Source organism: Dermacentor variabilis, chromosome 7 (assembly GCF_050947875.1).
Source record: "Dermacentor variabilis isolate Ectoservices chromosome 7, ASM5094787v1, whole genome shotgun sequence".
NCBI classification, from domain to species: Eukaryota; Metazoa; Arthropoda; class Arachnida; order Ixodida; family Ixodidae; genus Dermacentor; species Dermacentor variabilis.
Window position 1 is genome coordinate 138,655,404 of NC_134574.1, and position 72,089 is coordinate 138,727,492.

General features: G+C 47.7%; 2 protein-coding genes across 2 annotated transcripts; both read left to right on the forward strand.

Annotated features, from left to right (window-relative positions):
- The first annotated feature begins 13,390 nt into the window (after positions 1-13,390).
- Positions 13,391-41,508, forward strand: LOC142588866 (GTPase-activating protein skywalker-like). Its single transcript, XM_075700685.1, has 10 exons — positions 13,391-13,528; positions 14,345-14,677; positions 16,894-17,010; positions 20,027-20,137; positions 21,879-21,972; positions 25,193-25,255; positions 35,155-35,285; positions 36,788-37,027; positions 37,650-38,008; positions 41,038-41,508. Exons 1-10 carry the CDS (start codon positions 13,391-13,393, stop codon positions 41,171-41,173), a joined length of 1,722 nt encoding a protein of 573 aa, XP_075556800.1. The 3' UTR covers positions 41,174-41,508.
- An 11,423-nt stretch (positions 41,509-52,931) lies between these two features.
- On the forward strand, positions 52,932-65,642 carry LOC142588867 (uncharacterized). The gene is made up of 6 exons (XM_075700686.1): positions 52,932-52,941; positions 54,729-54,753; positions 59,744-59,847; positions 60,615-60,968; positions 62,218-62,419; positions 65,477-65,642. The coding sequence occupies exons 1-6, from the start codon at positions 52,932-52,934 to the stop codon at positions 65,640-65,642; spliced, it is 861 nt and encodes a 286-aa protein (XP_075556801.1).
- The last annotated feature ends 6,447 nt before the right edge of the window (positions 65,643-72,089 follow it).

Sequence of the window (72,089 nt, forward strand, 5' to 3'; positions counted from 1 at the left end):
ACCCCCTACTGCAGAGCGGAAGAGCTACCTACACTCGTGTGCTCTTTTCTATAAGCTTTACTCTCTCTCTCTCTCTTTGATGACCGCATTACATGTGAATGGAAAGAGTGAAAAAAAGGAAGAAAAAGACAGGGTTGGCAATCCAATTTCATTTGTGATTAACGAGTTGGTTGCCTGTGAAACAAATGTGAAAGAACCTTGAGTAATCGTCATGACAATGTTGCTAATTCGAACAATAGAGAGCTTCACAGGAAAATGAATGCTTGAAGTGATCAATAGCAGCTGAGCAGAACCAACGCTTCCACAAAGGGGCATGTTGCTCCTACGGTTGCTCTGACAAAGACGAGCCTGGCGAACCAATCGAGGAGGAAATAAAACAAAGAGCAAAGGAGTGGATACCATGGCAGCCCATGGTGTCGGCGGTCTTGTGTTCTTTGTGTTTGCTTTAGCCGCGCTAGAACGGCTTCACCGAGCATAGACCAACTTGACCAACAAAGACTTTTCGAAATCCTTGTTGAAACTCTGCACCCGGCTGAGGCATCCGTTTCCCTCGCTCCACCAAAGTTGATAAGTCAGCGTCACAAAGCTTGCCACATGCCAAGTTGGAGCTGGACTCGCTGTTAACGGTTACATCATGGTGTTTGGCGTTCGCTGTAGCAGCTCAATTCTGCCTCTATCTTCACTCTTCATGGCCGTTCTTAAAGATACTATTTACAGTTAATTTCTGCGGGAATAATTGCGCTGTTATAAGCTAAGATAAAATGTGCGCTGCTGCATTCTTCAAGTACGGGTGTGACGCTCACATTAAAGAGTCATTCATCAAAGTGCCGTATCATGTATTCATTCATTTGCACCATTCAGTCAGTAAAAAACAAGAAAACCCAGTTTACTAAGCAAGCAGGTAGTTCAATTAGAGCTTGACATTAAAGAATGATAGTAGGAAATGTTTACAAGCTACCCTCAGATGCCAGTGATTACGCATAAAGAGCCAATAACAAGCACCGCCGTTATCAAATTCCCCTTATTGCCGCAGTGCGCAAGCCTTCCACCCCATGCGGCTCCCCCCCCCCCCCCTCTACTTCTAAGAATAAAGAGAAGTTAATTCATTGTTTTTTTTTATGTGCCAGAATACTATCTTATGAACTACGCCGTAGTGGGGAACCGAGGAGTAACTTTGACCACATTGTTTCTTTTTTTAGACGTGTACTTAAATATAGTTACGAGAGTGTTTTTGCAATTCACCCCTGATAAAGTACAGCCGTCACGGTAGGGATCGAACTCGCAACCTCGTGATCCACATTAAAGCCACAAAGCTACCTCGACGAAATAAGCAGCGTGCAAAAAGGCGACAAGTATGCGAGGTTGGGGGGTTGAAATCTCATATGCCGCCCACGTTACTGCATTTCGTATTTTGCTTGCGCCAAAGTGAATGACGAACATGCTCATTGCGATGACTTCCACACTCGCTGAGGCCAAATACGCGCGTGACTCAGACTTTCTGCTTAACATTTATTCCTTCATAAGATCGCAATTCTCTCAGAGGCACCTGTATACACACAAGAACGGCGTTCAAACCGAACCCGGAAAAAATAAAGGCACGAACTCGGGCGCCACCCTCTCCTCACACCGTTATAAGAGTGAGAGAGAGTTCCGCGCGGCACTCGACATAGCTGCGCCCAATTAACTTGCCAGTCGCGGACCACTTTGTCCGCGGTCAAAACCCCGACCCTCCGTCCTCCCTTTCACCCTCGTGAACCCCGACTGCAGACTTCAAGCCATGCTCCCTAACCGCAGAAAGTTCGGCGCGCACATACCCATACTTGGAATCCTCAGCACCACGCCGCACCCTCCCCCCACTCCCTGCCCTTTTCATGGCTCCAGCGCAACGTGCCCGATGCTTCTTGCCTTTCCGCCTTTCAGCGGCAAGCCGGAGTTACGTAAAAAAAAAAAAAGAGAGAAATATCAGAACGTGGGGGACGACGCACAATAGCGATCAAAGATGGCGACGAAAGCCTCGGCTTCAGGGGTAAGCCGGCGGAAGGGGGTGGGCGTACAAGAAAGGGATGAAGGAGAAAAAAAAAAAAGATCGCCGGATAACTTGGACCATACGTCGTGCTGAGGCACGGCGAGCAAATATTTGCTCGATGCCTGCTCCTTACTACACAGCCAGTTGAGGAGGGCATACAGCCCCCTCCCCCTCCTCCCCTCGTGATCCCCCTCTCCCCTCTTGCCGTCGACCCCTTTACCACTCCTCCCACGCACGTGCAAGCCACAACGTTCTGGGCATGCGCACGAACCTTGCGGGCCCCTTTTTCGAAACGAGAGTGTTCTGGCCCGCACCAGGCAAGGGTTCTCCTCCCGCTTGCTTTTGCACCGCCGGCTCAGTTTTGCTGCCCCATACCAAGGTAATAGCAACAAACTACGCGGACAGAGTGATTGGCGTGCAAAAAAAAAAAAAGAAAGAAAGAAGAACGATCCCATTCGCCTCGCATTATTTGCCCTGACGCAGCCCCCCCTGCCGAACCTATGAGCTTGAACGAAAGACCCGCGTCTTGTTACTGTTGAACTTTCAGCAGGTTAAGTCAAGATAAGGTTAAGGCGCTCTGTCTGGATAAGCTTAACGCAACAACAAAAAAAAAAAACACTCCACCTGACTCCGCCTCACGATGACCTTGCAGAGTTCTCTTGAACACAAACCCGTATTGCGGATAACGTAATATCGTTACACAGGAAAAAGACGGGGGCTTGCAAAACAGAAACTACCTCTTTAATGGCGCACCAGAACGATCTCAATGTCCCCGCTTGCACAGCATGTGACCACGCATCTGGTGGCTGTCTCTCACCTTTTTAATGTTTGTCTTCTGTACGCGGACATCGGCTCATATCAGTTGCAAGACCGCGATTACCGTATGCCGTATACAAGACCGCATACATCTTGAAGCCGGATTTTTTAACACGTCTAAACTACGTTTTTCGTCCAGAGTATGCCTATGTCCCGTTCGCATTCAAATTAAAAAGCCCGCCTTGGCATTTAGGATATACAGAGTAGTGCAGGCCAGGTAGCAACTCAGAAGCTCTTAGAGTGAGCTTCCCCCCCTTTCTCTCTTCATTTCTCTCTATTTCACACATTTCCTCTTTCTGAATCTTTTCGGCGTTCTTACCTCTTATCTCTCGACACTACATCTACGAGCCATTCCTAGAGGAACATCAAATGAAAGCAAACCTCTGAGAAGGGGCCGTGGCGTTGAAGATTCGCTTTCGCACCATATACTAAGTACCCTATAGCTGTGGTTCCTTTCAATCCACCAACACGTTCTCAGTAGTAATAATGACAGCCCCTACCATAAAAAGCCCCAATATTCTTCGCATTGCGCTGACCAAAAGAAAACAACTTCTAAATCAATACCCGCTTAAGGTGCAGGTTGGTGAATTCGTCCTGGGTGAAAAAGTGGCAAGTGTACTGGGCAGAAGTCGCCTGGCCATGGCGAAGTCGCTGGCACACCGTGAAAGAGAGAACAGGGCATAAAAACTTTCTGCTAATGACCATGAAGGTAGTGGCGCCTGTCCGCAGAGCGGGATTGGACAAGAGTCAGGTGGCTTTTATGAACGTATTAGAGGGGTTACTTCACAATAAATAAATAAACAAATAAATAAATAAATAAATAAATTGTATATTTAACGTGCCCAGGAAGACCCCCCAAAGTATGACTACTGGCGCGCTCATGCACTGAGAAAACTGCAGGAGAATATGATAAAAGAAGAGAAAGAAATGTAAACAGAAAGGGACAAGGCACACAACGAAACGAAACACAATGAGTAAAAGAAAACAATTAGGAAAAGAAGGCTGTGAAAACAAGAAAACGCAAAGTAAATAAAAAAGAAGAGAGGAGGAGAGAAACAGTTGAACAGCATCAACAGTGTGAGTTTTCTTAAGTAGCCTAATGCCATCGGCATATGGAAGATAAGAATTACAAATAGTAGGAAAACGTCACTAATAAAACTTAAAAAACAAGGAATATAGTGCTAATTTTTTAGAGATGCCGCTAGTTTTCACGTACACAAAAGACGTCTGGTCATCTCGGTGACGTCTGCGCACAGTGCCGTCTGCAAGCGGCACTTCATACTTGAGGTAGCCTACACACCGCAGGACGCGAGCAGCTAACCACTTGGAACCTGCGCCACAGTTTCGCACGTAAACAGTATCACCATGCTCGAACGGATGTGACGGTGGCTGTTGGCTGTAGTGCGGGTCATGCAAGCCCGAGTGAAGTACTGAAAGTGCATAGCTCAAATTATTTCGCAGAATGAACTCCGCGAGTACGTTCCTCAGGTCGGAATGTGACGTGAAGTGCCACTTGAACAAAAATAACAAGCGAGGCGCTCTTACAATTCACTGTTCCTGGGCTCTCCTTCTTGAGTGCACACTTGAGTTGATGAACCAGGCGCCCGGCTCTTTCCGTTGCTGGAAGGACGATACAGTGTAGCCTACATATATTGAACGCCATTTAACTTCAAAAAAGCTTCGATTTTTATTTTTGCATGCAAAAGCGGCGCCGTTATCTGACACGACCACGTCTGGCAGTCCATATCAGGCTAATAATTTGCTCAACTTTTCCATGGTTGCTGAGGACTCGAGTGACGACGTTATCTCTACCTCAGTTCATTTGGAAAGCGCAGAGACGAGAACAGGAAAAACACCATTTCTACAGGGTCCTAAAAAATCGATGGGAATCCTGCTTTAGGGCTTTTCGGGCTTCGTCCAGAAATGTGTAGGCACCATCGGATCGCTATTGCTGTTGTTTTGACAGGGCTCGCATTGACTCACAAAATCCTAGATGTTAGGACACCAAACGTACGACCCTGCAAGGGTTTTCATGCCCGTTATTCCTTAATGATTCGCGTGCATAATGGCAAGAACTTCCCTCTACATGTGTTCAGGTAACACAACTTTGCTGCCCCAAAGCAGGCAACCGTGAGGAACACACAATTCATCTTGCCTCACCTCGTAGGCAGAATGCTCGGGCGATACCTTCTGGTGTGGCAATTGCTCGATAAACTTGCGTCAGTGCAAGGGCTTGCATGATGACCATTGCCACCTGTTGCGCGGTGACGGGGGGATACTCAACTGCTTCTAGCATAGGAATTTCGCATGGCAGCTGGGCGTCCTTCCACATGGGTGTCACTGGAAGCCTGCCTGAACAGTCAGCATTTCCGTGATCTACCCGCTTGAGGTGATCCTGTAGTTAAAAGAAGGCTACAGCAATGGCTATGGCTGCAATGTGCTTCTGGAAAATACCAAGCAACGATTTGTGATCAGTTTGTACGACAAATTTTCTTCCAGACAAGTACAGTTGAAAAGTGCGAACGCCGAAGACGATGGCTGGCACCTCGCTATCTATTCAACGCAATTTCGTTCCGTCTTTGTTAGCGTTCTGCGTGCATACGCCACGGGTTATTCTTTGCCTTCACTGTCCCGGTTCGGTAACACTGCTCCGACGCCAACTGGTGACGCATCGCACGATAGCACAAAGAGTGCTCTCGGGTTAAAATGCACTAGCAGCGATTCTGATGTTAGGAATTGCATAAAGTTTCGGAAAGCTCGGTCATACGCTCCGTTTCACACGTGGGGCCTGCTTTTCAAACTGAACAAAACTTCGGCGACTTTTGAGCGGCGCTTCAAGAAACAACTGTAAAACTTAAGCGTGCCCAGAAAAGCTTGTACTTCCTTCTTGTTTTTCGGAGCAGGGGCTTGATGGATGGCGTCGACCTTCGTCTTCCACGGGTAGATGCCATGTTGGTCGACGCTGTGTCTCAAGTACTCCAGGCTTTCATTCTAGAACTAGCACTTAGCGCATAAACTCGGAGTCCAGTCTGCAACATGAGATGATGGGCTTCGGGAGCTTTACTCAACACGAGAATGTCGTCCAGATATGCGACGACCTGCGATAATCCTGCGAGAACTGTGTCCATCGTTCTTGGAAACAAACCACATGCAACTGAAAAACACTGAAGGTAACCGACGAATTTTGTAATATCCTTTGACTGTGCTTATACTTAGTAGTCCGCTGTGGCAGAATCAACCAAAAGTTCTTCGTATGACTGTGTCAAGTCGAGCTCTGAAAAGAAATGTGACCCTTGCTAACTTTGCGAACAGCTCTTGGCGTGTGGGTAAAGGATAAACGTTGCTCCTTGCCGCTTGCCTGACCGTGTTTCGGTAGTTGCCACAGCGTCGAAGTGACCGGTTCTTCTTACGGACGACAACAATAGGAGTACGCAACTGAATGTTGCGTCGGTTCCATAATTACCTGAAGTTTCAGCTGTTAAACTTCGCGATGGTATTGTATTTGAGTGCGAAGGAAACGTTACGAGTCTTCCAAAACTTCTAATGGGCATTTGGCTTCAGTTGAATGTGAACCGGGGGAAGTACAGCACCTGGAAATGACTCGCGAAAGGCTTCAGGAAATCTTGTCATGACAGCTTCTCGGTTCTTGCTTTCGTTGTGAAGACAAGTTATCTAAATCTTCAGTGGCATCAACCAGATGCGACTCAGTAATGTGTTGCCGTCATTTCTAGACACCAATAGTGGCAGTTCCAAATGTCGCCCTTTGAAATTGACTCGCACCACAGCTTTCCCAATTACGTCAATCACTTCCATTGTCCAAGTTACCAGTTGCACATATCGTCCTTCCCATGTGATGCTCTTTGCAACTTGCAGTTTTTGAAATCTTTGTGGCCTTTCATAAAACTATCTGTTCCTGAATCTACTTCCATGGGTGCTCTTTGACCATCATTGCTTACGATAATAACAAACTTAGGACAACCACCGCCAACTTGACTGATAACAACTAAGTCGTCTAAGTCGGGCTGTCGGCAACGCCGAGCTGGTGATGAGCTTGGTCGCCTTTCTTCGCATGGTACGCTTTGGTCAGGTGATGTGATGTAATCAAAGCTAAACGAAACGGTTTTAAATACAGGACACTACCATACAACCCAGCGGCACAATTCACTGTAGCACGCCGAGCGCCTAGACGGGAGACTAACCCCTAACTTCCGGTTTCGGTTTCCTGGATGCCATTATGAGCCGGCAGTTTGAATGCTAGAATTTGTTGCTCACGGCTACTGGCATCCGCACGCTATTCCTGCGCTTTTATGCATTTGTTAGAGTGTATATTTTAAGATATCGTTCTCAGCAAGTTGACTGCACTCTTTTAAGGGCAAACATTGACTTCTTTGAAATGTTAGATTGCCCTTAGCACTACCGTCACAGGCAAGGTAATACTAGCGGTTCTATTGCCTGTTAGACTTCTTGAGGAGCCACGTAAAAGAGACACCTCATAAATGTAGGATTGTTTATTGCACGGCACTAAATGTAACGACAAATTCAAAGTGACGACATCCCTTGCAGGTTACAAGCGTGTTAATGAACACTGAGAAACATAACACAACAGGGAAGCAATACAATACAGAATAGTTAGAGGAAAAGCACATGTTCCAAGGTATAAGAAATGTGAAACAAGTGAAGCTACCACAACCACACAACGAAATAATTGTCCATATTGAACGAGAACAGAAATTATCTATTGAGCTAATTAATGAATTATTTAGATGATTCATTAGCACTTTAGCTCTCGAACAAACGGAAGAACCTCCCTATTATAATAGTATGTTTGGCTAAGAAAATACGGTCCCTTCAGCATTTTCTAAGCTGTTAACCTAAAGACGCAAAGCCAGCCATGTCTAATTTCATCGAAGCTACGCAGCGCACGCAGCGTTTGAAGTACAAGGAAAGGTAAAAAATAAAAAAAAAGATTCGCTTTCAACAGGCTACGCGCAGCCGCAACGCACTGAAATGAAAATGGCTTGGGGCTGGCGATGGTTTGCCTTTATGTGGTGCATGAAGAAGCCACAAAACGTATAGTCACAACTATTTAACTTACCATATAAGTAAAAGTGTGCAGCCAGCATTTTAAAACTATAACATTGTGTGTCCACTTAATTTAAAAGATTTGTTTTACCACTTGTGCCAGCTAGCGACTTTGTGGAAGACTAAGCTTTAACGTGATCATAACGCACTTCCTCAGGTCAAATTTGCTCGAGTGTCAACTCCTCCGTTTTTCTTTTACCTCTTCTATGATGTAATTGTTGAATAGGGCATAATTTGGCCTAGGTACACCAGCCACTACGCGGCGATTGGAGCCACAATTTCTCATCTCATTCCTGCATTTTGTCTCAATCATACTCCGTCCTCAGGCTGCTTTTCTGAATCATGTTTTTCAGTGTAACTTCCAAATTGAGCCGTAGCTTCGCCAAATAAAAAAAAATCCTGAAATCCTTCGGCGCAAACTATATATCCTTTAATAGCTGCACCAAAGGCTCATTAGATTTTTAGGAAAACATTTAATATGTGGTCAAAATCATAATCTTCCGCAGGTTGTGAGGGAGACTACGTTTTCCGAAAAACAACAAAAATAAGAACTATAGCAAACGCCGCTAGCGCATGTGGTGGTGGTGGTGGTGGTGGTGGTGGTGGTGGTGGTGGTGGTGATGATGATGATGATGATGATGATGATGATGATGATGATGATGATGATGATGGCCTCATGTTATGGCTCATACCCACACTGGGGGATTGGCCAAGAATTGCGTGCTGAAACGTTCACCTATTCTTTTGAAGTGCCACTTATTCGATGAGAAAAAAAAATATAACGAAAGAGAGATAAGAAAGCATACAAAAACAAACAAAATACAAGACAAAAGTTAGAGTTATTCGTTTTGTTGACTGTATGTAACTGCAAACGGCATCAAATACGTCCCTGTGGCTGACCCCTATAACTGACGCACCGAAAGATAGTATGATTTCTGGTGATAACATTAACCCTCATTTTGCGAACGGAAGTTCTAGATGTCTTTTTCTTAACAATTTGTATCGTCGACATACCGAAAAATAATCATCTAGTGATTCTGTTTCTTGGCAGTATGGACACAGAGGTGATAGCGTCAGACCAGTCCTGTGTAAATATAGGTTTAATGGAGGGACACGGCAGCGTAATCTCGTGATCGCTACTTCTGATTGTCTTGATGGACACCACTGGATTTTCCACGGAAATTTGAGGTGCTGATATTCTGTCCATGTTATTGATTCACTGACATCTCCATGAAATGAATATTTTCTATATCTGACTGCTGTTATGTGAGCCACCAAAGGAAGAACAGGCATTATAGGTCCACTCAGGGATGCTCGCGCTAATGCGTCTGCCATTTCATTTGAATGTAAGCCACAATGTCCAGGTACCCATAACAGCTTTAGAGAATTCAACTGTGGAGGAACTAATGTTAGAAACGCCTTTAGTGGTGGCGAATTGGGTGAAGCCGTAAGCGAAATACAGACCGAAAGGGAATCTGTTATAATAACCGCACTTATTGAGTTCGACGGGAGTTTGCTCCCGTCGAGGCATAAGAATTGCTAAAAGCTTGGCTTCAAAAACAGGTGTGAAGTCTGGCAGTCTCAAGGAGAATGACCAGCCAAGCGGAATCGAGAAGATGCCTACGCCCGCCTTTTCGTTGTTCACTGAAGCGTCTGTAGCTATTATGTTATTTGTTTGCACGTGTGCTAGGTAATCTTGCAACAGGTTATTTAAAAATGTGGCAGATTGAAACTTAGAGTTTGGGGGGAAAATGTCATTAAAATCTATCTTAATATTCTGATGTGATTCGGTTGACGGAATTACCTCTCGAATGTTCACATTCAGGCTATCTAATTGTTTTTGAACAAATATGATCTGTGGAGTGTGAAATCGAGGCCAATGAGCAAGGAAGAAGGAATTTGGATCATTAATGAATGCGTATTCAGATCGTCTAAGCGGCAAGCTGTAAAATTTCAGAAATGCTTGAACTGTTAAGGTGCGAAATCTGCAGGGCAATGTTGGAAGGCGCGCTTCTTGGTAGATAACATTAATAGCCACAAACCTGGGGAGTCCCAGACACAGGCGTAGGGCCTCACGCTCCAAAAGAACCTATTTTATAAGCAGGGCCGCCTGAGAACAAGACACACCCAAATTCCAATATGGGGCGCACATACATATGATAAATCATCAACAATGAATCCCTACGTAGTCCATATTTCCGGTTACTCATTCTGCGCAGAATACCTAAAGCACGTTGTGCCTTACCCGCTACACTCTCTATGTGTCGACTCCAGTTGAGTTTTCCATTATATGTGATTCCCAAATATTTTAGAGACTCAACCTATGGAATGGTTTCTTGCTTATAAGTTATAGAAATTGAAACCGGATCCATGACCGAGAACACTAAAATGGCGCTTTTGCTTACATTTAATGACATACAAATTGTCTGAAGCCATACTTCTAGCATGCTCATGTATCTTTGTAATTTTTTGTATAATGTGTTAATGTCAGTGTCGGCAGCAAAGAATGCAATGCCATCTGCATACACGTAAACGTGCACGTCCTCACAAGTGGGGATAGAGATCATTAATATATTAAATAATATTGGGGATAGGACAGATCCTTGGGGAACTCCGCGAGGTTGTCTGAATTTAGACGAAGAACATCCGTCCTTGAAGCAGTAAAATTCTCTTGATCGCAAAAATTCTGCCACCCACGCGGTTATATAATTGGGGAAATTACGACGGTGCAGAATATCCAGTAGAATTGAATGTTCGACGCTGTCATAAGCTTTAGCTATATCTAATTTCATCAAAGCATAATATTCTCTCCTTTTCCGGGCAAGTTGGATGCGGCTCTCTAAATCAGCATGGGCACACCATATTGAGCAATTAGCTCTAAAGCCTATTTGATTTGGACCTAATATTAAATTATCCGTCATCCAGATAGTAATTCGGCAGTGTAATACCCTCTCTATGAGTTTGACCATATTAGAAGTAAGAGAAATAGGTCTGATGTTTTCTACGTTATAACCTAGTCCTTGTTTTTTAGGTATCGGGATTACTTTAGCTACTTTCCAATCGTAAGGTATCCAGGCTTTGTGTAAGGAATAGTTTATAACGTTTAGAAGGTCTCCAGGAGGTAGATCAAATAAATTTTTTATCATGTCAACGGCAATTCCATCAGGACCAGGGGCTGACAAAGGTAAGTTTCGAATCACTTGAGATAATTCAGGCAATGTAAATTCAGTATACACTAAGGATGGGGCTACTTTTTGCAAATTATACGACATCGAGGACGTGAATCTACTCTCCAAGCCTTTAGCAAGGAGTTCAAGAGATTTTCTCATTTCATCGGGAGACAGATTGACATAATCAATATTAGCTGGCGATGGCAGAATTTTCCGATATCTCGTATATCTAAACAACGGTTTATTGTTTTTAGATTTAGAAAGGAAATCATAGTGTTTCCTATCATAATCCTCTTTAGCTTTAGCAACTGTACGTTTAAAGACAGCAGCATGAAACTTGTAATCAGACCAATATTTGGGGCCCTGGTTGTAGAGGAGCTGCTTCCAAGCTGCCTGTCAGCGTCGGCGGTCTCGCGTGCAGTCTGTATTCCACCAAGGGTTATAAGATGTTTGCTTTGCAGATGTAACACTGAATTCAGCCTTTTTGTATGTTCTTTTAATTACCGCACAAAGTTTCATAGCCTTGGTGTCTTCCTGCTCTTCGGAATGAGAAGCCAAATGTACCTTAAGATCGGATTTAAATTTATTATAATCTACCAATACGCGTACCTGGGAGCACGATGGCATAATCGGGCAAGCAATTTCAACCATTATTGGAAAGTGGTCACTGTTGGTTGCACAGTCCAAGGCTGTCCAGGATGAGTTAGTGAAGGACGAACTTACGAAACTTAAATCCAATGCGGAGCGGGACTGTTTACAAATATATGTAGGAATTCTAGAGTTCAGACAAGACAGATTATTATCTATTGTCCAATCCCACAAGCGTTTGCCACATTGGTCAGTTCGAAAGCGCCAGCACGTGTGATGGGAGTTGAAATCTTCAACCAGAATTTTGTCCTTACACCATGAAGTCACTGCTGAATTCAAACATCGAGTGTTCTGTACACCCGCCGGATAGTATACGTTTACTAACGAGAAAGGTAGACACCCTGGTATAGTTATATCTAATGCGAGAATTTCACTTTCGGGGGACATATGTTTATATGAAATCTTTGCCTTAAGGCTAATTCTGTTATTGATAAAGAAAGCTAAACCTCCGCCCTTCGATGGACGGTCCAGCCGGACAGATCGATAGTTCGTCAATTGAAAACATTGATGTAGTGAAAGCCATGTTTCTTGCAAAGCAATGATATCCGGGGTGAATTTCGATGATGCTATCTCTGTCTTCGTCTTCTCTCACAGCACGCGCACTTTCCGGAACGCGCTGATGATGACGACGAAGCGCCATATTCGACACGTTATAAAGAAACGTGTCTCGTCTATTTTACTACTGCCTAAATTTAAACTCCTTAATAAAACTATGAAGATCACCTTATTCTTGGCCAATCAGCCAGAGTGTATAGCTGCGACTGGCTTTAAAATCATCATTATAATCATCATCATCACCATTTTCATTCCTTGCGAAGGTCGTTCGAGCAGATTCAGCGACTTCCCTCCCTATGGAGTCACCAAAAAACCTGCGGTAAGTGCCAGATTGCAAATTTCTGACGCCCAACTTTCACAGCAGCAACAAAAAAAGATTCACAACTAGGCAACAAAAAAAGTGGCTGTAGATTACTCTGAGACGTATTTACCAAAGGAGCAGGTGATGGATTCACCCTAGGCGGGCGGCTTCCTCAGTCCAGAACGCCGTAGGGCTCTGGCCGTCCGCCTAATCCTAAACAGCGGGCTCGCCTGGTCCAGAGGGTCGGGGCTAGCCAACCGGACCTGCCACCGCTGTAGACCTGTTGAAAATATTGTTCGCGCTGAAGACAAAAGCCATGCAAGAGCTTCAAGGGTGGTCACATCGGAAAGGATTGCCTAGCAAAGTAGAACAGTTCCTGTAGCGTTTCCTCAGGCTATACTTCACATAGAGTGATTGCACATCTCGGCAAATTTTATCGATTTCACTTTGAAACGAAAATATTTCCATCTTGCAGGACTTTACTTTTCAGTTACAATAAGAATCGCGTTCATTGTCTGGCGAGCTTTCTTACGATCGTTAACATTAAAGAAATGTCAATTATTGCCTTATTTTAGGAGTGAAAATTGCCAATCTTGCTTTCATGCTGTCTTTTCTGCACCAGGGTACGTATTTGCTGTTGTTGTTGCGGTCGTCGTCATCATTACCATTGTTATCCGAACGTCAGTGCTTAGAAAGAAACAAACATTTGTGAGCATAAATCTATCATTAGTGCGGTCTCTCTACCTGTAATACCGTGATGACGTTGCCTCTATTTGTAGGACCAAGCGAACGATGACGTTGCCTTCGTGCTTCCAACGCGACTTCGTCGATGCGAGCAAGCTGCCCAAGCCATTGCCCGGCTCTCCTACCCCTGTCACTAAAACGTATACGGACGTCGTCCAGCTGATCAAGGCGAAGAAGATCAAGGAGGTGAGAGCCAGGACGAATCGCGTACTGCGAAGAACCAATTTCCCATGGGAACACGTTGTTCCCCACAAAACCATTTTTTTGTTCATTCTGCAAAGTTTACGCACCGCAGTAAGTTGGTGTAATGCAATCTCTCGCGAAACGGTCTGAAGCTGACCACGTTGCTGCGGCTTTATGACGCAAGAACAGTGCGAAAGACGGCGCAAGGAAGAGAGGACAGCAGGCACTTGGGTAGTCAGCGCCTAATACCGTCATGTCTTTACTAACTCATTATTCGTTTTATTTCTCTGTCATCAAGCTTCAGTGTTCAATCGCCGCGGCTGCCGACCTATTGCCGCTGCATCCTGCCAGCCCTCGCACTCCTTACTAGCCGCCCACCCTATTATATACCGTCCAACTTCCACCACCTGCCATAGCACTATAATCCGTCCGTTGCCACAAAGAAGGCTGTAGGTAAGGTGACCTCAGAAGTGCAGAAATGTATTCTCCGTAGTAACATACTTTAAACTCGCCACAAAGGCTGAATCTAGTGAAATCACAGCCAATTCCCAATGATGCCTTGAAGAATTAATAAAATGTATGAAAGTGTTCAGGCATCTTACCTTCTTTTGCGTCTTGTCCGCATTTGTTGTTACGCCATAATTCCTCGATATCAACATTTTGTATGCGTTTGTTCTCCAGACTTGTTGCGCCTCGGACCAGTGCGACCGGGTAAAACGTACGAGACAGGTCACAGACGAAACGTGGGCGCTTGCGGCACAGGAAGCCTTGAGATTTAAAACGCACGGCACAAGGTGGGGCATATTTTCACGAACGCAGGCGAAGAACTTAGTGCGGACCCAGCACTGGCCCATCGACGACCCAAACAGAGGCGAGCTGTGGCTGAAGCTCTGCCAGGAGCGCACTAAGGAAACTGTGCCGGGCGACTTCTACCGCAGCACGGTCAGGGAGTCCCTCGGAGGACTGTGGCCGGTGAACGTGCCCGCGTTCGTTGACCCCATGTTCGACGAGGAGTACCTCCTCAGCGCTGAGGGGCAGAGACGCGCAGAGAGGGTCCTTTTCGTCATGTCCGTCAGCCACCCGTTCGTCACTTACTGCCCGGTCCTGCATCCCGTCGTATCCTTGCTGCTCCACTATTTACCCGAGGAACAGGTGTGCCTAACGAGGCTTGAACAATGCCTCAAAAACAAGTGAATTTCAGTGTCCTCTTCACTTTCTTGAGGGCTAAAGACATCCCGACTCTCGAATTAGATATACCGACTGCACGCGCGGTCACCTGCGGGCACTCGAACAGCCTTGAAGAAGCGGCAAAGGGCGAGGGAACTAGCGCGTTCAGCAAATTTATGAGCAGATAAATTTTATTCGCAGTAAAACAATTAGACAACAAGGGATGGATGAGATGCCCACAGCGAAGTGTGCGTCATCTTCGTCCTTCGTGAATAAACGTGCTAAAACCTGCAATACGTACACAAGCTGTGTGAATGGTCACACGCCGACGCTCAGAAATATTTGAATTCTAAAAATTCGAAGAATCCTAAATTATCGTTTGTCGTTCTTCGGATACATTACGTCCATTTTATACCAACGGCGGTAGGCAACATGCTCAGGATTCACGCCTAGACAGGAAAGCGTGTCCTTAAGCGGGGGTGATGCTGTACAACGTAATAATAGGAAGCAGTCATCTCCTCGTAGCAAGAGCACAGGTGTAGATGGTTCTGAGCGAGCGAACTAATCAACGAGTAAATTGATATCGACGGGGCGGAACTAATTGAACGGAAGAAAACACAGTGAGAGAGAAACGGCGTGAAACGAAACAAAACAATACGAAACAACACATTGGGCTATCATACCAGACGACACGACATATTACGCAACAACGTTGCATAACACGATGGGATGCCGAACATTGACGACAGAAGACGACACAACGCAAGACAACAACACTACGGTTAGGATTCACTATACGAAACGACACAAAGTGGCAAGAAACAAGCAGATCCCGAAAGACACGGCGACATACAGAAATTATTCAAAATGACACGGTATGGCACAATACCACACATGTGAAGCAACAGTACACGTCACGAAGCGACACAATACAGAACTACGTAAAATCAAGTGACCCGGCCACGTACGAAACTACATGGTCACAAAACAAAGCAAGATGAAACTGACAAGCGAGTGAGCGAACATGTAGACACATTTATAAATAATAGGCCGGCAAATGCCATTCTCAGTAAAAGCACTAAGACAACAAGGAAGGGAGCCGTGCGTTTTCTCCGTGTCGAGTTCAGAGCCGACAACTGGGTTGCGGATGAGCTCAAAACATGGCAATTTCTAACTTCTACTCAACGGAACGGGGGCGCCATCTGTGACAACTACGGGCAACAGAACAAAGAAGAGATGACGAGACCGCGCACGGGGACAAGTGGCGCCCCCATTCCGTTGCAGAGAAATCGCTATCTTTTGAACTTAGCCGACACGCAGTCCTCGTCGTCTTGTAACGGCGATGCCTCAGGAGGCTTACGCCCTAGCAATTAAGCTCCCCTCGCTCGTTAATCAACGCTCTTGCTCGTCACGTGGTTTTTATAGATATGATACGAATCATTAATGGATCCGACATGCGTGAGCTTCTCGTGGCTAAACTTTACGATTCAGTTGCGTGTGTGGCAATCTTGTATTAACTGCAACGATGCCAAAGGCTTCAACGGAGCGCTCCATAGGTGGCACCACCAGAGAAAGCATGTGACTAACAATCCAGGACCTCCCAAACGAGCAAGCAACGTTGGGACGGGGCTAGTGATTCACAATATGCAGATCGGCGATGACGCCCTAATGCACACTTGAAAAACGTTTACGTGCCCACCTATTTGTAAGCACTTTTACTTATCCTGCGGCACTGAACGGCCACAGCTTCTGCGGTCACCTACTTTCGATTAGAAATCAAATAGTTCTAGATTTTCTTGCTTTGGTCGCTATTGAAACATCGTAATGTATTTAGTAACGATAGTTATATTTTTTAATAGTCATTGCCCCTTTATCCAAAGGGTCGTGCACTGCTCACAAAAGATAATATGAAAGCTGCAGAGCAGTAGTAAAAAAAAGTCCTAGCAAAATAGGAACCCCGCCATATAATCTAACCAGCGTCGATTTTAACGCTACCAAGATTTGTCCCCTTTGCAGATTGAGTGGCCGGTTCGTTATATGATGGAGAGTGGGAGGGCTTATCTCTCCCGTGTTTTTTTTTAAACCTTTAGCTGGCTTGCGATAATAACAAGAATTACGAAATCGTCATATTGGGCGCTGGTGATCAAGCCCTGAGCGCAACGCTGCACTGCGCATGCGCGCGCGGCCTTCTGATTGCGCAGACGTACGAGTGTGTCTGTGCCCTCGTGGACAGCACCGCGGTGCGGCACCTGAGCCAGACGCGACTGACGCACGACATTTCTACCCACGCGCTAATGCGGCTGACCAAGCACCTGGAGGTACGTCAGCGGCTCGCTTGACTCTCTCTGTGCGCGGCATCATTTGCCCGCGTTCACTGTAATTTTAACGCGACAGCGTTAAGGAGCTCGTGTCGCAAAAAAGCCGGTGTCGTCGGCGTCGGTGTCGGCGGCGTTGGCCGTGAGCGATAAATCCCAGCAGGCACTTCATGAATAAAAAACAACTTGCAAGATCCAGGGTCTCCAGAGTGTGAGACGGAGACGTTACCACTGAGCCACGAGTTCGATGCTTCAAAGCGGTACAAAAGCGCCTCTAGTGAACGCTGTGTTGCCTTAGAAACGAGCTGTTTCTAAGGCTCAGGCGTGCGTCGCTTGCTCAGGCGCACATTTTTTTGCGTCGGGATAGCAATTATGCGGACGCTTGAGTCGCGCAAGGGCGCCATCGGCGTCGCCCGTTGTTGTGATGTCCCACTCTACGGCGCATGCTCGGCTCGAGCACGAAGGTCTTGAGGACTACTTTCCCATCATAGCCAACTTGCTGCGGCTATGAAGGGAAAGCTACGGGGGCGGAGCTTCTGCGCACGTGTTACTGCGCCAAGTAGTCCGGCAGCGTCTGGCAGGGCTTTTGGTTGCTCCGAACAGACGCTGAATCGACGCAGCTTCGAATTGCGACGGTTTCGCGTTTGCCCAGACGCGGAAGGGATTAGCCGCGAAATAAGTAAAACTTTTACATCCAGTGGCGTGTTTTGTATTATGCGAAGCATATTAGTAGAGCTCAACCCAGCTCCTCAGGCGCGGCGGTGTCGCCTTCAAGGCTGACCACGTGACACCGTGACGTCACGACAGAGGAGAAACGGGGCTCCAACTCGCGCCGTCGCGGCGGTATAAAGCAGCTGCGCTTGTTTCTAGGTGGCTTTGGCTCAACTCTTGCAAGCTAGGCTGGGTGGGAATCGAACCAGGGTCTCCGGAGTGTGAGACGGAGACGCTACCACTGAGCCACGAGTACGATGCTTCAAAGCGGTACAAAAGCGCCTCTAGTGAATGCGGTGTTGCCTTAGAAACGAGCTGTTTCTAAGGCAACACCGCGTGCGTCGCTTGCTCAGGCGCACAGTTCGTTGCCGCGCCGAACGCTGCATTGCTCGACGCTCACCGCGTCCAATGCGGGGCGCGTAGTCGCTGCGCCGTAGCCCATTGTCTTACACCCCTTGGCGGGTCGACGGGAACGCTGTCGCGTTCCACTCTTAGTAACGCATGAGTTGTTTCTTCGTCTAGCCGAACCAAATATAGCCAAGCAACAGCAGTTCACCAGGCTAAACAGTGGTTCAACAACTAAAATAAAGGCTAGTATGCTTCGCATCCTGGGCTTAACCTTAGCTAAGCCACAGCCATTTTTATTTAACTCTTGCTAATGAAATGTTTATGTTTTCGCTTTCCCAGCTTAAACTAACGTGTAATGAAAACGCGGGACTATTTTCCAGGAGCGCACTGAGTTGTGCGCGCTTTGCCTCCTTAGTTCTCCCTTCATAGCCACGGAACGTTGTCCACGCGATGCGTATAGTACATTTGGTTGCGACACACCGACGAAGCAAATGCGACGCACCCTCAACGCTGCGCTTAATCTTCTCGGTGGCAGATCGCTGGCACTGACGGCATGAGCGCTGTGTACGGTGAGCAGCAGTGCATGCACAGCTCTCGTCGGAAGGGTGACGGTAAACGTCTAACTAACGTTATCTGTTTACGGCGACAGCTCTTGTTGCATTTTCGACATGTCAAGTGTCGGCTCATCCGCAATTGAGAAAATGCGGCATTGGGGCGAAAACGACAACGACAAAAAATATTTTTCAGTTTCGTTCCAAAGGCGAAGCGCCGACTGCGGTAGCGAAGTTAAGCGTGGTGTTTGAAATTCTCGGACGGTGTTTTAACTATACTCGGGTCAGACTAACACGGACGTAACATACGCGCGCGTGCGCCAAAAATCTCTGGCGCCCTTGAAAGCGCTATGACGCTGTGTAGGGCCTTTAATGATATCGAACAGGCACCACAACGCTTCCTGTTACGAGCCGCGCTCGTACAATTACTTCACTTTCAGGTTTGATCGCAGCTATAGTTTGGCACTTTTAATGCCTATTATTCTGAGAAGGTTTACAATAAAAAGCTTACGCTTTGAATGTTATGTTCAACGATATTTATCTGTGGGCTTTCGCCTTCTAAATTCTGACAAATGATTTAGTCAGGAAAGCAAGACCATGTTGAGCAACTTCGGTGATTGTATAGCCATTTAAACTGCATACAGTGTCCCATGTAACTGGTGTCGGACTGATGGAACAGTAGTAGAAAGCTCAACAATTCTCACACTGACATGATTATATTATGAGAAGCTGATTAATTAAGACTGATTATCCAATTAGGCCGAATAAAAAAATCATCCGAGTCTCTCGAAGCGACGGCAAATAACAATACCTTGCTTTTGTCCAGCTACGTGGCATTTACATATTTTCAACATTCGGCTCCAGTTGCGTCGGACACCCTTTTATATAGCCCACGAATTAAAACATACCATACATATACCAAAGCCTATGTGTAACCGCTCACCGACGCCGAGCGTGAGGACCACGGCGAAATTTCGCCTGGAGTGTCCATAAAGTTGATATCGCAATAAAGATAAATCGCAGCGAAAGCTGTACGCTGCACTCGTGCTGCATTAACATTCATTCACTGAAGAGTGATATCTACCATATAGTTGCTCAGCATAGTATGCTACGGGCGCCAATTAGTCGACGGCGCCAGCCATCGATGGTGCATGGTATCAGTGACCCTTATTCGTACGTAAGGACGGAGGTCCGGTCGCGTGAACTATTTCCCCGCATCGCAGAAGGCACATGCAACGCGTGTCCCTCCGTGGCCACGGCAATTCCGGGCAGTGGCGGGTTGCGATGGCATCGAAATCGTCCAAAATTTAACACGTAACAAACAAGCTAACGCTTCCTGCGCACTGTGAAGCCTCCACGTGACTCGAGGACTTTTCTCTCTCTCTTCTTTCCTCCTCGCACGAATTCAGAAGAAGACCTACTCGCGGCTTCTCCGCAAGGTTCGCCGGGAGGACGAAATGGAGAACATCTTCGGCACGTGGCAGCTGTGGATCTTTCGCGGCCTGCCGTTCTATCATCTGGTGCGCCAATGCGACGTGTTAATGGATCGAGAGAAAGGCTTAGCTTGCTTTCACCTGGAATTTATGCGTTCTAGTAAATGCGAAGGGCGAAAAATCATTCATTGGGCGTCCACTGAAGTGACCTTAATGACATTTCTTGAGTGTGAGAAACAAAGTTAAATTCTACCAAGTTTTCAATAATTTATTTAACTTAGGGCTCTCAACTTTTGAAAAGTTCGAAGAACTGTTAAGACTAATAAACTGACATATTAAGCACCAAGCTTACAACTCCGTAACTCAGTATTACAAATAAATCTCGCAAGTGTGACATCTCTTTTTTTTTTTTTTGTGGAATCAAGAGCTTGTAAACTTGAAGCTTCCTTTCATTTGGTTTCACTATTTTCAGCAGTTTTTGTAAATCATTGAATACTTTATCCTTGCATATGTCTCCAACAGTTCACCAGTTTTAAGATTATTTTTTTCACAGGCAACCATCTAATCAAAATCAATTCGGCATATATGAAACGGAAACATTTTCTTCGTTTCTATCTATTCCGTGTACGATTACGACGTAACGTTTTCTTTTACTTTTGTCTGTGGTCGCAGGTAAAGCAACGCGTTTGTTTTTATATTTTTGTTTACATTGTGCACAGTCTGCAATCTTTAGTGAGTTCAGATTCCCTTAAGCAGACAAATCACGTTCAGGCTACGTTGCGTGAAACCAACATTTAAGATCAGGTTCAGGTTCCAAGAACAGGTAGAGGTTCTGTGAGCCAAATACATATATAACATGGCATAAATATAGCGTATAAGACAGCCTTATGCTAGCAAACCTCACTGGGCTTTTTTTTTTTTTTGTAAGGAATAGCAAACAGCTTCATATGCATTACGAGTGGGTTAGCTTCCGTTATCGGCTGATTATCATTTGGCAACGGTGATCCACTCGAGAGAGGTGCCGGCTGCTCAGAGTGTTCGATGTTTGTTCGATAGTCGGCGATTAGGCATCTATCGATGGAAGACGTTGTCGATAAATCAGTTAGGTTTAATGGCGCAGGAGAACACAAGTGGCTGTGAGACACTGTCGTAAAGAGATCAGGAATAAGTTTGACCACCTTTGTTCGTTTCCTTCTTTCTTCTTTTTTGTACATATCTTTTTTACGCTTACGTTTCCGATATGTGCAGCAATGCGGCCTTTACCACGAGGTATAGCAGAGGAATGCCACAACCACTGAGAACCGTTGAAAAATTATCATGGTGCACCCGCTGCTAGCAACGAGCTCCTTATCATGACCGGATGGGTTCGATTTTCCCGCCGCGTTTTTGGTGGGAGTTAAGAGAAATACTGAAGTGTCATGCCTTGGGTGCAAGATAAATTATCCCAAGTGATCAAGAAAAAAAAACCAAAGGACTACATTGCACCGTCCCTTATAAGTCAGCACAGCAATTTATTACATCACGCCATAAGCAAACCTAAACCCGTAATTCAAGCTGAGGGTCCATAAACTTGTGCTGTAAACTGCAAATTGGTATGTGCAGTAACTTCACGTTATTATTTGTTTAAGCAGTACTCATGCTAGTGGGCAGAGATGCCACCAAGGTTCCCAAACTGTGCGTTTTGTTTCTCACTCTTTCGTGTACATTGTAACATAAATATTGACTGACCTATTGTTTTCGTGCAGTCAATTACAGGTGCTTCAGTCGCAGTTTCTTTTTGCGCACGACTCGTCGCTGACCTTCTCAAATGTCCTTTGTCCCAGCGCAGGTGCGTGTGATGGACTGCTTCCTCTTGGAAGGCGCGCGCGCTCTGTACCGCATCGCCATGGCCATCCTCATCCTTTACGTTAAAGAACACTCCAGTGAGTAACCACTCCCTCCTTCCTTTCTCCTGCACTTTTCAAGAAAGTTCAGAATATGAGAAGAAAGGAGAGAAAGAGCTCAGGGATCGTAATATCGGCCATTCGTGTTTGTGAGTATTGTTTCAAGTGCACATTGGGCGAATGGGCTAAGCCTACTAGAGATAAAGTTGCGAAACAGTGGCACACCTTCAACGAGCGCAGGCTTCTCGCAGCATACGTGTTGTTAGACGTCCATCGCTCCATACGAGCCGTAAGTGCCCGGAACTTCCGTGCGTACTTTTCTGAAGCATTACACGTAATTTAAAGTCCACAACAAAACGCATTTTTGAAGAAAAAAAATGCGAGCAAATTCGCTCGCTCAGAAGCACGCGAATTCGAGAAATTTTGACTATGTTAAGAGGCGACCTTGACGGCTACTGCTGTTTCTTCAATTCAAATACGTTGTTAAAAAATATACACGCGACATGCTTGCATGTGCTCGATTGGCAACGACTCATCCAATTAAAATGCGATGTCGCCTAGGCCACTTGAAACAGGGTTAAAATGTACCTACTCTGTAAGGCGGATTCATCTTTGAGTTGCGCTTTGGAAAAATTTGATGCAATTCAAGCAAAAGAAATTGTATAGTGTGTTGAAACAATTTAGCCCACCAAGTATATAAATTAGTAAATCTGCCCTGAGGTAAGGTATTGTCCCTGTCTCAGTTCAGTCTTCTAAAGGAAACAATTATTGTGAACGTTCTCGACATTTCAGTGAAATTATTAACCTCTTCTCACCAGGTTTAACAAGGGGTTTCACAACACTTGCGGCAATTCATAAAGTATGCAGTAGACTTTCTTGTAAGCACGACTTATCATTCAGTTTTCATAGTCAAATTCAGGAAGTTTCGAGAAATCCAGCAAGGTTTGCTATAAACTTAAGTTCTATGAAGAACCTCCCACCAACGTATGGCTGTAAATTAACTTCTGTTCAGCGGCATTATATCAAGGCATTATATAAAGGCCGAGGCACACACTTCCTGTCCAAGTTAAAATTATGATTTATAACTCACTTATCTCCTCGCTTCTAGAGTTTTGTAGCATTGTGTGGTGCACAACTAGTGTTACAAACCGAAAAAAAACTGCATATGTTTCACAAGTGAGCTGCCCGGCGTATCTGATCTTTTTCTTAAATATGATGTTTTAGCTGTGTTCTGTTTATTTGACTGCAAATCAACGTTGGTGCACAAATTATTCCTCCGCTATAACAAAAATTAGTTTCTCTCCTTAGCAAACTTGAAAAAAAGACCCCTGTTTTAAGAATACCAGGCGCAATGAACCATGGACTTTGGCCACTCCTACAGTATATGGTTGCACACAATAATTACGCTACACGACGCCTGTACTAATAAATAAGCTATTCAAGGAGTACTTGTTGTGTGGTTCTATTAAAGCCATTAATGTCCTTGTCGGGACAAATTGTCCTAGATTAGAACTGTTTATCTTACTGTAATATTGGCATAAAGGTTTTCTATTTTTTCTATTTGTGTGGGCAATGTAAAACCACGTTCTTGCGTGCGTATTGGCATTGATAAGTGCTGTAAGTGTTTGTTATTTATGAACGATGTTTGCGAAAGCTGCCATGTAACAGAGTCCGGACCTCTATCAAGTCGTTGCTGCGACATTTAATTATTCCCGCCCTCACCTTTTTTTACAAAGGAAAATAAAGTGAATGAATGAATGAACTAAGCAAACTCCATCAAATTTTCAGCGGAGTTGATGTCCAACCGATCAATTTCTCCATTTCTACGTATACGTCAACCTCCTCCCAACGCAAGGCATCGCTTAGAACTGCAGTTTTTTTTCTTTTCCGTGTGTTTATTTCCTGACCCATTCCGGACAGAGGCAGAAAGAAGTTACATCACGTGGTACGTTAAGTTATGCCTGTTACATATGTTGTTACGTCTGTTACGTCAACTCGCGCGTTAATTTTCAAACACAAGGTTTCTACCATCTGTGTTACGTCACTTGGCGTTAATGCATGTTTTACTGCCTATGTACCTGTAGTAGTGATTTCCATGCACATGCCGTTTCATGAGAGGCAAGTGAAACCCGACAAACAATCGTTTGTATTGTACAAGTCATTGTTTTTATGCATTCAAGTGCAGATTGTCTTTATGGCTAGGCGTTCTCTAACGCATTAATATTGCTGCGCCGAGTATAGATAATGCCCTTTTGCTCATACATTATTATTTGTTTAAATTCCCTTTCCTGATGTGCGATATTGTCCTACAGATTGCTTGCTCTCACTCCAACTATACCGCGTAGGTTTCCCTTAGGTTTAACACCTTTTTATGTGCTGCAGTCTACTACATTAGCTTCATATTATTTAGCCTTCAGTTTTATTGTTTGATTTGCCGCCCACCTCAGATGATTCTACCTTCGCCTCACTTCTATTAATAAAGTTTATGCTCCTTCTCCTCGAATATGAGTGAGCCTTCTTCTTATACAGGTACTGCAATAGCCTAAAAATCAATTCGTTTTTGTTCGTATTACACAGTCGTGAAATAAAACAGCAGCGCCATCTAGACGTTACGTCGCTCAACTGCAGTTGGCCCTCATGTGAGTGTCAGCGCCATTCCACCAGTAGTGGCGCTCTCGCATTTCTCTACCTACGCCAACATGGGCCAAGATTTTGTAGCGATTTCACCCGCTCGATTCTTTTCCGCGTCTGTCATCAACCACTCACGAGCGGCCGATGGAGCATCACTCTGACCTTTGACGACGCCCTAGTAGCGCCAAATGGAATAGCATCGAAAAAGGCATCGCTACGAAACTGCGGCCCTGTTCAGCGGCTAACTGTCAAATCCTGCATCTCCTTTAGACTAAATTCACTCGAAATGCAGATTGCACGCTTCTTTCTTTAAGAAAAAAAAAAGAATTAATTCCCACTCGGACTCTCACGACTCTTCGTGCGTAAAAAATATATCGTCTTATTTGCTAAACAAAACAGTCGGGAAATTGAGGCCGTATTCTGGGCTGATTACTATGCCAGACACTCTCATAATTCACCGAAATAAATCAATTTCAGCGCGGCATTCGATTGGAAATACGGGCAGTTATTGCTCTGGCATCTCCAACGAATAGTTTCCGACAGTGACGTTCTCCCTCAAAGTGATTGGCCGAAAACGCCGCCACTGCTGTCTTGTCTTTATGTGTTGGTATTTGTTCTGTCTTTGCAGAGGAGCACCCCAGCAAGTCGTTCATATCACGAATATTTAAAGCCAAGAAGACGAAAAGCACAGGTGAGAATTCGCGTAGATATACTGTCGTGCCATATTTGTGGCACAGCTTTGGACTGCGTTGCCACCACGTAATCCCATGCCTCACGTAAAGGACCCGTAGTTAGAAGGAAATCCTAGGCACTGTTATTCAAGCTACGAACGCCAAATGACCACTAACGAAGAGCGCACTGAAAACGAAGATGCAGCAAAGCGCAGACACAAAACAAGCGCTGACACGGACGCAACACATCATAGCGCTCGTGGTATGTCTACACCAGCCTATATACCTCCTTGTTTTCAGCGCGCAGTTTCTTAACTGCCATTAATGAATACCAGCTAGCCCAGTTTTCTATTATCTCCAGTGTAATTTCTACAAATGCGGAATTCAGGCTTCTACGTACACTATGATGCCACTTTCACTCAGCATAGGATCCTTACCCTGTCAGTGATGATTTGATAATTGGAAGGCTTCTACGAGTGCGGCCAAGAGACCGTCAACAGAACCACCCTCCAAAAAGAAAGCGCTAAGTGGACGAGCACAGTGCCACGTTCTCATCCACTCCCCACTTCTTTTCCCTGTTTTCCTCAATCGCGGAATAATGAAGTGCCTAGATCATCTTATCAAAATTTTGTAACGCCGAGCTAGCAGCAAGCAGTACCTTGGCAAGTACTAGCTTCTTTGATTGATATCCCCGCAGAAGCCGAGCATCTGCATAACACCACAGATAGCTGAGCAAAATAATGGGGATTCAAGGTGCGAACATGCAGACGTACTCTCGTGAGCAATATGAGCGGGAACATGCAAACGCGTGGCAAATATAGCCTCGAAACCGAGTTAGAGCGATGCGCGGATGGCGCTGTCGAAAACAGAGGGAATAGGGTGACGCTCTTGCGCTAACTGTCGGCACTCCCACCGCGCCTGCGTTTATCGAAAGCGGCAGCTTACGGCATTTCACTGGTCGCCGATAGCCGATAAGACGGTTACATGCACAGTAACTTACAGGGAGTCAGCTTTTTTTTTAATCATGCTTTCTTTCTTTTGAGAGCGAAGCTCTTGGGCGCCCGTTCCTGCCTTTAGCGCAAGGTATGTTCATATGTACCCCCATACGACCTGATGTATATCCTATGGAGGGCATCGTGTCACGCGTTACAGACAGACGGGCAGATTTCCCAAGAATGTAGCTCTCGATAGTTTACGCTTCCAAACAGTGCCGCTATTGGCCACGCGCTTCGGTACGCAAAGTTATCAGTAACCTCATTATCAAACAACTTTATCAATGTGCGCTGGCGATGCGAAGTCCGGCACTAAGTATAAAGAGACGCATGGGGGCAGTGCTAACAGTTATTAGAACAGCCTGCTCCTTTCCACTTTGTATACGACGGCGGCCGCCACGCAGCGCCCATAGAAAGGTTCGAGGCTACCTGCTACGTGCTCCAGTGTTCCTGCTCATATTGATCACGATAGTACCTCCAGAGTTTACAGACGGTAAAGTTCGATTCACAAACAGAAATGAAGTGCGCTTTATGGTCGAGCCGGTGATTTATCCTTGCGAAAGGCTGGAAAGTTGGGCAAGTTGGTACGGTATTTGTGTGTACGTGTGCGTATGGTAGGGCCAGTGTGTGTGCTCGTGTCACGTCGCGCTACAATCCAAGGGTTTATCCTTATTGGCAGTATTCCGCGCCTACCTCAACTCTCGAATACCTTGCATAAAGAGCAATCGCCTCACGCGCAGGTATCCGCGCTTGATGTGTTGGCGTCGTCTGCCTTTGAGCATATGCGCGTGATATGCTTTCTTTTTTTTTTCATCAGTTCGTTTTTTTTTTTTTTGCTACTGTGCCGCATTTCAGTTGATATTTGGCATTTGTGTTGTTCTTCTGTTTGTTGTTTTCCTCGCGTCCGTGATGACGCTGTTGCGTTTCGCCTGCGACACGTGGTTTTGCCGGCGCGACTGCGGCGGGGCGGCAGACATTTTGGCCCGATCGTCGTCGCCGCAACACTCATCGCCAGGTGTTTCCAGGCGCGTCTGCGGCGATGCGACCGCCTAGGGATCCTCCTCGCATTCCAGTCATTGTGCCCGAAACAGGCGATGCCAAAGCAGGGATCTCATTCCAGTTATTGGGCCCGAAACAGGCGATGCCAAAGCAGGGATCTCGTTCCAGTCATTGTGCCCGAAACAGGCGATGCCAAAGCAGGGATCTCATTCCAGTTATTGGGCCCGAAACAGGCGATGCCAAAGCAGGGATCTCGTTCCAGTCATTGTGCCCGAAACAGGCGATGCCAAAGCAGGGACCATCTTCTCGTTACAGTCATTGTGTCCGACCGGCAGCGCCACGACAGGGTGCTACGAGATCGTGCGCAGCGCCACGACAGGGTGCTACGAGATCGTGCGCAGCGCCACGACAGGGTGCTACGAGATCGTGCTCGACATGGTGCTACGGCATCGCTACGACAGTGTGCGTCACCATTAGCCCATTGTACATTCACGTGCTCGTCTTTTGAGGGGTTCCTTCTTGCCCTCAACTGCGAGAGTATAAAAACAGCTGCCCCCGGACGCCAAAAGGAGGGCTCCGATTTCTTCTGTTGAGTGAAGTGCTCTCCCGTCTCTCTACTTCGGTCAAACCTGACCGCCAACTCTTTGCGATGTTAAAATAAACAAGTTGTTTCGTTGTTACCAGTCGACTCATGCTTTGCCGGGACCTTCGGATGCTTCCAGTTGTACCCCCGGCCGCCAGGCCAACGCTACCCTTGGGGCTTGCGACCCAGGTACAACCACGGGCGTCAGCGCCGAGTTCCCAACAGATCGTACCAGCAGTCAGATCCAAACATCTGGTTGGCAGCGGTGAGATCGCCTACGACTTCAAACAACGGTCTGCCAGCGGCGAGATCGCGACAACGGAGGCCAGCAGCAAAGAGATGCAGTTGACAGTATGCTGAGCAGCTCAACGACGATCCGGGAGCAGTGCAACGAGCCCTGTGTGACGACTGGTTGCCTGCAGCGGAACGACTGCGCGGAATTCCTGCCTGCGAGGTTTGGTGAGTGCGGGACTTTCTTCTTCTGAGCTTTGCCAGGCTTTTTGTTAGAGTTAGAAACAGAGCTGGTAATTGTGGTTGTCGTTGCTGCCGGGTTAGTTTGCGGCAAGACAATAGTAAGCAGTAGAGAAAGCAGCATTCAGAGCAGCCATGGATTTGAAGTCGTTGCGCAAACCGAAATTGTTGGAGCTTGCAAGAGAGTTGGGTCTGGATGTCTCGGACAAACTCAGAAAACCAGAACTGCTAAAGGCTATTCTTGAGTTAGAGGCTGAGGATGACGAGCTGTCGGAATGCCTTGAGACTATTGAAGAGAGGGAGACTGCAAAAGAAAAAGAAGAGCGTGAACGTAAAGAACAGAAAGAGCGAGAGCAACAAGAGCGTGACCGTCAACACGCTTTGGAAATGAAGCGTCTTGAGGTAGAAATGGAACGCGCTCGTAATGGAAGTCAGGCACACGGTGCAGGAGAACGCGTATTGTTCAAAATGACTGACCTGATGCGGCCGTTTAAGCTTGGAGAGGACATTGGTTTGTTCTTGGTTAACTTTGAGCGAACGTGCGAGAAGCAGGGGTTCTCTCGGGAAACGTGGCCACAGCGCTTGCTCACTTTGTTACCCGGCGAGGCGGCCGACGTAGTCGCTCGCTTGGATAGAGAGGAGGCAGAGGATTTCGACAAAGTAAAATCGAGTCTGCTAAAAAAGTACCGGCTGTCTGCGGAGGCGTTCCGTCGGAAGTTTCGGGAAAATGAGAAAGGCAGAAGTGAGTCATATACAGAGTTTGCGTATAGGCTTATGTCGAACATGCAGGAGTGGCTCAAAGAAGAGAAAGCATTTGGTGACCACGATAAAGTTCTGCAGTGCTTCGGGCTAGAACAGTTTTATAGTCGGTTACCGGAGAACGTGCGATACTGGGTCTTGGATAGGCCAGACGTTTGTACGGTGGCTAAAGCCGCTGAGCTAGCCGAGGAGTTTGTGACGCGTCGGGCTCGCGGAGCTAAGGACGGTCAAAAGGGTGAATTTGGCTCGAAGTTTGAGAGGCCGAAGTTCACGCCCATGAGATTAAAAGGGGACACGCGTAGTGCGGATGCGAGCGAAAGCAGTCCGACCAAACGTAAAGAGACGGCGGCAGCCAAACGCAGAAAGCGGTTCGAGATGAGGCGAGCGCGCTTGTGTTATACGTGCCAGAAGCCGGGTCACTTTTCGGCGCAGTGTCCGGAAACAACACCAAAAGTTGTGTTTTTTTCAATAGGCAGCACTGACGAGAACATGAAGCTTCTCGAGCCTTACATGCGAGACCTCCTCGTGAACGGGAAAGAGTGCCGAGTGCTTCGCGATTCCGCAGCTACGATGGATGTAGTTCACCCGTCTTACGTAGAACCCCATATGTTCACGGGCGAGTGCGCGTGGATCAAGCAAGCCGTGGAAGCTCATAGTGTGTGTCTGCCAGTAGCAAAGGTGCTTATTGAAGGACCTTTCGGAGCGCTTGAGACAGAGGCGGCAGTGTCATCTATGCTGCCACCCCAGTACCCGTACTTATTTTCAAACAGGTCCGATCACCTCCTGCGCGAGAAGGGGCTTTTGTTTGGTGAAGCTAGTGTTCAGGCCTTAACCAGATCGAAGGTTCGGGAGCTCGCTGCAAAGGCGGTAGTTGCGGGGCCGACGTTATCAAACAACGAAAAAGGGTCAGAGGCGCAGCAAGCTGATATTCAGAGCACGCCCGAACTGAATAGACTTGAGTCTGTAACGTTAAAGGCGCCAGATACTGGAGAGGAAACGCCCGACGCGGGAAAGTTAGAAGAGCTATCTACTGATTTGCTCATCGCGCCTACGTCAGACGGACTTGATAGGTTGCTAAAAGTCAGCCGGTCGGCTTTGATAGCCGAGCAAAAAAAGGATGGCAGCCTGGAAAACGTGCGCTGCAATGTCAAAGAAGGTATCGCCAGGAAAACTGCGCGTTTTGTGGAAAGAGGGGGAGTCCTGTACCGGAAGTATCTAGACCGCAGAGGAGTGGAGTTCGATCAGCTGATCGTGCCTCAATGCTATCGTCAGGATCTGTTGCGCTTGTCACACGGGGGTTCGTGGTCCGGACACCTAGGAGTTAAGAAAACTAAGGACCGTCTCTTGCAAGAGTACTATTGGCCAGGGTGTTTTCGGGACGCAGACCATTTCGTGAGGACATGTGACACTTGTCAGCGGGTGGGCAAACCAGGGGACAAATCGAGGGCGCCGTTGAAATTGGTACCTATCATTACGGAGCCTTTTAGACGGCTCGTTATTGATACTGTGGGACCTCTGCCGGTAACAGCCACGGGGTACAGACACATTTTGACTGTGATCTGCCCAGCGACAAAGTTCCCTGAAGCAGTGCCGCTTAAAGAACTCAGCTCAGTTGAGATAGTTAATGCACTACTGTCCATATTTGCGCGAGTTGGTTTTCCTGCGGAAATCCAATCAGATCAGGGCACAGTGTTTACTAGCGCTTTGACGACAACTTTTCTCGAAAGGTGTGGGGTAAAGCTGTTACACAGCTCAGTGTACCACCCACAGTCGAATTCCGTTGAGAAGCTCCACTCCGTCATGAAGCGCGTGTTGAGAGCGTTGTGTTTTGAACATCGAACTGACTGGGAGCTGTGTCTGCCTGGGGTGATGTTTGCTTTAAGGACCGCGCCGCATGCGGCTACGGGGTTTTCGCCAGCTGAACTGGTGTACGGTCGCTCGCTTCGATCTCCGCTTCGCATGCTTCGAGAATCGTGGGAAGGTAGGGGCGACGACCCAGTCGTGGTGGAGTACGTACTTAAGCTCCTCGAACGCTTAAGAAGGGCACAGGAGTTGTCAGGTGAAGCAATGGCAAAGGCCCAGCAGAGGGCCAAGGTTTATTATGATCGGACAGCCAGGGCCCGTCGTTTTGAGGTTGGCGATGAGGTCATGATATTGCGCACATCGCTAAACAACAAACTAGACGTGCAGTGGGAGGGCCCAGCACGAATTGTTCAGAAACTGTCGGACGTTAACTACGTGGTAAGTCTGCCAGGAAAGCGGAAAGCACAGCAAGTTTACCACTGTAATCTGCTCAAACCTTATAGACAAAGGGAAGCAGTGGTGTGCATGATGATAAACGTTCCTGAAGAGCTTCCAGTCGAGCTTCCGGGACTAGGCTCAGTGACGAACAGGGAAGACACCGGTCAAGTCATTGGTGACCTTATCAGTAAAGCACCGCTGTCGCCTGAGCAGAAAACCGAACTACACCAGCTATTACAAGAGTTTCAAGGTCTGTTCTCTGAGAGGCCTGGTAGGACTTCTGTACTTACTCATGATATAGAACTTACCTCCACAGAGCCAGTACGATCCAAGGCGTATCGGGTGTCACCCCGCCAGAGCGATATTATGGAGGCTGAGGTAAAGAAAATGCTACAGCTCGGTGTTATTGAGGCAGGTGAGAGTGATTATACCTCCCCTTTGATTTTAGTTGAGGTACCGGGCAAGGAACCTCGTCCTTGCGTCGACTACCGCAGGCTTAATTCCATCACTAAGGATCAAATTTATCCGATCCCTAACATCGAGGAGCGCCTTGAGAAAGTTAGTAGCGCTCAGTTTATTTCCACCCTAGATCTTGTCAGGGGTTATTGGCAGGTTCCACTTACAGAAGAGGCTAGTAGGTATGCGGCGTTCATTTCACCAATGGGAACATTCCGTCCTAAAGTGTTGAGTTTTGGTTTGAAGAACGCGCCATACTGTTTTTCAAGCCTCATGGATAAAGTGTTGCGGGGACAGCAAGAATTCGCTTTACCGTATCTAGACGACGTAGCGATATTCTCCGCATCCTGGTCTGAGCATATGACACACTTGCGGGCAGTGCTAACCCGCCTGCGCGAAGCAGGCTTGACAGTAAAGGCTCCTAAGTGCCAGTTAGCACAGGCCGAGGTTGTCTACCTCGGTCACGTGATTGGTCAGGGTCGTCGCCGCCCCTCTGAAATAAAAGTGGCCGCTGTGCGAGACTTTCCGCAACCGCGCACCAAGACCGATGTTCGGTCGTTCTTGGGTGTCGCCGGCTACTATCAGAGGTACATCCCTAGGTACTCTGATATCGCGGCTCCCCTGACGGATGCTCTAAGAAAGACAGAGCCTCAAACAGTCGTCTGGGACGAGACAAAGGAAAGAGCTTTTAGCGCCCTAAAGAGTGCCCTAACAAGCCAGCCTGTGCTACGATCGCCAGACTATACAAAAGGGTTCATTGTTCAGTGCGATGCTAGTGAGCGAGGCATGGGCGTTGTACTGTGCCAACGGGAAAATGGAGAAGTAGAACACCCCGTCCTGTATGCTAGTCGTAAGCTGACCAGTCGTGAGCAGGCGTATAGCGCCACCGAGAAAGAGTGTGCGTGTCTCGTGTGGGCCGTTCAGAAATTGTCATGCTATCTAGCCGGCTCGAGGTTTATCATTGAGACGGATCACTGCCCTCTCCAATGGCTGCAGACCATCTCTCCCAAAAATGGCCGCCTCCTGCGCTGGAGCCTCGCTTTACAACAATATTCCTTTGAGGTGCGTTACAAAAAGGGGAGTCTCAACGGTAACGCCGATGGCTTAAGTCGAAGCCCCTAACGTAGGAATCAGCCTCAAAATTGTTTGTTACTGATGTTTTTCTTCCTGAGGCAGGATTTTTTTTAACATATTGCTTTTGTTTAGTGTTTCAAAGTGATGATATGCTTTCTAGTGCAATTTTTCAATTTGTGGACGCGTTCTGAGTGATGCTAGACTACTGTAAGGAACTAGGCAGTGGTATAAAAAGGGGAAAGAGCCTGGCAGGGCTTAGTGAGGGTTGTGCCGTGCTTGCTGACTGAGCGGTTGAGTTTTCAGCGTAGTTCTAACGCTTGCCGGGAACGAGAACAAAAATGTGAACTCTCCCGAAGTCACTTTGCAGTGTCCCGTGCGAACCTGAACGAGAGAACGAGGCCTTCTCTGTGCGCTGCGCTCAAGAAACGTCAAGGGACGCCCGACTTCGGTTATGAGCATCATCGAGCGACATCCCTCCGGACAGCGGATGCAGTCCCCTGTCCATCGGGATCTCCTTCCCCCGGCGGGGCGGTCTGTTGCGTTTCGCCTGCGACACGTGGTTTTGCCGGCGCGACTGCGGCGGGGCGGCAGACATTTTGGCCCGATCGTCGTCGCCGCAACACTCATCGCCAGGTGTTTCCAGGCGCGTCTGCGGCGATGCGACCGCCTAGGGATCCTCCTCGCATTCCAGTCATTGTGCCCGAAACAGGCGATGCCAAAGCAGGGATCTCATTCCAGTTATTGGGCCCGAAACAGGCGATGCCAAAGCAGGGATCTCGTTCCAGTCATTGTGCCCGAAACAGGCGATGCCAAAGCAGGGATCTCATTCCAGTTATTGGGCCCGAAACAGGCGATGCCAAAGCAGGGATCTCGTTCCAGTCATTGTGCCCGAAACAGGCGATGCCAAAGCAGGGACCATCTTCTCGTTACAGTCATTGTGTCCGACCGGCAGCGCCACGACAGGGTGCTACGAGATCGTGCGCAGCGCCACGACAGGGTGCTACGAGATCGTGCGCAGCGCCACGACAGGGTGCTACGAGATCGTGCTCGACATGGTGCTACGGCATCGCTACGACAGTGTGCGTCACCATTAGCCCATTGTACATTCACGTGCTCGTCTTTTGAGGGGTTCCTTCTTGCCCTCAACTGCGAGAGTATAAAAACAGCTGCCCCCGGACGCCAAAAGGAGGGCTCCGATTTCTTCTGTTGAGTGAAGTGCTCTCCCGTCTCTCTACTTCGGTCAAACCTGACCGCCAACTCTTTGCGATGTTAAAATAAACAAGTTGTTTCGTTGTTACCAGTCGACTCATGCTTTGCCGGGACCTTCGGATGCTTCCAGTTGTACCCCCGGCCGCCAGGCCAACGCTACCCTTGGGGCTTGCGACCCAGGTACAACCACGGGCGTCAGCGCCGAGTTCCCAACAGATCGTACCAGCAGTCAGATCCAAACAACGCGCACCTTGTGCCATTTACGTGTGCCCAGTCGGGCGGGACATTTGACGTAGAAACCGAAGATTCCATCTAACAGCACTTGTTGCGAGATATGACCAACATTCCGCGCACTACTCATTGCGGCCATAATGCGACATTACTAGCACATCCTGACACCTTATTAGTGGCACTAAACGAGGACTGTAAATGTATGCAGAAGGTGAGAGAGTCTTCACGTGAAGGTCAACGAGACGTTGGCCAGAACGGACAGTCTAGAGAAGTGGGCCCGGACTTTGATAAAACGACATCTTGAAGGGGCAGCGCAATAAGACGAAGACAGAAGGCAGAAACACACAGGTCAGCGCTGTCGTGTGTGTTCCTGCCTTCTGTCTTCGTCTTATTGCTCTGCCCCTTCAAGATGTTCAACCAGTATCAACTCGCCCAAATGTCGATCCTTGTACAGTATAAAACGACCTGCCGTTTATGTCCATCTAGGCGCGAGTATTTATGATGCCCATCTCGTAACGGGGGGTCTTGAGGGGTAACTGGTATATCGCAGTTTAAGGAGATCAATAAGGTTCGTGATTCGCCAGTCTACCCCGGTGGTCCATTCTATTGGTCGGCCACTTTGCATCATACAATTCGAAAGTACGAGCAACTGCGGGAGGGCTACGAGAACATGAACGCTTGGCACTATATACCTTCAGTGCATAGGGTTGTTATACGCTTATCGCAATGTAACACCATCTCTTAATTTGGAGCCGTAACAGCGCAGAGTGATCTTACATACATCGTCGAAGACAGATATAAGGCTAAACCAAACAAAAATAAATAACCATTTGTTTTATTAAACGCGCAGCCAGCATATTTCTCTACTATCGCTATACCGTCGTCGACATGCCCTTCTACGCAGGTGTTTCGGCAGGAAGCTTTTCACGAGAGGGCGCTCAAGACGCGGAAGGCTTTCTGGATGGGGTCATTGCGTTCTGCAAGGACATGCCCTACAATGTGGACAAGTTCCTGAAGACCGCCTACAACATCCAGGTATGTTGCCCATCGTGGATGACGGTCAATGCCCAGCCTATAGGCCACTTCAGCCCTGTTTTTCCTGACATATAATAGTTCACCACTACTGAACGGCTTAAATGTCCCCTGCAGGATAGTACAATCGCAGGCAACTTTCTGCAGCAATGAAGGGGACTATGTTGCAACAGAACTGCTTGTTGGCCTAGTTGGTGCTTGCTAAAAGTCATGCTTTTGTGTGTCTTTTAACTTGCGCCAAAAAACATGTCTTTTAATGACAGGGACGCCGACGGAAGCGAGTCGCCCGCTTGACAGTGCTGCAGAAAATCGCTCCGCAGTGTATTTTCCACATATATAGGCTGCGTAAAAGAAAACATTTTGGAGCGTTTTTTTACATAAAACAAAAGAAAATACACTACTCACTGCAATATTTCACGTATTGAAAATGCACCGCAGAAAACAGACTACGAGAATACAACAACAGTGGCGCTGACTATGACAGGTGGATTTGTGCGAAGAAGGCAAATATATACAAGAAAATAGTAGAAAGGAAAGAAAGATAGTCAACTTCGACGCCACAAAAGAAGGAAAAACCGCAACTAAGTCAGTGAATTATAAGCAATCGAATAAAGGAGATACATGGCTGGCCGGCAACATCACTAACTCCATCTATCATGCAGGACAAACTGAAGGCACCTCCAAACAACAAGTGAGAGAAAACAACAAAAAAAGAAGATGTAGGGGTAACGAAAAACAGATATAAGCAATCAATGACCAAAAAGACGACAAAAATAACCGTAAAGTTGACAATGCGAATGCCGATGCTCGACCAACTAGGTCGACCTAGCACTCCTGTTCATTAATACTTGAATTTTATTTTCCTTTAAAGCTAAGGAGTTCTGACAACTCTGAAAACATCGACAACGGAAGAATAATAGGCCCGGTAGCTAGCTTTCAGAATTGTATAAAATATTCACCAACATATATTCCAATAGAATCTAGGCGAAGCTCGACTTCAATAAAGCCATAGAACATGCTGGCATCAGGAAGACATATTCTACAGTGGATCACGTACATTTGATCAAGCAAGTATAACTGAGAATACTGTGGAGCACAATTAACCTCTCTATACGGCAAGCAGAGGCGAAGGATTCTAGCTGCCGTTCACTTTTAACTACGTTGACTTGAAAAGCAATTCTTCGCACTCGAACGAATTTGCAGCGCTTGGCGGGATCATTCTTGCGGCTCTGGCAACGCGGCAGCCGCAACGATCATAGGAATTGAGTCAGCCGTTCTGTAGTGACGTCTCGATGCATTTGTCTTCTGGTACCTAAGCCAAGACTGGCTTCTATAGAAGGGACATTTAAAGTTAGGCATTTGCGTAGCTACGACGCTATATTTTTCCCTGGCGTTTAGAACGCTCCAAACTTGGTTTAACGTAATAACTGTGTCGTGAATTTCCCGTCTGCATTCCTGTCACCCGCTTCGTCCGGGTGCGCAACGTAACCGAAAGCCGTGCGCAGGGAATCAGCGCGAAGATGCTCAGCCAGCAGCTGCTCAAGTCCGAGGCGTACGTCCGTAGCCGATCGAGCGGGCGCGCGAGGCCGACCTCCGAGATCGGCGGTGGCGGCGGGGGGAGCCACCTCCAGGTTGCTTCGTCCCGTCTCTCGATCAAGAACGGGAAGTACTGCGCTTCGCGCGCCGTCTCGGTCGGCGTCATCGGCCTGGCTAACTTTCGCTCCGAGGTCCTCACTGGCGAACAGGTAGGCAGGGAGACTTGACGAGAACGTTTCTTTTCCACGTTTGCCGGACCCTCTGCGTGTGTGAGTTCCCTTATGTGTGAGTATTTGAGGCTCAGGCAGACTATACTTCTGGCTTCTATCCGGAAAGGGCTCCATGTCGTCACAATACGAGCCGGAAGGCGATAGCAGCCGGTCAATTGTGTCATCTTTCAGAGTTTCGGCACACAACTTCTGCTGTCCCTGTAAAGCGCTACAACGCGTCTCGGACACATTTCAGCTTTGCGTGCTTTTTTTTTTCTTTAACCGGGTACGCTCCAAGCAGCGCCGGTTCAGACACCAGCTCCACACAGAATTACGCGTGTATAGCGGGGAAAAAAAAACGGCACCTGCAACGCTAACGCTTCATAAACTGCCGCCCCCCTTCGTCCCCTCTGCGCCCTTTCGATGCGGCGTCCACAGATGGATACTTTCTTTAGCGCAAAAAGACAGACACAAGAAAGGCGACAGGACAAGGCGCTACTCTCAACTTGAGAGTAGTTGAGAGTAGCGCCTTGTCCTGTCGTCTTTCTTGTGTCTGTCTTTTCGCGCTAAACAAAGTGTTCATGGATTCGCACCAACTGGCCCGCCAACGCATTGTGCACAGATGGCCGTGGTGTGGCGCTGGCTGCCGGCGCGGATCACGACGCTGCAGCCGGAGGTCGTGTACTCGACCAACGTGCACGGCAGCAGCCTGACCAGCCTGTTCGCGCACGCGGACGCGCGCGAGCCGACGGTGTTGGCGGTGCTGACAACGCGTGGCGAGCGCTTCGGCGCCTACTGCTCGGCCCGTTGGGCGGAGCGCAAGCGGAGGGCCTACTTCGGCACGGGAGAGACGTTCCTCTTCACGTTCGCGCCGGAGCCGAGGCGCTTCGCGTGGGTCGGCGCCGACTCGTCGCAGGACGTCCCGCACTCGTCCAAGCTGTTCCTCTCCGCCAACCAGCACACGATCCAGATTGGCGGCGGGTGAACGTGTATTTAGTTAACGGTGTTCTCTAGTAGAGCGGGAGCTGTGGCGTACGGAACAGTTATAATCTTTGAAATAGATTACTCCAAGAGGTCAACATTGCTTCAACGAGAAGTCGAAATAGGTGATCGTAAAGTTACCCAGAGTGCAAACACTGCGCTTTTTTTTTTTACTAATTACTTCCCGGCACATATTGCAATCTGCGAATTTTAGCCTGCGAGTTTTCAGGGCACATCGACTTGGAACGAGTTCACAGGATGTCACCGGTTTCCAGATATGCGCCGTCAAACTTGCCGTGAGAAAATGCACTGTTGTTCAGCTTAAACTTTTTCACAAAGCGCTTTTCTTTTGCACTGAAGTACAAAAGTAACCAGAACGCCAACGCATTTCGTCACACACCTTGGAAATGAATATATAGAAACTAGTGGCATTCTGCGAATTCCTGTCACTCAAAGGCCATCATTCGTACAGTGAAACATGTGCGATTAATTGGGCAATTAGGTAGGAACTTAATTAGTTAAATTTTGTCAGTAAGTCGTTTAATCATTTTGATTTCTCGTTGCGAGTCATGTCCGCTTCTTCGGGTAATCCAGTTCATGGATTAATAATAATAATATTTGGGGTTTTACGTGCCAAAACCACTTTCTGATTATGAGGCACGCCGTAGATGAGGACTCCGGAAATTTTGACCACCTGGGGTTCTTTAACGTGCACCTAAATCTAAGCACACGGATGTTTTCGCATTTCGCCCCCATCGAAATGCGGCCGCCGTGGCCGGGATTCGATCCCGCGACCTCGTGCTCAGCAGCCCAACACCATAGCCACTGAGCAACCACGGCGGGTAGTTCATGGATTAGAATGGTGCTATCGGCCAAAGGCGTTTTATAAAAAAATGCTATACAGTCTAGAAAATTTCGACCGCGAAGACTAACTCAGCAAAGTGACTGCGTTCCCTTGCGCAAACGCGCACCAGCTCGAACTCCGAAGGCGTCTTTGTTCACGCGTCACGCACCCTTTGGGGCAAATGCGGTCGAAAAGCGGGTTGCGTATGGTTTCGCATTTGCAGCATTTCGGCCACTGGTTGTCGGGGACTACTACCCCAAATCGTGCCGAGCGGTAACGGGTGGGTAACACTATACCCACTTTCACAGCCGCTTCGAACTGGCCAACCACGTCGGGCAGTGAGTTTTTCGCAGACGATTCTATCGTTCATAGGTGGACTTCCTCTTCATCGTTGATATTTGCTCCGGCCAGAACCTGGCTGATTTTCTGAGGAGCCAATTCATCGAAAGGCTTTGTGCGGGTCGTTGTCGTAGTCATTTCCTTCAAATCACTTGTAACATTGTACGTGGCCGAAGATGACTCCCGTTAAGAGCCCATGTGCTTGTCGCCAGTTAAAAGTCCCGCTCGGGGTGCTGCACCAGTAAAACAGCAACCGCCTCCCAGGACACTCTTCGTCATGAAATAGCTTCTGCAATGACTTTGCTGCGAGTTCTATGGTAAAAGTGGTTACCTCCGGTTGTCCCTGACCACCGCGGCTCGCCGGTAACTGCAGAAACGTTCTCTTAGTATTCGCTGGCTTGTTTACCCAGAGGAAGTTGCCTACAAGTGTCGTTGGACACTCGTCGGAGAATGTCCAACGTGCGGAGAATGATTGGAGAGTGTCCAATCATGCGGAGAACTATCTGAAAGTATGCCGCGTGAAACATTAAGGCGTGCGCTTGAGCCTCAGCGAGGTCCGCACGGGCCGCGAGGGTACGCGTAAAGTGTGCGGACCCCTGCACCACTTCAGTTGCCCTCTGGAGCGCCTCTTTGCGGGTTTGCATCGATACCTGCTCCTCCTCATATATCACCCCCAAGTACCCGGACGCCGTCTTCCTGGTGAAAATCTTCGGGGAGATTTTTCTCGAAACCAGCTAAACCATCGGGTCTTGCTTTTAGTTGTATTAAATAAGGCTCCGGGTAGATCAGCATTAAATCTCCTTAATAAGTTTAGATCACTAAACCATCGCGTTTCGCTTTCTAGGATCCGGGTAGTTCAGAATTAAATCTCCAAAATACGTTGCTGTCGAAAGTACAATTGTTGTAATAGCCACACGAGCGTAGGCAGTCTCGCCGGGAAATCATCGTACATGACTCCCCTGATTGCTCTGCCGTCGTTGAGGATGTCTGAGCAAACGCTTCTCGAATGATTGGGAATACGGCCATTTGGATAAATGTGCGGGGTAGTGTAACGCATTCGGCGAGTATCATTTACTCAAAGCGCTTAACATTTAAAATCAAAAGACTCTTTTTTCAGAAATGAATTCTTTTTTTTTACCGGGGCGTCATTGTTACATAACTGCGCCGCTCTTGGGCATGACATATGACTAGGTGAGCGCAACGTGTTTAGAAATAAAATCACCGCCCAAGCACTTCGTACAGATGGTTAACCAGCGTAGCTGAAACGTGCGGCCCCGGTGCCTATCACTGGGTTGATTACGACGGTTCATTAAACGGCGGCTTGGTAGGCTGCCGTATTCATGGTGCGCAGTTGCTGCTTGCGCTCGGCTGCACGAGCCTGTTTTTGCGCCCGCGCTGCAGCATCGCCACGGCGTAGACGCGCTCGTTCCCGGTTCTGTTAGCGGAATTGCTGATCGAAAGCTGCCTGCTCCTCAGGAATGCGTATGGCGCGTGGTCCACCCATTTCGGAGCAGGAGAGAAACTGCTGCGCGCGCGCTCGGCTGCGATGGACAGCAGCGACGTCACTCCTGGCGCCGCCAATCGCGCGCCTCTCTTTCTCTCTTTTCTTTTCGCGCATGTGCATGGGGTTGCGCCGGAGGAGTTTTCGATGTACAGGCGACGGACGGACGCTCGAATTGGCAAGCCATATACAGCTCCACTATAAAAAGTGCAACTCCCGATATATTAGTGACCACGAATGACCTACATTTTTCATAAATGCAGAACCATTCCACGTGCTGATCCCGAACACTTAACAAGCGTGAAGCATGACTAAAAAATGCGCTCACTCGCTTCGATGCCGCAGGAACGGCGTGGGACTGTACATCGACGGTTCGTTGGAGAACGGTCGCACGGAGCACTGCGACACCTTCGACAACAGCCCGCTGGCCGAGAGCAACGATTTCGTCGTGCAGATCGCCGAAGTGGTCGCCTTTGCGTGATCTTCGCCAGAAAGCGACGCTTCCGTCATATTTTTTTTTTGTTCCTAAGGCTCGACACTGCGTGTCACACTCACACGTCTGCTTTTTTCCCGTCCCGTCACTGGTCAATGCCGCCACTGCCACCTTGTGAACTATTTAGACCCTAGAATGCCGGACGCAGTTTGCCGTGAAGACATTGCGACACGCGGCCGTGAACAGCTACCTTTGAGAATATTAACGCGCAGCAACACCCCCGCCACGTTTTTTCAAGATAATTTCGGGTGTGCTCGCAGCTTTAGCAGCGCAAACAGCTTTTACGACGCTCAACCCCTAGCACAACAGAATTCGGTATACGATTCTTTACGGACGGACTATTCTTACCGACAATAAACACACAAAAGAAAAACGTAAGCGTACAAGCAAGCTAACCTCTTAAAACAAGTGGTCTCGCCAGCCTGTGACGTCGATATGTAAACACCGCTTGTATCCTTTGCTGGCCGTTGTCTTTCCACAGGAACCCATCAGATCATCATCATCCTTCTCCTCCTCATCATCATCATCAGCCTATTTTAGGTCCACTACAGGCCGAAGGTCTCTCCCTGCAATCTACAATTACCCCTTTTATGCGACAACCGATTCCAAACTAGCACCCGAAAATTTCCTAATTTCGTCGCACCACCTACTCTTCTACCGTCATCTACTGCGCCTCCCTTCACTTGGTGCCCATATGGTCCAACGGTTATGTAATCTACGCATTACACAGCCTGCCCAGCGCCATGTATGTATTTCTATAACAGCTATATTCAAAGTTCTGCACGTTATCACTGCAGGATTGGACACACTGACCGGTAAGCAACTTTCCATTACACTAAAGAAAGGGATACCTTACAAATGTTCGTTCTTTTTCACTTTAAGCACTATTCATGTGGTGGTTGCAGTCATGTCTCAAATGCTGCTGCTAACTTTCTGACGGCCGATACAAGGAGCAATTCGCTTCGTGCTGTATTTACGCTCTAAAGACGCGTTCTCGTGAATGAATACGACAGTGGCACATCGCATAACATTTCTGGCGCGTGCCGTAATGAGCTGTACAAAGGTGGTAATGAGCTAGGAATAAGGTGCATCGCCTTAATGCGCCAGGCGAGGGCAGATTTGCGAGCGGGAGTCGAATCGCGCGTATGGCGCTTTACGTTCTCGCGAGAGGTTACGCGGTGCGCGTAAACGGCGTCGCATCGCCTTTCACAATCGCGCTCGGAAATGCGAATCGCTACAGTCGCGTTTATGTAAACGCGGCCTGAAAACGGTCGGGGAAGTAATGCACGCGTCGGAGGGCGCGAAGCGCAATTCTTGTTCGCACCTTTTACGACGATCAATTCGATTTTGTTGGGGAGTTTTGCCTTTCAATCACACCGCAAACAGACAAACAAAAGAATTGCCTTTCAATCACACCGCAAACAGACAAACAAAAGAACCTTTGGCGCCGTTTTTTTTTTGCCAAATTATGTGGTGACACATGAATCGAAGCGTGAAGAACGGAGCAGTTTTTGGCGCCTTCTTCTAGCGCAAACGGTCGATCATTGGGCGCGACGATCGTAAAACCGCGATACGCATGTACAATGTAGTGTGCAGATCGCTCGTGAGCAGAAAAAGAAGCGCTCACCCGCCGCTGCAGCTTAGGGTGTGTCCCAATACCGGCCAGCATTGGAGACAGTCTACGTAGACAGCTACAAGCCGAGACAGCTTCGAGGCCCAGTACTGCAAAGCGTTTTCAGCCGTGTGGAAGACGCTTCTGTGACGTCACGCTACCTCGCGGCGTCAAAAACAAGAAGGCTTAGAAACGCACACGTGATTTCTGTACTTTAAGTATTTGCGCCTGCAAACCCACGAAAAGCGCGATATGACTTGCATAGGAAAGCGTGTCCACGTTTTCTTGTGCGCAGACGACCCTCCCGTCGAGTTTCAAAGCGCCCTGCTCAGCCGCCATCTTGTTTGGACAGGAAAATAGCCCGCGTCCGTTTTTGACCTCGATCCTGTGTTCGCGAAACCGTACACTTGGACGTCTTCGCGAGAATTGGAACGAGACTTTAGGTGGCCGCCTTCAGCTTAGCCGCCTTTGTCTACGGCGACCATGAGTTGCGCGGCAGAGCTCGAGGTCAGGGGTTCGATCCCGACCTCTCGGCCGCATTTCCATGGAGGTGAAGTGTGAGAACGCTCGTGTACTTAAATAAATAAATAAATAAATAAATAAATAAACAAAAGAAACCTGCCACTGGAAAAGTTAACAAATGAAGGGTCCCAGGGCCATTTACCTCCGGGACCAATTTGCACTTCCGGTACCAGCGAACACCATTGCGGGTGGTGGCCAACAGCCAGCTTTCGTTCTGTGGCCGCAAGAGGCAAGGAAAGTTTTGCTTTGGCACAGGCGCTATGTTGAACCGACATCACCGTGGTCAACCACCAGCATCACAAGTGGCCAATCAATATAGTTGCGTGCCTAACCTCTCCTGAGTGATTGATCATTGATCGTAATCGGACTAAAACGCAGATAGCACCATCGGATGCAATGTTGCGTTGAATATAACATATATATAGGACCCGTTTTCGCATATTTAAGAGCTGATCGGATGTATGCTGTAGGCTAGAGACAATGCATCCAGGGGTGCTAAGTGCGTTTAGAATTTATAGCTGCGACCCATTAGTGGCGGTGACTATCTTCCGTTACTCACTCTACCGTTACCGACTGCAGTTATACCGAAGTAGTAAATAGCGTGACATCGAAGTAGTAACTACAAAGACCTCTTTCCTTTTAAGGCTCTAAGTCATTTATTTTCTTGGTTCTGTATGGCACACTGAATTTATGAGTTCTCGCAAGTTTGCTAGTTGAATTTAATTTCTACATTTAGTAATCCTTATTCACCTGCGTCTGGATCAATCACCCCCCAGTGGGTATGAGCCGCAAGGTTTGTGAACCAAGAAGAAGAAGGAGGAGGAGCGTATAAAACCCCGGAAAATGTGTCCCACATAATATTACTCGCAGACTGGCTGTCACTTCTTATGTCGCTAGAACGCACAAATAATTCACTATTGCACCAATCGTCACACTTTTTTATTCCGCATCATGTTAAAGAAATTCGGTTCTTGTGGATTCCTGGTCATTGTGGACTATCACTTAATAAGGTTGCAGACAATATGGCAAAGGCAGCGCTTGGTGGACCAGTGAGTTCCTTTATACACAACCTTACTCTATGCTAACGGTGACAAGATTCCGAAGGCGACAACGAGTCCTAGGTAGAAAAAAATGAGCCCCTCCCCTTGCTGTACCGTATTACGAACATTTGGCGCTCCCCTGGAATGTCCTGTCTTGTCCCTCTCGGCAATACGAAGTTGCCCTTACACTATTACGATGTCGAATACCGTAACTAAATCTCTGTACATGAGTAGGTGTGGGTTCACACCATCTAACCTTTGTGCATCACGTGAGGATATATAGAATCACTGAACCATTTCTTCCTCTTTTGCCGAAAATATAATTCCGAAAGAAAGACCTACTTCAAGCAGCCCCTATCGCGTATGGGCCCCCCTCTCTCGGTGATTAACATTCTATCTTTTGGGGCAAGTACCCTTGGGCCGAACCCGAAAAGAAGTGAGCACGTCATGGCGACTGGGAGACTCTCGTGTTAAGCACATTTTCCTCATTATTAATATTGAATCACTATATTTTCATACTATAACATCTTCGTTAAAGTTTGCATAACCACGATACCAGAAACGGAAACGGAAGAATAATTTATATTCACTATTATATTACATATGAATACTACAGATCAATAAGTTGCCAGGAATCAAGAAGTTCATATTATGTTTCCACTGAGAACCACGGCCAATCCTCCCCCCCCCCTCTTCTTCGTGGATACGCGCCAGAATTTTGAAGGAAGAAGAGAACAAGAACAAGAACAAGAACAAGAAGCAGTAGAACAAGAAGAAGAAGAAGAAGCGAGCGAACGAGTCCTATCCTGTCCTATCCCGGCTTGAGTCTGCTGATCCTCCTGCTTTTCTAGCTTTCGGAGTCGTGCTCGTTTGGCCAAATTACATCTCAGCTCGAGTCGCACACACCTCGTGTGTGAGCCCACACTCACAGGTAAGCAAATCGCCAAACACTTGCGCGCTCTGTATAGCAAGCGGTACGGTGACGCCCGTTCGGCTTAAGTTAACCGGGTGAGGCTGCTCGGCCGTTACCCTACTCGGAGCTCAGGCGAGTAGTCGAAACTTGGAACGCTGACTCCGTAGTTCCGTTCTCATCTCATTCGAGAGATTGCTGCGCGAGTTTCTAAATACCTGCGTTTGAGTCCGAACGTGTTGGATGCCAACTGTTATGGCAACGCAGGAGCACTTAACGGTGCAAATATATATATATATATATATATATATATATATATATATATATATATATATATATATATATATATATATATATATATATATAAACTGACGTCAGCAAGGTCCCATTCTGTTTTTATTTGTTTCTAGTGCTTTACCAGTCTTACTGCCGGATCGTGTGAGTTAAAAGCTTCACTGATATATGTATATATAATTTCTTAATATGAGTATATGAGAATATGAGTTCTTACCAAAATACAATTTGCCTCGCCTTATGCACTTGTGCGAATGTTAACCAAGCAACCACTACACATACCCATAAAAGGTTTCCTTTATTTTTTTTTATTTTTTTTTGTGTGTGTGTGCGTGTGCGTGTGCGTGTGCGTGCGTGCGTGCGTGCGTGCAACCAGTTTCTTTCAACTCTCTTATGCTGCTGGTAACCATGTCGCGTCCTTGATTATAGTCCATCTTAGCGACATCTTAGCAACTCGGGGTGGCATAGAAACATGCGATGGATTAGCGCTGTGCTGTTAGTGCAGGTCAGAGACGACAGCAGGTTGTCTAAATTCAATCTCAGCCCCGCGACTCCACAGCGAGTAGCCCACGGCACGTGCATGGCTTTTCGCACCTCAAGTTCTCTCGATCGGTCAACAGACAAAACAATGACGCACATTCGCACCATTACAATGTTCTTGCTCTTTTTTCTTTAATTTAGCTCGTTGCACGTTTTCTTCCAGGCAAGATGACCGAAATGTCGATGATGTCGGGCAAGTATATATATAGAAATTCTTTCTTGGCGCATTCGATTCGCAGCCCCTCTTTCTCAAAATTCTTTAAATACAATAAATGGGTAAGAGACAGTACGCAGACGAGAGTCCCAAAGTCAAAGACTGCAACGACAGCCTCGGTTAATAATAACAATGGAGAGATGTATGAAAGCTGAGCAAGCGAAGTGAAAAAAAAAACAAGCACAATCGCGAAGAATACAACGTCGAAAAATTAAATGAACGAAAGCAAGTTGTCTGTATACAAGCCTATATTGCATAAAAAACTGTCAATACACACAAATGGCAAATGTAGTGTAATGAATTATGCAAACTTAGTTCTACATGTAAAAAAGCTTCAGGGCATGACGAAATGCGCGGAAGGAACCTCTATCCCTCCCCTTCCCCCACCTTACAGTTCGGGTGGCGATGTCGCTCCACTCTCTCCGATTTCGAGACGCTATTACACGTCAATATGCGGCCGTTCGTTCCCGACTCTCGGCCATGTGACGCGGATGGCCGCGATGGCTGCGTGCCTGCTGTACGTTACGCCAGTGAGCGCGAGGTTGCAGGTTCGATTACCTCCGTGGCGGCCGCATCCCGGCGTCGGCGGTCAGGCTAAAGATGCCCGTGCAGCAACCTCAGGGTGCTGTGTTTGGGAAGACAACTGTTGGTCTAAGTGCTGCCGGATTCCCTTTTTTTTTCATGACGATTCCCGTAGGTATTGCGTTGCTTTGAAATTTTGAAGAAGCGCTTACGTAAAAATGATCTATAGCTTATTTATTTATTTATTTTCTTCTTGCGGTATGTGATGCTTCTGGATCTGGAAACCTCAGAAGAGGCATTGGAAAGTCTCATAGAAGCCTAAATAATAGGTGCTTCCGAAATCCCCGCAGACGGATCTCGAAGTTCATGCGTTGCGAACGCCATACACCGGAAGTGATTGAGGAGCCGTAAACACGTCACGTATTTTACGCAACCATGTTTTAAGCAACCGCCTATTAATAGATGACAGCTTTTCTAGGACGCAGTTTCGGTTATCTTTCCTATTAGGTGTCTGTGCGTCGCGAAATCGTGACAAAGAAAGTCGCTGTTGGAATCTCAGCGCTGACGCCCGTTATTGCAAATGGGTCGCAGGCCCCAAGGGTAGCGTTGGCCTGGCGGCCTGGGGCACAACTGGAAGCATCCGAAGGTCCGAGCAAAGCATGAGTCGACTGCTAACAGAACAACTTGTTTATTCTATCATCGCATAAGAGCGGGCGGTCAGGTCGACCGAAGTGGAGAGACGGGAGAGCACGTTACTCAACAGAAGAAATCGGAGCCTCCTCTTGGCGTCCGGGGGCAGCTGCTTTTATACTCTCGCAGTTGAGGGCAAGAAGGAACGCCTTGATAGAGGCGCCCGTGATGCGCCGCTCGGGCACGTTGAGACGAGTAGGTGACGCATCCGCCGGGCCGGCGCCGCTCAGACCTCCTCGCTTCACAGTTGGGGGAGCTCCTCTCCCCCGCTGCCGCGCTTTGACAAGCGTGGGCACCAACATGCACACACACACACACGCACACACGAAGACACGTGGCATTGGAACATGCCTGGACGCGCTTGGCGGGGAGGCGTAGCGGCGGCGCCGAACGGGCCAAAATGTCCGCCGCTTTGAACGAAGCCCCGGCGTCTGTTGCATCCGCGCCGGCTATACCGCGCGTTGTAGGCGAAACGTAACAGACCGCCCCGCCGGGGGAAGGAGATCCCGATGGACAGGGGACTGCATCCGCTGTCCGGAGGGATGTCGCTCGATGATGCTCATAACCGAAGTCGGGCGTCCCTCGACGTTTCTTGAGCGCAGCGCACAGAGAAGGCCTCGTTCTCTCGTTCAGGTTCACACAGGACACTGCAAAGTGACTTCGGGAGAGTTGACATTTTTGTTCTCGTTCCCGGCATGCGTTAGAAGTACGCCGAAACTCAACCGCTCAGTCAGCAAGCACGGCACAACCCTCACTAAGCCCTGCCAGGCTCTTTCCCCTTTTATACCACTGCCTAGTTCCTTACAGTAGTCTAGCAGCACTCAGAACGCGTCCACAAATTGGAAAATTGCACTAGAAAGCACTTCATCACTTTGAAACAGTAAACAAAAGCAATATGTTAAAAATCCTGCCTCAGGAAGAAAAACATCAGTAACAATCAACTTTGAGGCTGATTCCTACGTTAGGGGCTTCGACTTAAGCCATCGGCGTTACCGTTGAGACTCCCCTTTTTGTAACGCACCTCAAAGGAATATTGTTGCAAAGCGAGGCTCCAGCGCAGGAGGCGGCCATTTGTGAAAGAGATGGTCTGCAGCCATTGGAGAGGGCAGTGATCCGTCTCGAAGCATGCGAAGCGGAGATCGCAGCGAGCGACCGTACACTAGCTCAGCTGGCGAAAACCCCGTAGCCGCATGCGGCGCGGTCTTTAATGCCAACGTCACCCCAGGCAGACACAGCTCCCAGACAGTTTGTTGTTCAAACCATAATGCTCTCAACACGCGTTTCATGACGGAGTGGAGCTTCTCAACGGAATTCGACTGTGGGTGGTACACTGAGCTGTCTAACAGCTTTACCCATCACCTTTCGAGAAAGGCTGTCGTCAAAGGGCTAGTAAACACTGTGCCCTGATCTGATTGGATTTCCGCAGGAAAACCAACTCGCGCAAATATGGACAGTAGTGCATTGACTATCTCAACTGAGCTGAGTTCTTTAAGCGGCACTGCTTCAGGGAACTTTGTCGCTGGGCAGATCACAGTCAAAATGTGTCTGTACCCCGTGGTTGTTACCGGCAGAGGTCCCACTGTATCAATAACGAGCCGTCTAAAAGGCTCCGTAATGATAGGTACCAATTTCAACGGTGCCCTCGATTTGTCCCCTGGTTTGCCCACCCGCTGACAGGTGTCACATGTCCTCACGAAGTGGTCTGCGTCCCGAAAACACCCTGGCCAATAGTACTCTTGCAAGAGACGGTCCTTAGTTTTCTTAACTCCTAGGTGTCCGGACCACGAACCCCCATGCGACAAGCGCAACAGATCCTGACGATAGCATTGAGGCACGATCAGCTGATCGAACTCCACTCCCCTGCGGTCTGATACTTCCGGTACAGGACCCCACCTCTTTCCACAAAGCGAGCATTTTTCTTGGCGATACCTTCCTTGATAATGCAGCGTATGTTTTCTAGGCTGCCATCCTTCTTTTGCTCGGCTATCAAAGCCGACCGGCTGACTTTAGCAACCTATTAAGTCCGTCTGACGTAGGCGCGATGAGCAAATCTGCAGATAGCTCTTCTAACTTTCCCTTATCGGGCATTTCCTCTCCTCAATTTTATTCAGATCGGACGTGCTCTGAATATCAGCTTGCTGCGCCTCTGACCCTTTTTCATTGTTCGACAACGTCGGCCCCGCAGCTACCGCCTTTGCAGCGAGCTCCCGAACCTTCGATCTGGTCAAGGCCTGAACGCTAGCCTCACCAAACAAAAGCCCCTTCTCGCGCAGGAGGTGATCGGACCTGTTCGAAAATAGGTACGGGTACTGGGGAGGCAGCATAGATGACACTGCGGCCTCCGTCTCAAGCGCTCCGAAAGGTCCTTCAATAAGCACTTTTGCTACGGGCAGACACACGCTATGAGCTTCCACGGCTTGCTTGATCCATGCACACTCGCCCGTGAACATATCGGGTTCTACGTAAGAGGGGTGAACTACATCCATTGTAGCTGCGGAATCGCGAAGCACTCGGCACTCTTTCCCGTTCACGAGGAGGTCTCGCATGTAAGGCTCGAGAAGCTTCATGTTCTCGTCAGTGCTGCATAATGACAAAAACACGACTTTTGTTTTTGTTTCCGGACACTGCGCCGAAAAGTGACCCGGCTTCTGGCACGTATAACAAACGCGCGCTTGCCTCGTCTCGAACCGCTTTCTGCGTTCGGCTTCGGCTGCCGCCGTCTCCTTACGTTCGGTCGGACTGCTTTCACTCGCATCCGCACTACGTGTGTCGCCCCTTGCTCTCATGGGTGTGAACTTTGGCCTCTCAAACTTGGAGCCAAATTCACCCTTTTGACCGTCCTTAGCTCCGCGAGCCCGACGCGTCACAAACTCCTCGGCTAGCTCGGCGGCTTTAGCCACCGTACAAACGTCTGGCCTATCCAAGACCCAGTACCGCACGTTCTCAGGTAACCGACTATAAAACTGTTCCAGCCCGAAACACTGCAGAACTTTCTCGTGGTCACCAAACGCTTTCTCTTCTTTGAGCCACTCCTGCATGTTTGACATAAGCCTGTAGGCAAACTCTGTATATGACTCACTTTTGCCTTTCTCATTTTCCCGAAACTTCCGACGGAACGCCTCCGCTGACAGCCTGTACTTTTTTAGCAGACTCGATTTCACTTTGTCGAAATCCTCTGCCTCCTCTCTCTTCAAGCGAGCGACTACGTCGGCCGCCTCGCCGGGTAACAAAGTGAGCAAGCGCTGTGGCCACGTTTCCCGAGAGAACCCCTGCTTCTCGCACGTTCGCTCAAAGTTAACCAGGAACAAACCAATGTCCTCTCCAAGCTTAAACGGCCGCATCAGGTCAGTCATTTTGAACGATACTCGTTCTCCTGCACCGTGTGCCTGACTTCCATTACGAGCGCGTTCCATCTCTAACTCGAGACGCTTCATTTCCAAAGCGTGTTGACGGTCGCGCTCTTGTTGCTCTCGCTCTTTCTGTTCTTTACGTTCACGCTCTTCTTTTTCTTTCTGTTCTTTTCGTTCACGCTCATCTTTCTCTTTCTGTTCTTTAATTTCGCGCTCCTGTTTCTCTTCCTGTTCTTTAAGTTCGCGCTCCTGTTTCTCTTTTTGCTCTTTAAGTTCGCGCTCCTGTCTTTTTGCCGTCTCCCTCTCCTCAATGGTCTCAAGGCATTCCGACAGCTCGTCATCCTCAGCTTCTAACTCAAGAATAGCCCTTAGCAGTTCTGGTTTTCTGAGTTTGTCTGAGACATCCAGACCCAACTCTCTTGCAAGCTCCAGCAATTTCGGTTTGCGCAACGACTTCAAATCCACGGCTGCTCTGAATGCTGCTTTCTCTACTGCCTACTATTGTCTTGCCGCAAACTAACCCGGCAGCAACGACAACCACAATTACCAGCTCTGTTTCTGACACTAACAAAAGCCTGGCAAAACTCAGAAGAAGAAAGTCCCGCACTCACCAAACCTCGCAGCCAAGAATTCAGCGCAGTCGTTCCGCTGCAGGCAGCCAGTCATCACACAGGGCTCGTTGCACTGCTCCCGGATGGTCGTTGTGCTGCTCAGCATACAGTCAACCGCATATCTTCGCTGCTGGCCTCCGTTGTCGCGATCTCACCGCTGGCAGACAGTTGTTGGAATCTCAGCGCTGACGCCCGTTATTGCAAATGGGTCGCAAGCCCCAAGGGTAGCGTTGGCCTGGCGGCCTGGGGCACAACTGGAAGCATCCGAAGGTCCGAGCAAAGCATGAGTCGACTGCTAACAGAACAACTTGTTTATTCTATCATCGCATAAGAGCGGGCGGTCAGGTCGACCGAAGTGGAGAGACGGGAGAGCACGTTACTCAACAGAAGAAATCGGAGCCTCCTCTTGGCGTCCGGGGGCAGCTGCTTTTATACTCTCGCAGTTGAGGGCAAGAAGGAACGCCTTGATAGAGGCGCCCGTGATGCGCCGCTCGGGCACGTTGAGACGAGTAGGTGACGCATCCGCCGGGTCGGCGCCGCTCAGACCTCCTCGCTTCACAGTTGGGGGAGCTCCTCTCCCCGGCTGCCGCGCTTTGACAAGCGTGGGCACCAACATGCACACACACACACACGCACACACGAAGACACGTGGCATTGGAACATGCCTGGACGAGCTTGGCGGGGAGGCGTAGCGGCGGCGCCGAACGGGCCAAAATGTCCGCCGCTTTGAACGAAGCCCCGGCGTCTGTTGCATCCGCGCCGGCTATACCGCGCGTTGTAGGCGAAACGTAACATCGCGTGGTAGCGGCAACATGACTGCCTCCGAATTTGCCGTTTAAGTTTGGAACCAGCCCCAGAAGTTAAATAAATAATTAGCAATTTATTGGTAATTGCTGTTTTGATAGTCATGTTATTAAAGGCAAAGTATGTCAGCCACCGCGAAGAATTAATCTGCAAGAACACCACGTCCGCTACGCTGATGGCTTTTCTTTTTTTTTTACAAGATATCTCTATGGTCCAAAAGAAGACACTTTATGTGATGTGCATGTGTGTCTTTGTATTTATTTATTTATTTACTTATTTAATAATTATTTATTTATTATTTATTCATGAACTAATGAATCACATGCTTTTCGAACTTGTGATTTCAGAGATGCAATCCGGTAAGTTTTTCTTATGAAATGACTCATGTTGATGCTCATGTTATTAAAGGTAAAGTATATGTCAGCCTCACCGAAGTACTGATGTGCAAGAACACCATGTTCCCTACGCTGATGCATCTTTTACAAAATAATGAATAAGTCTGTATGCCCCCCCCCCCAATAAAGAAGAAAGACACTCGATGGGATGTGCATGTGTGTATTTATTTATTTATTTATTTATTTATTTATTTATTTATGAACCAATTAATCACATCCTTTTCGAATTTGTGATTTCAGAGATGGAATCAGGTAAGTTTTTCCTGTGAAATGACTGCGCCCTCAATGGAAAACAATTTCTTCGAGCTATGCGCCGCGTTGCATGTCTAACAGGCTATGGCATTGTGTTGCCTTGAACAAAATTACGAATTTAATTTCCGGCAGGGGTGTTCCTCTCTTTGAATCGGAGTGCATCCAAGCTCCGGTACAGAGCATTGGATGTGCCTTAAGAGACGCCAGCTAATTAATAATTGGGAACCACGCGTTATGTCCACAGCATTGTTGGTATCAAGTTTTATCAGGAAAGTCTTTATCTTATTGTTGAAAATGAGGTAATCATCCCTGTGAATATTAACTCAATGGATTACCCTACAACTTCTAACTAAACGTAAAATATAGCGACGCGCAGATATTTCGTTTGATTGAGCATTTAAATTTACATCAGCAACTATCAAAAGCTCCGAAATCCCTCAAGTAGGTGACATGCTTAGAAACCTAGAGCCCCGCGCTGAAAAAGAAACGTGATAGGCGTATATACAGGTATCTATTTTGAAACAAGAGTCATAAACTGTAAAATGGTATGAATTGTGTCCCTTGAGACATTCTGGCACAGCTTAATAATTGTCATTATTTTATGGCGTGAAAATTGGCCTTTTCTAACTTATTTTTGCTGGAACTTCACTAACTTACTGGGATTATTATCCCTTCATGTACTGAGTCTTAATAAAATTTTTTAGCCCCAAATTTATATTTGGTGAATCTCACTGACAAATGACCGGCAAAAGTAAAGAACGTTTTACCTTACTAAAAAAAAAAAAACTACTCGCTCACATTCTGGGATACTGCGTTCCTTGTTGCAGTTTGTCTTTTTATTTCTCTGTTGCTCTATTACATGGGAAAAAAGCGTATCGACAATATTCTAAATATAATGTGTCGCAATGCCTTCAAAAGCATATCTTAAACGGAAAGCCCATTCGAAGTATCCGGTCTGCCTTCGTTTTATAAGCTCTCTAAACAGATTGTCGTGTTGAAGCATTTCTGGAATACCGCATGCAGGACACAAACTGCCAAATCAATGTTACTGCCGTATTCACGCGGTACCATGAGTGCGCGCACCCATATCGCTGAGATTGTATTGCGTGCCTGTTGTTTTTTTATTGAGCTGCACAATGGTGTTTTTTTTTTGCATTGAGTTTGCGTAGCCAAATACGAGCTACTATTACTTTGCTGAGAAAATTGCTAACATGTTTACTCACTTGCTTTAATGCGAGAGGATTATATGTCCCATTATGTAAAAATCCAGAGGCGTCTTCGTCGGCGTGACCGAGCGATGGCACCAAATGTGGCCGACGGCGCAAAGAGTAAAAACACGTAAACAAAATGCTCGGATTGACGACGCCAGCGGTGTCGCTACTGTCACGCATGGCTTCCGCAACCCTCTACACTGAAGCGACAAAACGATGTGTCCTTTCATTTCAATTTGCCGCGACCATAGAGCAACGTTAGAGGAAATTTGTCCACCTGGATAAGAGAAGAGGCTATGGAAGAGAGCAGACTTTTCCCTCTATTTTCGGTTTAACGTTACGCAAGATGCTATTAAGGGGTATCTATATGTGCTTATAAGTCTCATCGACGACAGGTCACTGTCATCCCGACAATCTCGTTATCACGTGGATCGCTGTCATATCTGGGGCGCCCAAACGGCAGCTTATGAGGAGGTGCTCTTAGATGAGATAAGATTTGGGGATGAGAGCCCGGAGCTGTACAGCAGTTGTAGTTGCAGTTTCCGCTCACTCCATCGTTATGTTAATTTCTTACAGGCTTCGAGCAGCCTTCGACAGGAGGGTAAGAAGTCGCTGTTCTCACACACACTCCCAAAAGAAAGTGACATGTCCGCTAACAATGCAACTTGTACATTTCCTGACACAGCACAATTGTAGCGGCTTGCTTATCCCGCGTTAAAGTCCATCTTCTATCTATCTTAGTAAGCATACACTATTTAGGGTGTAATTTAGTCACTCTACAATAGCAGTCATAAAACTCGCGTTCATTTGTTCGCCTCAGTGGTTCGAAACGTCTCGGGACGTAATTTTTTCACAAGACAACACCCACATCAAACGTGTGTATTTGCGTCTGTCCACGCTACTACACCTATTATCCTGTAATGGGACGAAGCAGCAACAAACATCATCAAACGCGCGTAAACTGTGTTCCTTGAACACGTTTTGTTTTTTACGTGTATTGTGTTGTGTAGAACAATGAGGTCGAGTCAGTTCGTGTGCATTTCATTTCTTTACCCTGCATTCAGGTTGCAACTTCGTCAAAGAACAATAACCGTCGTCAACTTAAACGCGTGTTAATTTCATTTACGTAAGGCCGCTACACAGCCTTTTAAGGCGTAGTTTTGTCAGGTAACACGCTCTAAAAAAGCTGGCATGCTTTGGGGCGTGTAATGTCCCCAAACAATACTTGTAATCTGTTTTCCTTGAGTTTCCTTTCTTGAAAACTCTGCACTCTCTATACTTTCCTGTCAAGAACGCTGTACTATCAAGGTACAGTCAACAGCAAAAGTTTGGGGGATGCGCGAGCGCGTGGCAAAGCGACCCTCCTCCCCTTCTAGCGGTGAACCCCTGGTGTCGAGACCGACGCCTGCACGCATGCGCGCCCCTCCGAGACTGCAAGCGTACACGTTTCCGCGCTTCCTCCTTGCGCGCCCGGCTATGTCCGAATGTAGCCGCGAGGTAGCCCTTTTGCGATATGCGCCGTGGCGGCTTCAACGGGCAGAACTTCGTTTATACAACGGAAATCAATTGTCCATTTTCGTCTTGCCGGTCTCCTATAGAGCGCGCCTTCTGCCACGCTCTTCTGCGGTAGAACGCACCGTTCGTAAAAAGAAAGAAACAACGAAGACTGGCCACGAGAAGGTGCAGCCCAGAAAAAAAAAAAAAGACTTGCAGCGTTCGCCACCGGGCCAGACCTATGCGTCAGCGCTCGTGACTCGACAAAATGCGGCCGCAGCGGCGCCCGCAAGTTCACGCTTGTAAACATGTTTCACACAGGTTCGCCCGTCGAAGCCGCCACAGCGCATATCGCAAGAGGGCTACCTCGCGGCTACATTCGGATATCGCCGGCGCGCAAGGAGGAAACGGAAACATGCACGCTTGCAGTTTCGGAGGGACGCGCATGCGGGCAGGCGTCGGTCTCGACACCAGAGGTTCACCGCTAGAAGGGGAGGAGGGTCGCTTTGCCACGCGCTCGCGCATCCCGCAAACTTTTGCTGTTGACTGTACATGTAAACTGGTAGCGAAGCTTCCATAAAAGCCCGAACCGTCGCCATCTACGTATCGGGGGGACAACTAACAGCAAGCAAAAAATGAAAAATAATAAGTGACGTCACAACCCAAAACGCCAGAGGCGTCAATACCTTATGCTGCTTGGAGCGAATGTTTGAATGCCTTTAGCGTCTGGCATCTCGACCGCTGAGCCAGCAGCTCTGTTTTTTTTTTTTAGGCTAAGGCGAGCTGGCAACTCGCCTCAGCTGAAGCGCCAGCGTGTCATTAAACTATGGGAGCGGCGCATGCATTAATGTGAACTTAATTAGGCTGTTATTGATGGCAATTTATCCAGTCGGTTTCTTAGGAAGGTGAGCAAATAGGTTGGAAACAAATGTCGTTGTCACAGAGGTTTCAAAAGCAACTTCATTTTTTTTTTCGTCTAGAAAAATGCAACCGATATAACTGAGCAAACAAAACATGGTTCAATGCATGAAACGTACTATGGCCAACACACAGTCGTAATGAATGGCAACATATGCGAAATTTTTTCACAGAATTATTCGCCAATTCAGTGCGACACTATGCATATTCATGTCCAACAGTTATCAGACAAGACACCATTGCCCGACATTATCGTTTAGGAAACATTCGACTTACTGATTTTGCTGCCCGTCGGACTTATGGAGAGTGAACGAACATAACGCGAAGTTCCTTCGCCGAGCATTCCTCATTCATCGTCACGACGAGAGACAGCACGTCGGATGCCGCAGCGTGAACTTGCACGATAACAAAAAGCCTCCACTGCCGTGCGCTACGCCACACTTTGAACAAACACGGAAGGGAATGAAATACACTTGGATAAAACCACCGCGTTCAAGTGAGCCACGCCATTCCGCACGACGTAAAAGCTGGTTTGTGCACAGTCTTGTCAAGTCTTGCGCCAGAGTCACGGGTTGATAGGGGTCACCAACAAAGGACTAATAAATTGTGAAATGGAATGAAAATAACATTTGTTGTTTTCGTACAGCAGAAATATTTGACACGGAATATTTGCTCGTATGACTGTATTCTGATTTAAAAATATTTGAGCATATTTCTTTTTCACGTAGGTTTTATATAGTTGTACTGTTTGTCCCGCCCTCACCTCGTGGCGCTTCAATCGTGCACCACTGACTGATATCTCTGGCTTTAGGTTTGGCCCGCTTTTCGTTCCAAGCTTCGCGACCTATTTAGATGCATTCTAAAACAAAATTACACCCTTTGGGTTGCATCTTGCCACACAATAAACGTCATCTGTCTTGTCCGCATTTCCTTTCTTTAACGCGGCGAGCCCGGTACTTCCCGGTAACGAACTGCATGCGCGTTATCGGCATGACAGAGCATTCTCGACAAGAAAGTAGCGGGCGCGGCGTTTTCAAGAAAGGAAATGCAAGCAAGACAGATGACAATTATCGTTGCGCGGCAGATATACACCCCAAAGGGTGTACCTTTGTCTGAGAGTGTGGACCTTGGTGCTGTGCTGGTAACGCGCGCGCCTTTAGTAACCTGGAACTACCGGACACGCAGCCTTCAAGAAAGGCACGCAAAAATAGACGACGGTTATTGTTTGAGGGCAAAATAAGCCCCACCGGGTGAAACTTCTTTTTTTTTTGAGAGCGCGATAATCGTCATCAAACTCACATGCACTTCCTTTCCTTAACACCGTCACACCTTGCGTTGTGATTTTTTCTCAAGAAAACACCTAACCGCCATCACACTGGTGTGCATTCACGTTCCCTAACCGTGTGCTCCGTGAGGTTATTTACTACAGGAAAGCCGCGAGCGACCAGCGTTCAATGGAGGATGTTACACCTTGAGGATGTGCACGGTTGGTATAATAGCGTAAATGGTGTCATCTCCAATGGAAGACATACTTTGATCCTGGCAGATTGGAGTAAACGCACTCTGTTAGTGCTGGGAGGCTCGATATTGAGAAAATTTTGAGAAATGAAAGTCAAAGGACTAGTTCCTCCCCTACAAAAGAGTTAGGTAAATCTAAGCGTTCGCATGTACACCCTCGACTTACTGGAGACTTACTGCCAAAAAAAAAAAAAAATGTTGACAGTCACTTTAGCATACGCTAAAGTGATGGAGGCGAAATCCCGCGCGCTCGCCAGACATTCATTAAATTACTTGATATTCTCATTCGAATGAGTTGTTGCTTTCTATTACTTGTTTTCTCCCACCAAAGTTCGAGGGTTCGACTGCCATCAAAGGTCGTTGGTTAGAGCATCTTAATTAACTCTACCTTAATTTAATGTGCCTTAATTAAATTTGCCATAATGAACACCACAGGTCGTGGGCTCGAGTGGCTCAGTTACCTATATATTAATTATCTGTACCTTCATTAGCTTCGCCTTAACATCAAAGCTCGTGAGTTCGAGTGCATAATGAACTCTACTTTAATTAACCGTCTGAATCAACTTCGCCATAATTAACACCAAAGGCCGTGGTTTCGACTTCCACCAGTGGTGGTGGGTAGCAGTGTCTTAATTAACTCTATGTTATTTAAGATAGAGTTAATTAAGGCACTCGAACCCACGACTTTGGTGATGGCACCATGAATTTTGGTGCCATAACGCCGGATGTCGAATTTTTCGACCCACAAAGCCCTCTGACGCTTTCGCCTAAACAGCATTACGCTCACGCTTTTTACTGACCTCCAAAAGGTGTTTTATAGCATTTATCACGCAGTTTTGGCTCACAAGCTTCATAACTTTGGTTTTAGTGGTCCATACAGTGCATTTAAAAAGAAATTAATTTATAGAGGACCCGCAATTACTTCAAATCGGAGATGCTTTCGGTACCCCCTAAAATATTGCCTTTGGTGTTCAGTGTTGGGGCTCCTGTTGTTTATTATTTATATTATTGACTTAACAAGCCTTCCATTTGGCCGGAAACTTCTTTTGTACGCCGATGATACCACAGTTTCTGTATCATGTAGCGACTACAATAAAGGAGCTCGGGTTCTTTAAAAATATATTATGCGAAGCTTGCGTAGGTTTGATGCTTATCAAATTTTTTTATTAACAAAACGAAAACGTCATTATTATGTTTTCGCAGTCCGTACAAGGAGATAACACCCTCACATGCAATGTACTAGTACAGCAACATTTTGTCACTCTTGCTCGTGTTCTCCAATCGGATTGTCTCATAGCGTTAAATATTAGGTTTTGTACTTTGATGCTAATTTATGTTGGAACAACAATGTTGATTGCAACTAAACATTAAGATTGGTGCGTGTCCATTTGTACAGGTTAAAGTTTGCCACGTTTCTCTCGGAAAGGCGGTATACAAGCGTCTTCGTGAATCCGTTCTACGTCACGGCCTGGCCGTCTTGTGGTTATAGCTTTACCTTAGAGACACTCCAGCTCGACAAGGGCCCAAGTAGCAACGACGAGTAACGTGTGATTCACGCTATTCGTTGACACTGTGTACTGACCTGCGCATTAGCACGGATTAGCACGGATTAGCACAGCGCCCTTAGATGGGTCGTGATAACGAGGTTCTTACCATCGCAGGGACAAAGAATCGGAACACGGTCTCCTGCTGCCTGTCGCCGCTTCTTGTTGCCTGGCTTTGCTCGTCCTAGGAATACTAATCTTCGTGAGCCTCAGTGGAGGTTGTGAGTATGCCTCGGCACTCGAAGAGCAGCTGCCTCGAGGAAGCTCCTCCTGCCTTTTGTTTTCCTTTTTTCTCGTGAGAATTCACCGAACTATGACGACATTTTTTTTTAAATAGTAAGCTGTATTATTATGAGGGCATGCTGGCAGAATTATACGAAAGACCTGATGTTACGTAAGAGATTTAGCCGAGTATTCTACCGCCCATTCGAGCGTTAGAACGTGCCTCATTCAAAAAAAAAAAAAAAATTGGTCCATTCCTTCCGGCAAGAGCGATTTCACCTTTGCCCCGTATTTAGATAGGAGCTCCCGAGCTGAAACGTCACATTAACGACGTACAGAAATATCCGACAGGAGAGTTTTGATCTTTCTTGTGAAATTCTCTTGTCGGACATTTTTGTGCGCCCAAGGCTGTCAGCAGGATTACAAAGTTTTCGATTGCGTCTTCTGTCATCGCACGTCTTGTTGGAGCTCCGTTGTCGGCCTCAGAAAAATTTTTTGAGGCCCTAACGGTAACGGTGTTACCTGGTCGACAAGAAGACACACACAAGGATGTAAACATTTCTACAGTGATAACGACAGAGCCGTTAGACCAGCACATCGTAAGCGGTCGTGCGGGTGGCTATACAGATAAGCTATATGTATAAATCTGCGGGAGACAGAGGGGGAAACAAAACCCGCTTCTGTGGTGAAAGACCGTCACCTAACGGCGTCGGCCATTAGTGTTTTTTGAGTATCATAGCGTCGAGCACGCCTTCATTTCGTGCAGCTGACGAGGTCAATGCGGAAGACGGCGACGGCGGAGGCGGTGGCGAAGCGAGCTCGGGAGAAGTTACGTACTCCAAGCATTCCCCGCCGGCGGCAAAGACTGCAAGAACGTCGAAAAAGCCGAGCACACGGAAAGCACCAACGACACCGACAATGAAGCCTACGATGCCGACAACTACAGAGGCTACGACTACGCCCAGCGCCACTACGACGCCCAAAAAGCCCCCAACTACAACCAAAGAGCCCCCAACTACAACGAAAAAGCCCCCAACGACACCTAAAAAGCCCCCAACGACAACCAAAAAGCGCCCAACGACGCCAAAGGTTGCCACACCGACAACAACAATGCCTCCGGGTAAGCTTAAAAGGGCCATGATGCATATTTTTTTGTCTGCTTCAATTATGCATCACGTGGCAAATAGCGCACGTCCCACACCAAACTGGCAAAGTTTGAACGCAGGCAGAGCGGTATAGTGTGTTTGTACTTAATTTTATTTTCGAGCTCGCAGTCTATAAGGGCACAAAGCAAACTGGCAACGATGAAATGAAATCGCACACCCAGAAGCGGCTCGATTGCTGGAACGGAAGCTGCACTCTTGAAGTCCAGGCATTTGTGCACTGCAAGCGCCGGAAGCCATGGAAGGAGCCGGAAATACGTCATGGCTACCATGCGGCGACGCCCTCGCGTCGCTGCAGGGCGTCAGAGCGCGCGAAAAGCAAGCCGGCTGATCTGGTTTGAGAGTTTCGGAGGAGACGACGCACTCTAACGTCGCACGACATTACTTGTGAGGAATTTGCGGGCTACTTCGTTGGACATGCTTGAATGAACGGCCGAGCACTTAACGAGAACTATGCTACCCAACAATGTATATGTATGTAATTTTTTTGAAATCCTTGAACTCGAATGCTCGAATAAGCAGGACTTTGCGCGGGAAATCGAAATGTATATAGACAAATTGCCGAAATCTCCAGATTTAATATTTTAGTTGATTACTTTGCGTCACATAATGAAATTTCACGAATTATAGCCACTGAGGTTCCAACGCATATCGGCTGCAACGATTTCTGGGGATCGCACTGGTTTCAAACAGTATGCGCTGTCAAACTGTCCGTAAGGATGCGCTGTTGATGCACTTTCTTTCTTTCATTTTCTTTCAAGATAACGGCCTTTTGTGCAGCGAAATACAACTCATTGTAGCGCCAACACATTTCATCGCCCATTTTTGAGGATTAATATCTCAAATCTGGAGTCATCCGCATAATTAATTCCAAGCGGGTATCCGCCTCGCGAAGCTGCAGGATACACGATTCGGAAATCGCGATGTGTGCCGTGAAGTGATTAGTAGGAAGCGTAATTCGTAACGTTTAGGTAATTTGTCGATTGTGCATTTCGATTTCTCGTATAAGCAACGTCCGGCCCCCTATGAGTAAAGCAGGTCGAAAGAGTATACAACTGCGCGATCGTGTGGTAACTCACGCTGAAACACCTACCGGTGCCACTAAACTTTCCAGTAGAATGTACACACCGGGCTTTGCCTGCGGTCGCGTCGTACCCGTTCGCCGGCTCCCCTCTTGTCTAATCAAACTCTGAACTGTTGTCGCAGAACTGCTGTGTACGGTGGGAGACCTGGCTGTGCTGCCGGCCATGTACCCGACCGACGGTCTCTGCGACTACGTCTTCTACACGAACGTCTACATCTACAACGGTCAACTGACCTCCACAAGAGTGCTACGTAGCTTCGAACTGTTCAAGGCGACGACAAAGAAGTATTCAAAGACCGAGGGAGGCGTTTCGTTTGACATCAGGCGAGTGTTCTCGAGTCGCTTCGGTGTGCAACACTGTGTGTAGGCGCGTACCGCCGGTGTGTCCCAACGCGGGGTTGGCAGACACGTAAAAATCACGGTAATTGTTACCTTTTCTGACGCTTCTGTTGCGAAAGCATGGACACTCCAGGCGCATTTATGACGTCACCGTCGCCGTGAGGTTCCTGTAAAGCCCAAGGGCGATAAAATTGTCACCACGCGTCATATGCTGCATGCGCGAGTGAAATCGCGAGAGTGGGTGCCGGCGATCGCGGCTCAAGCTCGCGCATGCAAGGGAGGAAAGCTGGGGGTGGGGGCGCCGTCTTTCGTCGCGCGCAATGCTCCTGGGGGAGGGGTGTAGAGAAGGGGCGCGTTCCGCCCGCGCCGCCGGGCCGCTGTGTCTTGAAAGCCATCTGCGACGGCGGCAGAGCCCGCCGCACGCTGTGTTTTCGCGGCTTAGTTCGCGTTGGGAGGGATGCAAGACGCAGCACGAAGGTCAATTCGCTCGCTACTGCTGCCGCGCTTCCTCACTCCAGCGTTTTAACAGCGAGTTTTCGTGGTCATTGATTGAAATGAGTTCATGCGTGCGTGTGCATGCGTGACACCATGCTTGTTAGTTCAGTTAATATGTCTATGTTTACAAGTTTATACGGCCGATAAAACTACTACGCTTACTTCGTATAGCTGTCCACTAACTTGATATCGAAAGCGATGCTTTGCCTTTCGGGTGAAACTGCGACTTTTTTATGAAACCTATAGTCCGGTCTGGTTATTAATCCGCGAATCTTAGACATTGAGCCTACAATTTTAAGACTACTCTTAAACCACACGGGAAGGCACAGAAATTGAGGTCGACCTTGAGGGACTTCCTGTTTGAATTGCTTTCTGGCAGTTTTTCTCATTCATTTCGGTGTTTGACGAAAACCATTCCTCCTTTAGACGTCACTTATAATGGTGTCCTCAAGTTGTTTTAGAACCTTAAGATTAAATCCACAGGGCGGGGCGGGGGTTCAAATGAAAATCCCAATTAAGTGTTGCACTCATGCTCCGGAACAATACCACATTATCTTGTTTTAATGCGTTAGCTTTTCTTAGCTCCTTGCTCAGTTTCGTGCCGTCGTCGCCGTCCGTAGAATAAGATGTGAGCGAGCGAGGTGACAGAGGCGAGAGAGGCGCTAGAAGCTGATTCCATTGGCGGAAGCGCAAGCGACACCTATCGCTTCCACCAATGAAAGCGGAGTTTTAGCGAAGGCCACCAACTTGCCCGCGCACGCCGTTCTGGCCGCCGCCACGTCTCTTTCATCCCTCTTTCAATTCCCTCTCCCACTTGTGCAGCGCGGTTCAGGTGTCCTCAACTGAGAGATAGTTACTGCGCTGCACTTTACCCCAACTTTTCCTTCCCAACCAAGAATCTCTCTCTCCATGACATACGCAACGCTCCGTTCCTTTATAACCACCAGAGGGCACTGCCCTCCATGTATAATGTATAAGCCGTTGCCCTGCAGCTTTAGGGTAACATGATACGCCACCCATTCACAAATCATGAACAGCAGGTTGCCGTTATCCCTCAAGAGAAAAGTATATAATAGCTGTGTCTTACCAGTACTCACCTACGGGGCAGAAACCTGGAGGCTTACGAAAAGGGTTCTACTCAAATTGAGGACGACACAACGAGCTATGGAAAGAAGAATGATAGGTGTAACGTTAAGGGATAAGAAAAGAGCAGATTGGGTGAGGGAACAAACGCGAGTTAATGACATCTTAGTTGAAATCAAGAAAAAGAAATGGGCATGGGCAGGACATGTAATGAGGAGGGAAGATAACCGATGGTCATTAAGGGTTACGGACTGGATCCCAAGGGAAGGGAAGCGTAGCAGGGGGCGGCAGAAAGTTAGGTGGGCGGATGAGATTAAGAAGTTTGCAGGGACGGCATGGCCACAATTAGTACATGACCGGGGTTGTTGGAGAAGTATGGGAGAGGCCTTTGCCCTGCAGTGGGCGTAACCAGGCTGATGATGATGATACGCCACCTGTGCAGGCCGATCGGTCCCACTCCCGAGCGACGTGCAGCTAAGTGCCGGCCGGGCAGTCCTTCAGCTTAACGACGTCGGTTGCAGAACGGGGTGGTTTCGTTCTTTTTCAGTCTCTCAACTTCCTTCAACGACGTATCCGCATACGAGTACGTATCAGAAAGATCAACTGGTCAGCAGTCCAGATAAGTAAGAGACAATAAGAGGACCGGTAGAAGATAAGCAGGGAAGAGACTGATAGAACTGAATTCACCGCAAGTGTAGGTAGCTGTGCACTATAGTAATAGCGCTTTTACGAACGAAAGTCAAGACCGAGACCATATAGGCAAAAATGCTAGATGATGACAGATGTCGTGAAACCGGAGAAACTCAAGCAGGCTAGGCGACTGTTTGTGCTCGCACCGTTTCAAGGGGCATGCCGCTTAACATCGTCATCATCATCATCACCATCATCATTATGGGCAGTGAAATTCAACGTTGCGCCTGCAGAATCATGGCAGCTTTGCCGCGGGCCGGTCACACATTACCTTTCCCTTCGCGAGTCGGTGGCGGCGCGGGCGTTTACTCTCGCGTTAACCAGATGGCGCTTAGCATCGCGGCGTCCATCATCATCATCAGCAGCAGCATCATCATCATCATCATCCATAGGCACCGCGGCGGTGGTACCTCGCTCGGCGACCTACCGCGCTCTGGCTGTGCACGTGTTTGCTTACGGAAGCCGCCGAACACTCGAACTACGGAGAGCACGGGAGTATATAGTTTAAAACGAGCACGCTATAGAACATCTCGGGAGCTCCCGAGGTAAAAACGTCCTCTTTAGGGACTTCGCAGGGAACTGGCGCAATCAGGCGTGACGTGTGGCGGCGCGAGGCATTAGTTCGAAGCCTCCTATTTCTGGTGCATCCATTATACTAGCTTTTCTTTTACCTTGAGAACAAATGAGCCACAGGAGTAAACAATGTATCTGCGTGTGCGTGTTATATCCGTCGCTTTAGCGACCCGCTGAAATTAGTTTTCTTTTTTTCCCCAGATACATCGAATCGACTACCCTCGCGTCGAGGCGACAGGCGCTCACCGGACTTAGCGCTTACAGGATTCAGCACTACGGCTGCCTCACCATGATCGCCCCGACGCCGACTCTCGAGCATTGGGTGAAAAAGGCGAAGGATATCTTTGGGGTGAGTGGCTCGGCATGACAACCCCGACGCGCCCGCCGTACTTGTGGACAATCTTTTTTTCCACAGCAATAACGTTCACAAGTGTTTGGACAGGCGCTTTTGGCACGGCGTAATTTTGTGGTGCAAGCTGCTCTGCTAAGGTGTGGCACAGGTCGGCATTTAGACATTCCGCTGACGCTTGGTTCTTCGTTTTTCAATTTTTTACCCGTCCACAAATACGTTACGCCCAGCCAAAATTTTCCTTTCCACTCACTCTGCCTCATAATCAAAGATGCTCTTGATACGCTGAATTTGCTCTTACTCATTTGGCGTCCTGATGTATGAGCATTCCGACTCCCCCTCCCTTCTGGAAATACGTCATGGCCGCCACGCGTTGTTTCTCTTTTACGTGTGCGTATTGGCTCGTCCCTGTGGTTTGATACCGCATTTGATCGCGCAAGTGATGGAATTGCGGGCACAAATCAGTGGCGACGCCGTTGGTACGCTGTTGGGTGCTAGAGCGTGCTGAGAAAGACGTCTGATGTGGTCTCGAACTGTTTCGAAACAGACGACAGAGGTGTGGCCCCTCAGTTCATAATGTCACGCAGCCTTGACACAATGGCGGTTCCTCGCGGTGGGAGGAGTTTAGAGGCAGTGATTTCAAATGGAAATTTCCGTTCAATATGCGCGCCGAGAGCCCAATTCTTTTTTGTTTTTCATAACCATATTGGGCTCTTTACGCTCAGTACAAATATAAGCTGGGAACTGTCGGTCGACCGTGTGTCACGGCCCCTTTAAGAGCGGCACCTAAACCGGCATCTGGAGCTTAGGAGCTCAACTACACGGCATGCCAGGCACCGCAAATGACCAGTGACGCAATGTTCGTTGTTTTACGAATGCCACCCAGCCTATAGCGCGTACAACTAGAAACTACAAACTAGAATTTAAACCGAAGTTACTACGTGCTGGTCAGTGACGGGTTCTACCAAGTTGTCGAATTACGTTGTACCTGTACTTTTTGAGACTGTCGTAGCTGCAAAGATGGCAAATGGGAAAACATGGCGGACTTTGTGCATACTGTAGAAGGATTTGTCGTTGGGCTAGTTGGTGCTTGCTTACCGACATAATGTATAGCGAAGACACTATTACAAAGATGAGACATATACTGGGCGGCACCTCTCGTTTTTCAACAGTTAGCCTCGGACGTGCAACAATTTCTGTATTCGCTCGAGTAGCGAGGGCGGAGCTTTGCCGTCCTAGGCTTACTGTGTTCTGGGTATCTACAGCCAATCTTCTAGATAGTACCTACTAATCCTACAAATTTTGATGGCACAAGTAGGTTCGAAGTAAAGGATAGAGTAAAGGATAGCCTTACATCATCATTCGTTGCTTTCGTACTCGTCGAGTTGCGCAGGTCAGACTTAATGGAAGGCCCGTGAGAGCCGTAACTTCATTGCGTTTGTGCTGGCATATTGGACGCTTAGATATTGGGTGCAATTTCGGGACGGCGCGCTGTGCGAAACAAAAAATAACGATAATAAAGCGCGCGCGACACCGAAACCAAACCCTGTTTGCGACTCGCTCATTAGCAGTCGTCACAACGACGCTAATGCATCGTTCTTAGCTCCGAAAACATTTTGTGTAGCTGTTGTGCAATCGACGCACCACCTTATATATATATATTCTATTTGTCTCTCTTTTCTCTCTCTCTCTCTCTCTCTCTCTCTCTCTCTCTCTCTCTCTCTCTCTCATTTCAGCAACTTAAGGCGATCCAAGGTAACGACAGTTCGAAAAAAACAGTTATGGCTCTGGGCACCTGGGGTTCCGGCATAAGAACTGTCTGGCAGAGCTTCAAAAAGCTTGTCGAAAGAGCCACCGAAGCATCGTAAGTTTCAAAGCACACGTCCGACTTAACGAGCGAAAGCACGTGTCAGAAGCTTCGGTAGGCGAAAGGCTCGAATGGAACAACTAAGCGCAAAATATAGCCCAGGCAGACTTGCCTGACCTACCAGAATCACAACCGCAGCACGAACATTTTTCCCGTCACAGAGGAGTCTCTTGTTAGTATGAAACGTTTCGCAGCATCTTCTCAAGCACCTCTGGGTGAGTCAGTAAATATGTACGTACAAACTAGCATAATTTATTACTTAATCTCTCCAAATCCGTGCTATGTGGGCCGCGTTGACGAGGACGACAAAAAAAAAAAAGGAAAAAAATTCCAGATACGGCGCACTCTGGGTATCTCTGGGTATCTATCTATCGGTATCTATCTATGGGTATCTATCTATGGGTATTTCCCCGCAACAGTATCTATGAACGCCAAGCGTCTCGTCGGCTTCCATCACCCTTTCAATACTGAATATTAAGACGCTGCTGGCAACGCTGTGCACCTAGAATCGCAAGTACGTAGTGCGTGCTTGAGCAGTATAGGAAACATAACACTCGACGTTTAATATGTTTGCATCCTTCGAAAAGAATCGGTGATTCCACTTTCCAATCGAGACATTGTCGAATGTCCTTTAGAGCCATGCTGAACCTTACAAACGCTACCTCTAAAAGATAAACAAGTCCCGCTTCGCAACTGCTTTCTCTCCTAACTCCTTCGCGCTAGATTTACGCTGGTTCTTCGCCTTTAACCTGTCCACGCCTCAGCTGTCTGAGAGATCCTTTGACATGTCTACTCAGCCAGACAACGACCCCAAACACCCCAGAAAGAGACTAGACTAGTTAAGCACACACTGCTACCGAGCGACTGTAGGGTGATAGCATGACCAATCTCGGCTTGGTGATGCATTTTACTGAGCTGTCCTCAGGAGTGGTCAGCGTTACAAAACACGTTGGCACGCTTGAGAGGTCACCCGTCGGCTGCTGGTGTCGGGGTTGGCCCATCAAGATACAAAATTTGATTGCGTCCTCTGGTAAGCACCAAGTTTCGTTCTACATCTCCGGGATGGGCCTAGTTCAGTCGGCGAGGCAGCCGACACGCTGAACTCAGCGAAGGTAGGGTAGGCGAAGAAAGATTCCCTTTAGAAACAAAATGACGGCCTCCTTCATTGTTCGCCAACGAACGCCTTCCGTGCAAGACCGAGCGAACAGATGTACATTGTGCTGGGGTGCACTTTAAAGGCAAAGTACAGAGTCATCATCATCATCAGCAGCAGCCTGGTTACTCCCACTGCAGGGCAAAGGCCTCTCCCATACTTCTGCAACAACCCCGGTCATGTACTAATTGTGGCCATGTCGTCCCTGCAAACTTCTTAATCTCATCCGCCCACCTAACTTCCTGCCGCCCCCTGCTACGCTTCCCTTCCCTTGAAATTCTTGATTTCAACTAAGATGTCATGAAGTACAGAGTAAGGCACACGAAAAAACATACTGGGCGCTCGAGCAACTGACGTTTAGTGCAACTTTCTGTGTTCGTATATGGGCACCGATGTATAGCCACACGACGTCGTATCTATCTTACTGACAAGATGGGGAAGCTTTTGCGACAGCAAAGCTGACACACTTGGCCCCTTCGCTGTTTATGGCTTTTGCCTCTACAGTTTAACGAGTGAATTTATCTTTGTGTTAGCTGGTTACGCGGTAGTTTGAAAAATATCGGTGAGCACTCACCATCGTTGCGATGTGTTAAGGGGTGGCCACCACTGTACAACACGAGTTTTGTTGTGCCCCGAAAAATTTCGCGACAACTAATACACGTATTCCCTCACTTTAGGTAGTTGTAGCCACTGCAGTGAAATTCTCACTGTGTTAAAGATTGTAGCTCAAGGCAGCGCAGATATGTTTGAGGCAGGGACACGTCACGAAAAGCTCACAAGGACAGTCGTTTCTTTAGCAAAGAAACGCTACACCAACAATTTTAAAAGCCCAGATACTACCACTCGCCGTAGGTGACACAAGACCCGTGATGTCGACTTGTTAACGTTATTACTTTCCTGCATGTCAACCACGGAGGAAAGTAAACTTAGAAGCCACTAAGCGGCCACAATTGCTTCGGCATGGCCTCCGATATTTAGCCTCGCGGGCCATGGCCATCGCAGTCTCGCAGGCCATGCAGTGGCCATAGGGTTTCTTAAGTTTGCTTCGAGAGAACGCTGCCGTGTTCGTGCTGTTGAAACATCACCACGTGGTTGCTTCCCAGTGACACATTTTTCGAAGGGCATGGACACCATGAGAGACCATCTGGCAAGCAACATTCCGTCTCTCGCACTGATTCATTCTTTATTAGAAGAGCGCGTAAAATGCCGATATTTCTTTATAATTATGTAAGACCATTCTTTCCTTACAACTACGAGAACACGTTCCGAGTCGCGCTACTATGTCAAAGCTGAACAATACCGGTGGACCGCTTAGGTTTGGCGAATGATTACTACGACGTCTGCGCCCATTGTGTGTCAGTTGAAGTTTCGTTTCCTTTGCTTAACTTAAGCAGATTGTAGAAGAAGGTGACCAAACAATAACGAGAGATGCATTTCGGGCAAGAACAGACCTCGTGTCATGATTTCAGTCTGTGAAAAAAAAATACTCGAGCGAAAATATTTACGCTTCAAGGCGATCCACGTTTGGGACAGGCCTCGCACACGCGCATATACCGCATGTCCACGGCGGTACAGTGCCTGTTACGAAACCCGCGACGACGGCGGTTCCAGATTTCCGTCTAGGTCAGTATTTCTCAAACATTTCCAGTACGTAGCCCCTTTTAGTATAACAAAGCCTACCATGGCCCCCAACCTTTATAAGGTTTCTGAAGGTTTACTTTTCTTCAATGATGCGCTTACGCGTTCATATTAATTTATTTAAAATACATTAAGCACAGCAGAGAGAGCTACCAAAAATGCTTGATGATGTTTTTAACGGGGATTTATTTAAGCATGTATTATAATGAGAATGATGTAGTCTAGCCCTTGAATCCGGGGCTTTCCTTCCCTGGGAAACTTGGCTGTCTCACTGCGATAAACAAAGTAGTGCGAAAAGGGAAGCGAATATTATTAAGCTTGACGTCAAAGGTTAGTAAGATGTATTGACGTCATTGGTGATAGTGATAGTCGGAACCTTCAAGGGTCCAAGAAGAAGGCCCCATATCCCGCAGTTTGAGAAAAACTGGTCTAGGTAATGCAGTAAGGAATTACACTCCTGCGGCGCGTTGAAAATCTCAGGAGGCCATGGTGTGGATTTGACACAGCACTCGCTGACCAGGTGCCCTCATCGTCTGCTTAAAGTTATAATTTAATGGCTGGTAATGCAAAGACAGACAATTACCAGTTCTGCAACTTTGCCGGTATTCTTTCTATGGTGATGGGGGCGAAATGCGAAAACACCCGTGTGCTTAGATTTAGGCGCACGTTAAAGAACCCCAGGTGGTCAAAATTTCCGGAGTCCTCCACTACGGCGTGCCTCATAATCAGAAAGTGGTTTTGGCACGTAAAACCCCAAATATTATATTATTATTCTTTCTATGGTATGCTACTCCTTAATGCCCGATCAAGCGTAACATCCGATCAGTCATAGGACGCGCCGGAAAGCTGACTGTATCAGTTTGTTTCAACCTGTTGAATAAAAATCTGACGGACAGTTGCTCGAAGTTCGTAGAATACGTCTTTGCATCGCGTTGACGGTCGAATTGTTCTCGGAGACATTTACCCACACAAGCGCCTTCAAGGTTTACAAACGTGTGCCATCTCCAATTTTGCATTACCTGCCGCCCTCATCCTCCCCCCTGATTGTTGTTTCACGCAAACAGTAACCAGATTGTCGTTTTCTGTTCTCAGCTTCAAGGCAGACATCGTGATCTCAATATCGTCCACTAACTTGCTGTACAACACAAGCTCGTGCTCTGCCGTCCCTCCGACGGTCATCACCTCCACGAACTACATGTATCCATCCCTGGTAAGCGCAGCAGGCCGCACGGAACGGACGGCCATCTTTCACGAACGAATCTTATGTTGAATTCCAATGGCGGAGTCGGAGCAAGTTTTTCTGTTCGTTTCGGAGCAAGTTTGTTCCAATGACAGAGTGAGGGCGCGAGTAAGGTGTTCCAATGAGTGAGTCGTAGGGGATTCAGAGCGGGAGTCACTCCGTGGAGAAGAAAAAGATGCTCCGCCAAAATCGGCGGAGTCGACCGGAACTCTGCGTGACGTATTTCCTTCACCACGTTTGTCTGCTGGGAGGCGCCACTGGTCCCGACTCGTGAGGAAGCAAAAGCTGCTGCACGCTTGGCGAGATATCCATTCCGCACTTTTAAAAAACAACAGGTGAACGGCGCTGAAGAGACAAGTGACCGGTGCGGCGGTGCTGGGAGCATACAGCGGAAGGAAATGACAACACGCAAGGCATCCTGGGTAACTCGGAGACAGAAGTTCCGCTTCCGCCTTGCTCCGGCGGCGCAGGTTGTGTTCCACTCGCGGATCTGGGGGCGTTGCTCTGCGCCAGAGTCGAGTGCTCGCTCGCGGAGTCCGTCGGCTGCTCCGACTCCGCCATTGGAAT

Coding starts and splice junctions, on each gene's coding strand:
- LOC142588867 (XM_075700686.1), top strand. Junction 60,969..62,217: donor GACAACAACAATGCCTCCGG/GTAAGCTTAAAA, acceptor CTGTTGTCGCAG/AACTGCTGTGTACGGTGGGA. Junction 62,420..65,476: donor GGCGTTTCGTTTGACATCAG/GCGAGTGTTCTC, acceptor TTTTTTCCCCAG/ATACATCGAATCGACTACCC.
- LOC142588866 (XM_075700685.1), top strand. CDS start 13,391: ATGACGTTGCCTTCGTGCTTCCAACGCGACTTCGTCGATGCGAGCAAG. Junction 35,286..36,787: donor AGACCGCCTACAACATCCAG/GTATGTTGCCCA, acceptor AGCCGTGCGCAG/GGAATCAGCGCGAAGATGCT. Junction 38,009..41,037: donor ACGATCCAGATTGGCGGCGG/GTGAACGTGTAT, acceptor TCGATGCCGCAG/GAACGGCGTGGGACTGTACA.